Genomic DNA, 57,218 nt, shown 5'->3' on the forward strand with positions numbered 1-57,218 from the left:
GGAAAATAATTTCTTTAAGGAGAGAGGTAAGTACGGGGATGAAAGAAGTGACCATGAGTTTTGTTACTACTCAATTTTCTTATAAGCACGTTAACATCGTGTCTGTTGGCTTTTAACTAATTGTTAAGCGATATGCAAAGTGATGCCTTTTGGTTGTGTCCTTTGGATTATGTCTAATTATTATGACCTTTGAGTTTTTAATATACAACACATATTAAATGCGAAAATCAGGGAAAAATTTAAAAAATTGAGAAAATAGATAAATGGACTTCTTGGCTTTAGAGAGTGTCACATCACGGGCCTATGTCCTGCAATTTTATATATACAGATAATTTAACACAAAGTCCAAATTTAAGGGACTATTTTGACCCTTTTTCTTTTATTTTTAAAGAGACTTTTGACCCTCGTTACTTTATAAGGCAAATGCTTAAACTTTAATGGCCATACGAAAAAAAGAAAAAAAAGAAAAAATACCTTACACTATACGAGGAATTGTCTCCCGAATTTACCGTTTGTGAACACATTAAAAAAGCAGAATCAAGAACAATTTCATGCTTTCTTTCATTTTTTTCCCTTTGTCTCACCAAGACATCTTTTCTGCTGGAAATCTTGTAAGCCTACCATCAAACATCTGTCTTGAAGAATCTTTGTATAATCTTATCAACTCAACATTTTAGTCCAGTTGTGTTTATAAGTCCCATACTCCCATTAAGCCCGTCAACCGACCCAGTTTAACGGTTCAAACCGTAATCAACAAAATCAAACCGGTTAACTCAGAAGTATATTTTTTACCGGTCCGATTTCGATTTTTTTGAAATCGTAACCGGACCGGTTAAAACGGTGAAATTAATTTTTTTTTCTTTTTAATATAGTCGTTGGGCTGGTGCCTAGTGGACGTTATTGGACCGTTGGCAACGTCCATTTACTAAATGGCGTTGCCAAACGGCCATTTACTCTTTTTTGCCCCCCCCCCCCAACCCCCCAAACTTTTTTTAACACTTTAACCCATCCCCCACCCTTATAAACCCTTCTTCATTTTCGTTTTAATCCATACCAATTCACTCTTCTCTTTCTCTCAAATCTCAATCTCTCAATTATAGTTACTTTGCAACAATTAGCCACTTTAAATTTCTCTCAAATAAATATTATAAAGTCTTATTATAGTTTCAATTATTAATTTTGCAATTATAATATTATTGGTGGAGTTAGTGATTTTGCAACAATCCGAAGTACCTTTGGTGGATTTGCAATTCTAACCCTTCACTTTGTTGGAAATTAATCCGGCAATTTGGTACCTTCATTCCAACTCTATCTTTATTTTTCGCAATTTAATTTAATACAATTTAATTCTAGTAATTTAATTTGTTGCAATTTATTGTCTTGTGATTTATTTGAGTGTTATTTAAATTAATTCATTTAATAATGGCAAAGAGATTTAGACGTGATGCATAGTAGTAGTGGTATTGTTAAGGGTGGGCTTAATGAGGAAACATTTGTGGAAAAAATGCCTAATTTAGGTATTGATGTTGGCGAAAATAATCCACTTTTAGGTCATGAAGCAATGCAACAACATTTTACCGACACTTTTAATGAAATTGATGACGATGATGATGATTGTTATATCCCTCATTTGGTACGTCGGAATATTTTTAAGTTGGTTGCGACGACTTAAGAGCAAGGCTACTTTTCCGACTTTGTGTTAAGGTATAAGTCACTTATGATTTTATGGGATGGAAATATTAAGGAAAATTTGGGGTTAAAAGTGAAATTATGAAAATTTATATTTCATGAAATATGGGACCAAAAATGAATTATCGGAAGTTAGATATTTCATGAAAATTTGGGGGTCAAAAGTGAAGTTTTGGAAGTTTTATTTCATGAAAAAAAATGGCCATGTGGGCCATAGGCCACATATATTAAGCATATAAGTGGCATAAGATGACTTATTAAGTCATCTTCACCATTTCATTTCCTAGAAGTTTCAAGAAATATGAAGAAAAAGAAAAAGAGAAGGAGAAAAACGGCTAGGAGGGGTGGCCGAACCAGCCCCATTTAAAATGGTCATGAGAAATTGTTTTCTTCAAGCTTTCATATCATTGGAAGGTCCTCGTCAACATGGAAGGGTTGTTGGAGCAAGAAAAGCATCCGTTTGTGCGATTGGGGAGCCTAGCCGAGTGAAGGAATCCAATGGAAAAGGTGAGGTTTAATCTTCCTACATGTTTTATGGATGATTTGTGCATGTTGTGATATGTAGAAATAAATGAAATGAATGAAAGTGTGATGTTTAAGTTGGGCCGTGTATATTGTGTCTTGGCCGTGTGTAGTGTGTGTTGTATAGGAGTAGTGAATTAATTGTATTTAGCTTGTTTGGGTGTTGTTGTAATGTGTGAAAATGGATGAAAAATCATGGAATGTGTGTGTTGTGGTGTATGCGTTTGAAAATGGGTGATTTGGTGTAATGTTGTGGGACTAATGCGATGTAGTATTTTGGTTGTCGTCGTTGTGAATTCTATGATGTAAAATGAAGTTTTAATGATCCAAGTCGAAGTTATAATTGTGCGGGCTGAATTGGACGATAATGTGATATTAATATGGTTTCTTGAATTTATGAAAATGAAGTTGTTAACGGGTGGATGGTTGACATAGTTTATGAATTTATAAGAAAGAATTGTGTTGGTGATGTTCTTGTTGGATTGGAATGATTTCGGGTGAGTTGGGCATTGGATTGGCTTGTTTGGAATATTGTGCGGATTGTTGGAAATGTTCTTGAATCATGTTTGAAAAGGTTTTGGATTGTTATTTGAACATGCGATTGTTGATATTAGTTTGGATATATGAAGTTGAATTGAATATATATGAATATTGCCGAATTGTGTAGAAAGGAATTATTAATGTTAGAATGCATTTGGGATTGAATATTGATATTGTTATTATGTTTGTTGGTATTGTTGATAATGATTTATAAGTTAAATTCTCGGGATGTCAATTTATAGGGGGAAATGCTGCCGAAATTTCGGTAGATAAAGTGTTAGCTTGGTATTGAATACCTAAGTGCTTTTTGCTATATGGTTGACACCTAATGACGTTATTGTAGATTGTGAGAAGTCGAGACTTAAGGTTGGATTAGCTTAGGACTCTAAGGTATGTAAGACTTACTTTTTTATCCATTTTGGCATGTCTTAGACGCAATTAAGGTATGACATGATTTGTACTTGGGGTAACTCCGCTCTCGTGTTAGAGTATGTATATGATTTTTATTTGCTTCATGATGTAATATTCTTCGTATGGTTCTTAAGTCTTATGTATGCTTGGATTTCAAACCTATGTAAAGAATTTTGTTATATATATGAATCCTATGTCTAGAAATGTCCGTAACTTTCGGAAAAGGAATCGGATTACTTTGAAACGTTCGTAGAAAGTTTTGTAACGTGTAATGACTTGGATTTCCATGTATATGGCTCGAATGATTTGATATACGACTATGGTCCCTACTATACTTTGATATACTTATGATATTTGATATGTCTCAAGAAGATTTTTGATATAACTATTGTCCCGATTTTCAAATGACGATTCTTTTATGATTACTTCATTGAGTCTGCGAAATTGATTTATGTGCATATGGTTTGTCACTACTCCGCTCGTGCATGCCTCGGTATCTTTCATGCTTCCGGGCTCAGGTACGTAATCGTGCGCATTCCTGACCCATTGTTCACGAGTCCCTCGTTAGAGGCCGGGCACGCATATACATATGTATGATGATATGATGATGTGATGAGATGGGGATGGCGGCCGGATGGCATACCGAGTCCCTTGCTAGCGGGGGCGGACACGAGTTCACCGAGTCCCTCGCTGAGGGCGGGTACGGTATGTATATATGTATATCTGCATGCATACATGATTATGATATGATTTTACTCACCGAGTCCCTCGTTAAAGGGCCGGGTACGGTATATATGTACGATAATATGATGATACGATTATGATATGATTTTATCTACCGACATATGTATATGTATGACAAATGTTTTTCAAAAGGCAAGTCTTATGATTTTTCCGTGCTCTTTACTTCAGTATGGTCCCGCTTACTATGTTTCATGCTTTACATACTCAGTACATTCCGCTCGGCCCCCTAAATAAGGGGGTTGCGTTTCGTCACGCGCGGAAACACCCGTGAGCGGTGGATATTAGCAAGTCGTTCCAGCGGGATTGGCGAGCTCCGTTGAAATTCGTCCGGCAATTGCCAGTCAAAGTATTATGTTATAGTATCATGTTATTTTTGTTAGAGACTTTGCGAAATTAATTTGGGTATAAGATGTCGGATATGTAAGCGATTTATTTGAAGTGTTATTATGTATTGTATTATAATTTCTATATGTTTCGGTATGTTACAGATTTTCTTCGATTCGAGAAAGGTAAAAAGCATATTATTCTTCGAAAACTTTCGCTATATATTTGTGTCATGGTTTGAGAGCCAGCGTGGTTATGTGTATTATGTGAGTCAGCGGGTTCGCTCGGCCCTAAATAAGGGTCGGGTGCCCATCACACCCTAACGGAAATTGGGGTGTGACAATGATGAAACACAAGCCCCCGAAAATCCCATAGAAGATACATGTCCTGCACAATCACATACACAAGACAAACCGCCTAGAACTCGAAAGCCAACCGCTAAAATTTGAAAATTTATGACTAAGGATAGGGAAAGCCAAAAAACGGCTAAATGTACCCCTATGTGGACAAATATTTGCTTTTAGGCAAGAAACTAGTAAGGATGGTGGAACGGGTACACTAAATGGTCATATGAGAAAGAAACATATGGATGTTTGGGGAGAGCAAACGGATTCAAATGTGGAGGGTATTCAAATGACGATAGACCCACAAACCGGTAGAAATTTTAAGTATGGCAAGAAAAAAGAGTGTGTAGAAATAGCTAAAATGGTAGCTTATGATTGTTTACCATTTTCCTTTCCTTCGGATTTGGGGTTTGTTACTTACATTCAACGTTGTTATAATCCGTTATTTGAGGGTATTCCTAGAAGTACTTGTAGAGCGGATGTTATAGATTTGTATAAAAAAATATAGATTTTATTTGCGTCATGTATTTAATTCTTTAAATTGTAATGTTTCTCTTACCGCTGATTTAGGTCTTAGTCTTAACAAATTAGATTTTTTTGCTATTACATGTCATTGGGTTGATGACAATTGGATTATACAAAAAAGAATTATAGCTTTTTTATATGATGAAGGAAAAGGTCGCCATGATGGAAAATTTTTAGCGGATTCAATGTCTACTATTATGAGATTTTTTAATATTTATAGAAAAACACTTTGTATTGCTTTAGATAATGCTTCTAATAATACCAAGGCAATTGGTCTTTTAAAAAGAGAATTAAACCCTCCGCTAAAAAATATTTTTCATGTGAGATGTAGTTGTCACATTTTAAATTTAATTGTTAAAGATGGTCTTGAGTGTTTTGACGATTCTATTCAAAAAGTTAGAGATGCGGTTGTGTTTCTTTTTTGTAATGCTAATAGGGGAAGATTTAGAGATTTTAAGAATGCTTATGTGAAAAATAACCTTAGACCTAGGAAAATTCAAGTAGAAATTGAGACTAGGTGGAACTACACTTACATTATGTTACAACAAGCATATGAGTATAGGATTCCCATACAACAAGTTCACAACAAATATAATATTAATAGTGATGATTGGTTAAATTTTACGCATTGGGAAGATGTTAAAGAATGTATTGAACTCTTAGAAATTTTTATAATGCAACTCTTGCTTTTTCTAAATAATTCTATCCCACGGTAACCGAAATTTTAGCCTACTTAGCAGAAATAGCTAGAGTTTTACAAGAGTATAAATATAAACCCGGTTATCAAGCGTCTATTTTTGGAATGATAATCAAATTTAAGAAGTATTTTTTTTCCATCCCAACTTTATTTATATTGGGTTCTCTGTTAAATCCTTGTTTAAAAGTGTCTTATACTAAAGCATTGGTTGGTCAAATTTATACATTTTTAGAAAGGGAAAAGGGTCAAAAATACCCCTCTACTTTGGAAAAAGGGCTAAAAATATCCTCCGAACTTATTTTGGGTCAAAAATACCCCTCCCATCCTTTTTTTCAAATATGCTCCCAATTCTCAACTTCTTTCATTATTTCATAAAAAATATCCCCAAAATAACAAAATCATTTTCTAAACCATTCCATCATATTAAAACTGCCGACCCAACTAAATAATAACCCATAAGATCCCCTTATTCCCCTATATACGTAGGTTTGAAGTTTGAGGGAATTGGGGGATAAAGAATCTTATGGGTTATTATTTAGTGTGGATGATCACTATGGTTGATTCTAAAGTCATTTAAATGATGATGCGGGTTTAGAAAATGATTTCGAAAATGGTTATTTTGGAGGGATAATTTCCGATCAAAAAAAAAAACCGAGGATATATTTAAAAACTTTAAGGATGGGAGGGGTATTTTTAATCCAAAATAAGTTCGGAGGATATTTTTAGCCCTTTTTCCAAAGTAGAGGGGTATTTTTGACCCTTTGCCCTTTTAGGAATTGAAGAGGGAGTTCGACCATCTTTAGTTGAAGCCGAACTCGCTATTGATGACGAGTTTAGAAAATTTTTTACTCATTATTCTAATTTGGAAGAACGTGCTACACCCGTTGCTCCACGCCCTACTACTTCTCAAAGTAGCAAAAAGGGGCTTGTCGGGTTTATCGCATTTAAAAGTTTTACATTCACAGCCAACTCTCTTCTAGTGCAAACTTTGATGAATATAACTTTTATTTGATGCGACCAAATGTGGATATCGAACCAGGATGAATTGGACGACTTAACATGGTGGAAGAAGTACAAGGCAAGTCATCCGATACTCTCAAGAATGGCTCGAGATATCCTTACGGTTCAAGTATCAACCGTGGCTTCGGAGAGCACATTTAGCCAAGGAAGACAGCAAATTGGAGACCATAGACACTCATTATCCGGCTTTAGCTTGCAAGTACTAATGTGCATTTGCGATTGGATTAGATCGGAGCGACGCAACCAAAACTCAGAAGCGGAGGAAGGCGAAGAGGAAGAAATTGAAGATTTGATAGCAAGTGGACCGAACCAAATGGAAGACTTTGAAGATATCTCCATGACCGAATATGATATGGGGGGAAATTAACGAAATGATTCACAATTGGTGATTTTATTATTCTACTATTTCTTTACAACTCATGTATTATTTGCAAGTTCAAAAAAAACTATAATTTGCAAATAAATGTTATCCAAGAATGAATAAAATATATGGCTTATTCAGCTTTCTTCTATTTACTTGTGTTCATATTTTTGTGTGTGTACTTATATTAAGTTAGGAATATACATAAAATATACTAAGAATATACTTATAATATACATCTACTTAAATTTAAAACTAGAAAGTTATATACTTGAAAAATAACTAAAATATACTAAGAATATACTTATAATATATAGTATACATATATGATATAACTTAAACATATATATATATATATATACGAATTTATAAACTTAGAAAAAACACAAGCTACAAATATAAATTATAAGTATATATAGTATACATATAACTTAAACATATATATATTAATATATATATATAACTTATATATATATATATATATATAAAAGTTATATAACCTAAGTATATTGATATACATAATAAGTATATTCTTACTATATTTTAAGTATATGTAGTATAACTTAAGGCTTAAGCATATATATATACACGTATATCTTTGTATTCTTTGACTTCTTTGTTAGCGCGTTAGTCAGTAAATATTTAAACTTTACTTATAAACTTATATAACATATGTAAATATAACTACAATATACTAATAATACTATAATATATATATACTATACAAAAAAAAAAAAAATATTTGGACTGTTTGAATCGAACCGGTAAATCGGAACCAGTTAAACCGGAATTGGTGGCCGGTTCCGTAACCGGTTACCGGTCCGGTTCGAACCGGTTGACACGTTTAACTCCCATGACCCTGATTCACTGATTGATGTGTAGGGGCAAAGCCCACGCATCGATTAAAGGTTTGCTCGAACCTAGTATTTTTTATCCAAATCCTATATATGTATTAAAAGATTCATTGAATATGTACAAATTATTAATTTAGAACCAACTAACTTTAAAGAATTAAAATCTTGTACCCATAAGTTTCGAATCCTTATTCTACGACTGTAATGATGTGATAATGTAGGTCTCTAGTAGCAGAAAGATCACGAATCACACCTTTCTAGCCTATTAGCTACTTAAATTCTAGGAGGCAAAGATAGCAATGACAAGACTTGAAGAAATAGCCTACCTTTACAGTCAAGAAAATCAAAATCCTTGGTCGATTTTTTCCAGAAAGTAGAAAGATTTTATGGAGATAATGACTTGGCAGAAAAGAATGCAACTTCAGTTTCCTTCGTCAAGCATACATTTTCAAGTTCTTCCTGACAGAATGAACAAGAATATAATCATTTCTCTCCCTGAGATTCAAGACTTAAATTCAAACTTCAATACGTATTTTCCTTGCATATATGTCCGGATAACCCATGCATAATTGCTCGAACTCTCATTTGCTATTGTAAATGAAGAACTTGCGTCTCGTGGTGTAAGTTGTTTACTTTCTTGGTAGCCGAGTTATATAGCAATGGAATAAAAGGTCACATGCACCATAAACATACTCTTCGTGGACTAGCTGTACAATTAAAAGCAGAACTTCATGGGGAGCGTTTTGTGAAATAGGAATAGCTCTTCATTATGACGTCTTCCCAAATGTTCCACGTACCCAATAAACAGGAAGTGTACGCATTTGATATCTAAAACAAGTTCAAGATTCTTCTTTCATCTGGCTTGATGGCAGAGAACCTTCAAAAGTACGTAGAATATTGTAAATATTAAGGGAACGATGCTATTTTGCAATTAAAAAATAACGAGGGGCTTATAAAATACCGCTTAAATCTTGACTATGGAGGAGCATACTGGCACTTAGACCCGACAACATTATGTAGCTCATCATCCCATATGTTAGATAACTGAATACAATAAGTAAGTCGAATTGTTAGATTGGGGAGTAAGGCTATTTATGCTGCAGTGGTAAAACGAACATTCATGACCCACTACATGAAATAAATAGTACTTCTTTCAAGTTTAAGTGACACACTGTCTTTTTTAGTCTATTCCAAAAAGAATTGACACGTCTAAATTTGGGAACAATTAGCTTTACACTTCCCATTTTACCCTTCATGAGAACCTTTTATAACCACACAAGTGTTGTGACATGTTTTACACCACAATTTTCCAAAGTCCTTATTTCTTTAATAAACTACGTGCTCTTTCAAACTATGTCACATAAATTAAAATGGAGTGAGTATTCAGAATGCTACCTGTAATGAAGACTCTTTGTAGCCACCATTCATAGCAGCTAAATTGGTATTGATGGATTTGAGAAATGCATCGGTAGCATTTCCAAAACCAGGAAGACCCGACTGAAGCAGGCCGGGTTGCAGTTGATGCAAGGACTGATATGGCATTGTCATATCAGGAGCAAAACCAAGTGAGGATGAAGGACCCGCTCGTGAATGGAGAATCTGCAAGAAGTAAAAGGACGCTCTATCTTTAGAAACTAGAAATTGTGTAGCATGTTCTGCTTCATGTAATTCCAAGAAAAGTGCACTGTTTACTTACATCTTTTGCAAGGAGCGCATCAATATTAAAATCCAGCCGGGGGTTAATAGTCGCAAGCTTCATTGAAAGGAACTGAGAGAACAAGAAGTCCATTCATTCTCAAACACATACTGTTAAGAGGCCATGAAAAGAGGGTTCTCTTCTGTTTCAAGTGAACTTTTTACATGACATGATTTTGCAAGAAATTAGCAACAACAATGAAAACAATCAGATACCAGTGATTCAGAAATCAGAATCAATGCAGCGTTTTGTGGACAGTAGATGTTTGTGAATTACATTTAAAGATTAGACGCGATATAACAAGCCCAAAAAAGAGGGGAAAATCATTCATTAGACATCATCATCTGAACAACACAAATATGGATTTTGAGGGAGGCATAGGGTGATAACAAAATAAAATTTGGATAGAAGAAAGAAGGAATTAGTTATTAGGAGTAAATAGCATACCTCAACCTGTCTTTGAAGAGATTGTACATAATTAATTATTTCATCTAGCATTACTGCTTTCCCAGTGACCTGCGAATTACAGGCTCCAACTCAGGCCGCATAAAGAACAGATCCTTCTTGTTTTGAAACAGGTAACATAGAACATATCCTTCTTGTTGTGATGGATGTTTCACAAAAAGTCTGTATTGAAAGAAAATAAAAAGTTACCTTGTTGCAACCAGGTACAAGATCCTGAAGAAATTTCATCCGTTCACTGATCTTCTCCCTCCTTAGCTGTATCAAAATAAAGTAAATCAAATCTGAAAGAACTACAAGATGAAATCTTAGTACAATTTTTAAGCTTTTATTTTGGAGTCTTACTCTTTCTGCAAGGCTATGGCTATTTGTTGCCTGGCCTCTTCGAGCTCGAATGTGTATGTATTCTTCTTTAGGGGGATCAGCAGATTTAGTCCCCTGTTTACCATTTTTTCCACCAGGCCTGCAGGCAGTGGAATTCAAGTTTTGCTCTCCCTTCTGAAGTTCCGTTTGATCTTTTGCAGGTTCAGCTGGTGGTTGTTGCGCTCCATTTCTTTGATCAACTTCTGCATCCTAACGGAATGACAAGAAAACTCAACATACAAGAACTTGCACAAAAAAACATTTGAAAAACAGGCTATTGTCATCTACAGAAAGAATTGGGCTCTTTTCATTTTTGGCCTATCAGACAAATTTAATTACGGCTGCTAGACAAAATATACAAAACATATACACTGATTAGGTATATTATATGTATATTATGTATACAGTATGTATATTATATGTATATTTATACTTAAATATACAAAACCTATACATTTGCTGGCTATTTTGTAAATTAGATCACCGAATGGCATTGGATTATAGTTATCTCGAAAATAAGGTTTATACAAGCAAGTAGTACCTGACCACTTCTTTTCCTTTTCTTTGAGCCAAGGCCCTTAGCAGAAGAATCCCCACCCTCCACTTCTTCTTGATGGCCACTACATTCAGTTTCATCAGAGTCATTTCCAGAAATGCCAACACATTCCTTTGCTTCATCCCGAGACCTAACAGAGCTTACATTTTTCTCATTCTTGAGGGGGCTTTTATCCGTAGCCCCATGTTCAAGAGGTAAAGAAACATTCTCAGAACTTCCACCCGCATTTCCCATTTGCTGCTCTTGTGGCCGCCGGAAGGCCAGTCCGTTATGATATGTATTAGGAGAACTAGGGATGGTAAAGGGGTTCATCATATCACCAACTTTTCCTCTACTGAAGCATGAAAATCTTGCAGCTCTTTCAATAAAACCTGAATCAGCTGGCAACTGAGTTAAGCTTTGAGGAAGTATACCAGTAGTAGGGGGTGTAAACGTGCCTCCTTTCAACGTTGCATTTGGTTGAGTCCAAACAAATGCTGAAGTGCCTAGTGCATTTGTAGTGCCAGAATTCATTTGAACATTAGTATCACAGAAACCTAAGTTTGATGAACTGGCAGGATGATCCCAAACACTAGCACACAACGAATCCATTATTCGGTTGCTACTAGGAACCATCCCCATCGATGCATTTGTCAGATTGCTGCCACTTAATTGCCAATCTGAGGACATATTTGGTAATTGGAAGTTCATAGAATCTTGACTCCTCTTTTCTGGTTCAACATCATCCTTGCTAACAATATCCATCCTTTTAAAGTCTAGCAAATCCACCAGACTCAAAAAAGTTTCTCCTTTGGCTACTTCACAATATCCTCATTGTTCTGTATTTCACAATTTTCAGTAAAGATCATACATACAGTCATACAGGTGGAGAAATAGGAGCAACTGTCGTTCATGTATAATTTCTAACCATAGTCTCAAAATTTCCAGTTCAACAAGATGAAACAAAAACTAGACAAGTCTGTATACTAGAAAATCAATTAAGAATAACAGAAATAAGTCAAAGGTAAACCACCCCAAACAGCTGGAACATACATACCAGTTCAAAATACAAAATGGAGAAAGAAAATGTACGGATCATGGAAATTGAAATAAAACCAAGAACTCAAAAATATTCAAATTAGCACTGAGCCAATTATTCCAAAGCATTCGCAAGAATCAAAGCAATAACTCAAATTACACTCCTAAAAAAAATCTGAAATTAACGACGAACAAATTTTGTAGCTATACAACAAAATAAAAAAAATTGTTACCTACAGGCAATTTAGCGACGGACTAGCGACGAAGTTCGTAGCTGATTTCAGTTTCTTTTGTAGTGTTACAACAGAGAAAACCCCCCAACCCCCACCTTTCTTCTCACAACATTATCCAAGAAAACACATTCCCAGTTCAATAAAGAGTATTTGCAGTTCATTTGCATTTAATTCCAGCATTTAAAACCCTAGTCAGAAGGAAAAAGACCTGACTAGCTACTAAAAGTGGGAAAGAAGAAAGATACCTCACTTGAGATTGTGTGCCACTTTTGGTACTCTATATAACCATTTTCTTGAATTTGCTACTGTTATGTACAGTCACTGTATGTATGCAGAGACAGTAAAGATAGTTGAGATATAAATAACATAACAGTACTGCTTACCAAACCAGAGTCAGAGAGAGAGAGAGAGGTGTGCAAGAAAATAGGGAGTACTTATTTATTTTTGATGGAATAGAAAAAAGGAAAACTTGTTATCAAAGGTCCCTGTGCATTTATACCAACGCCTACATCAAAAATAGTGTCTTGATGATTAACCACCGCCACTGCTACTCTTATTATATTGAACAAATATGAAAGAAAAGTATTAAAATCACTACCAGAATTAATTGAACTACTCTTGTTGTGATGTTTGGAATAGTTTTTGAAGATATTTTGGATTACTAAGGCTCGTCTATACGAGGGATAAGGGATAAATAATCTCGTGATTAAATTTAAGATGAGTTTATTTTACATTTGGTTGGGATAAAATTGCATATAATTAATATCGGAATAGTTATTCCGGGACTGTAGTTATTCCTATGGAAAGATAAAATAATTAATCCTAGAATAACTAATCCCAAGATAAGTAATCTTGGGTAACTTGTTTCCCAACCAAATGACCCCTAAGCGGTATAGTAAGACTGGTGACATCTATTCACTCTTAATTAATAAAACATTTCAAATTTGAGTTTTTAAAATGAAGAAAATTTTTAGTAGAGATAGAGGGAGATTCATATTTTCAAGTTTATGGATTCTTATAATGATTTCAAGTAAATATAGAATGATAACTCGATTCACATTCAATATTTTTATAGATATTTAGTGAATTTTTATTACATACATAATATTTGAGCAAAATTTTATTGTGTTCACGTGAACCAGTAACTCATCTACTAGGTGTGTCCCTAAATACGCAGCCTTCCCCTTTTAGGGGTCGTTTGATAGGAGGATAAGTTATCCCATGTAGATGGGATTGGGTGGGATAAGATGAGATTACTAATCTCACCCTTTATGTGGGATTACTAATCCCACCTTTTATCCCATCTACATGGGATTGGATGGGATATCAAAAAAGTTATTCCACTAACCAAACATAGGATTAATTTCAATCCCATTGGATTAATAATCCAGCCCATCCTATCCCTCCTACCAAACGATCCTGAGTGGGTTCTGAATATGAAATAGCTCTATCAGAAAATGGTATTCTAGAAAATCATGTTGGAAAGTTGTCTATTGGAGTATAATTTCAGACAAATAGTAGTCTTGATTAGTTCAACTGAAAACATTTGGAAAATTATGATCAAGCTACAATATTTATTTGAAGGTCATGCTAAAGTTGCTAATAGGGACCTATTCTATTAAGCTAGGCAACTGACGCCAGCTCTTGCCAGACATTATTTTTATCTACAGTTATAAAATAATTGCGTTGCCTTTTCTTTATACCTTGAGAGAAGAGCTTAGTTACATAATCTTTATCTGGTTTGTTTGGTCATTGACAACTTTTATTAGCTTGTTTTATCATACTTTTGTGACCACTTGGGTTGCCTCCGCAGGCTACCTACATTTACCATTTTATAACTATCTATAATATATGCAGGCCTATACAGAGGTCGCTTCTCTTAAATATTTAAATAAAATAAAAAACATGCAAATAAAATTGAATTTAAGTTAGATGCATTTATGGTGTAAAAAAAATACCATCAGGCCTGGTATAAGGCATTTAGAGGTAAATTCTTATGATAAACATTATTTGATAATCATATTATACTAAAAGTGGGAAGCATCTAAGGTTAAAGTTGAATTACGAAAATATCCATGAAAAAGTGAGTGGCCATTTTTCCCTTCACCCAAAAGTAAAATTACATTGCATTAAATGAGTATTTTGAACTCTGCAAGTATAGATACATTCTAATACGGATAAATAAAGCTATAAATATTGTAGTACAATGAATCAAATAAATGGTACTCTCTCCATTCCATAATAAATGACTTTTTAGACTTATGCACACCTCATAAGAAAGTGCTCACTCCTAAAAAATTAGGAGTATTTTTAGTAATTTATTCCTAATTAAATGCCTAAAAAAAAAAGGTTAATGGTTCTTGATTACGTAAATAAGGGTCATTTTGAAAGAAGAAGATCAATTTCTTCTTGAAATCTTAAAGCACCACTTATTTTAAAACAAAATGAAAAGTGTAAAATTCACTTATTGTGAAATGGAGAGAGTAATTAAGAAACTCATAGCAGCTAGATGACAGGATATGACGTTTAGGCTTCTTCTAATTATTTCATGTGAAGGTTATAATGGTGTTCATGGTTCGGTTTAGGTCGGTTATTGATTAAAACCATAACCAAACCAATTTAGTCGGTTTTTAAATGTCTAAAACCATAACCAAACTAAATAAAATAATAACCACCGGTTTGGTTATTGTCGGTTTTGGTTCGGATTGGTTGGATTTTTTCTGCTTATGACTAGCGCCAAGAGACTTATCGAGAAACATTAAAAAGTTAAAAGACATGTCTTTTTTGGTTCAAACGATAACTTTTATTTATCGTTTAAGGTGGAACATACATCATAGAAATATTTTCACTATTAGTGATAGTGTCATACTCAAGTTGCCCAAAGTTGCTAAACTATTACATATAGAGCTAAAAACTAACTAAGTAGTGGCTGCACCATTTTTGTCATCTTAATACACATGCACGGAAATAAAGTAGAGCATAGGAGCTTTTAGTTGTTGTTACAAACATACATATTAATTAAACATAAAGACTACCTAAAATTAAAATGAAAATATATGAAATAAAAAAAACTTTGTGTAATGATCTCAAACTTTGGGGCAATACTTGCATTTTGTCCTCAATTCTCCCATTTTATTAAAAACATTTTGTGTAATGATCCCAAACTTCAGATGTTTTTCTATCATTATCCCAGGAGCTGGGTCTTGACTACAAAGAGTTGTTTTTTAACGCCTTTTAGGAGGATTACCCACGGAAGAAGTATTGGGGCATTACCATGTGCTTGAGTTGCGGCAAATGCGATGTTACAAGTATCTTATAGGAACCTCCAAATCTACAACCTCTGTCTTTTTCATATGAAAAATATTAGAAGTTTAGGACCCATTTGGACAAGAAAAAAGAAAGGTATAAATTCGGGAAAAAAAAGAAGAAACAACCTAAAATCAAATGGCTGACAAAGAAAGGCTAAAAATTTTAGTTAAAGACATTAGACTCTAACGTGAGCTTCTGTTAGTAGGTTTACACTTAATACTTAGAGAGTTAAAAGACTTAAAGACATGAGCTTGGACATATTCTTAAAAACATGGGCCTTAAACAATCATGTGAAATAAGTAGACCAAAAATCAAATTAATGATTAAAAGGTATAAAATATTTATAATTATTTATGAAAAACTAATATTATACATAAAAATAATTATAAAATTTATGTATATAATTTATCGGTTTGGTTCGGTTATTTATTCAGTTATTTTTTAATATAACCATAACCAAACCAAATATTATCGGTTTTTAAAATTTAAAACCAAATCAAACAAAACCAAACCAAATGTCGGTTTTTTTATTCGGTTTGGTTAAATTTTCGGTTTGGTTTTTATTTTAACCAAAACCGTGAACAGCCCTAGGTTATATCTCATAATAATGTTGAAGAATGTGAAAGGTACTATGTTTTAAAGTTTTTAAGTCTTAATAATAACGGCTATTTGGGATCTGTTAAATCTCTGTGATATCATCCATAATCATTGCAATTGTAATGGAAGAGCACAAACTACATGAAGAACAGTTGAGAGAAAATGAAGAAGTATTGAGTAAATTTGTGAAATGAGAAAATATCTTCCATTAATCATTCAACTACAAAGAGTGTACGTATATATACAAGTTTAACCGCCTATACTAATCTATACAGTTGTACATTAGCTGGCCCACTAACTTAATCATCATAACTAACTACAAGTCCTAACTAACTAGATTTTCCGGCTCGGTAAGCAGCTTCGGAAGCTGCAGGTGCATTCGAAGCGGTTCTCTGCCCCCCCCAAGCTAGGGGTAATGAAGATGTTCATCATCCCCAGGTTGGATAATAGATAGCCATGTTGAACATGTGTGAGGGTCTTGGTGAGTATATCTGCTTGTTGCTCTGAGTAGGCCAAATATACTAGCTAAACTAACTTCATTTAAACCTTTTCTCTGATGAAATGACAGTCAATGTCTATATGTTTGGTACGTTCCTGAAAGACAGGCTTAGCAGCTATTTGGATAGCTGATTCTTGTCACAATGAATGGGAACAGGCAACTGAACATCAACTCCAAGAGATTTGTACAAATTAATCAACCAAACAAGCTCAGCAACAGTGGCAGATAGGCTTCGGTATTCAACCTCTGTAGAGCTTTTGGATATGGTAGCCTGTTTTTTGATTTCCAGGAAATGAGTGAAGAACCAAATTTGACAAAGTAACCAGTAATGGATTTGCGAGTGTTGGGGCAAGATGCCTAATCAGCATAACAAAATGCCTCCAAAACATTGCAATCAGCAGCCTTCATAAAAATCCCTAAACAGGGAGAATTCTTCACATATTGCACAACTCTGACTCCAGCATTCATATGAGAACACTTAGCAGAGTGCATGAATTGACTTAGACATTGAACAACAAATGTTATATCAGGCCTGGTGTTAGTAAGATAGAGCAGTCTACCAATTAACCTCTGATAAGCACCAGGATCTGGTAAGAATGTGTCATCATAAGGACCAAAATTTGAGTCAAACTCTGCAGTGGTCAGTTTATGGTTCAACTCCATTAGTTCTTTCATGAGCTTAGCACTAGCAAGGCCAATAACAGAAATGAGCTCAAGAGCATATTTCCTCTGATGCATGAGGATCCCTTCTGAACTTCTAGAAAACTCTATACCCAAAAAATATTTTCATACACCTAGATCCTTGATTTTGAAAGAAGACTGAAGAGTAGTTTTAGTAGCAAGGATCAGGTCATCATCATCACCTGTGATGAGTAAATCATCAATATAAACCAAGACCAAGATTGTGTTGCCAGAATCATGCTTAATGAAGAGTAGATGACTTTACACAAAACCATAAGAAACAAATGCAGTAGTGAGCTTAATGTTCCACTGCGTAGAAGCCTACTTAAGTCTATATAATGACTTGAGGACCCTATAAGCTTGTGATGAACCAGAGGTGGATTTGGACCCTTGAGGCAAATCCATGTACACCTCTTCATGAAGATCTCCATGTAAAAAAGCATTGAATACATCCATTTGTTGGATGGACCAGTTCCTTGCTGTAGCAACAGAAATAACAGCCCTTACAGTGACCATTTTCACCACTGGTGAAAATGTCTCCTAATAATCCAGACACTCTTTTTTATCGTAACCCTTTGCCACCAACCTTGCTTTAACCTTTCAACCTCTCCTGATGCTTTGTACTTAATTTTATATACCTATTTACATCCAATAGACTTCTTGCCAAGTGGAATTGGAACTACAGACCAAGTGTGATTATCCTCTAAAGCTTTGATCTCTGACTATATTGCCTCAACCTATCTAGGGTCCTTGATGGCACTGGACTAAGAGTGTGTTTCAATCTCTGCAGAAAAGTTAGCAATATAACTTTGATATTTAGAAGATAAGCATTTTTAACTCAGCACATCTGACAAAGGATAGGAGCACGCACTGGCCCTAGGTCCACTTTTCTGCTTTCTATTAGATAAAGTAACATAGTCCTTCAACCAAATGGGAGGTTTGGTTGCTCTAATAGTTCTTGATGAACCATGATGATGAGCAGCTGGTAAAATATCATGGCGATTGGCATGCTTATCTTGTTCTTCAACATCCATCAGGGCAGGAACAACCTCTTCATTAAGCTCTGCATGATGATCTAACTCAGGAACTGGATCAGGAATTAGCATATCCTGAATAAGTGGGACAGGAACAGTTGTATCCTCTACTTCAGATGGGATATGTTTTGATGATGCAGGACTGGGCACATGAGAAGTATAAGGAATGTGCTTGAGGGGAGAAAAAGTGAGAGAACCATTAATACTATCACTACTAATGCCATTCTGAAGATTTTAGAAAGGAAAGATAAGTTCATGAAATACAACATCTCTACTAATGAAACAAATCTTATTGACAAGATCAAAAAGCTTATATCCTTTTACGATACAAACCATAGCCAAGTAAGACTGCTTTAACTTCCCTAGGACTAAATTTGTCTTCTTTGGGTAACTTAGTTGCATAGCAAAGGCAACTAATGATCCTCATATACTGTAAGGATGGTGTTCTTTTGTAAAGCATTTCAAATGGAGATTTGAACCCCAAACTAGATTAAGGAATTCTATTAAGAACATATGTTGCACTCTCAATACAACAACCCCAGAATTTATCGGGTAAGCATCCTTGAAATTTAATAGCCCTGGCAGTTTCCAAAATATGTCTATGTCTTCTCTCTACCACCTCATTTTGATATGGGGTGTAGGGACAAGAACTTTGATGGATTATGCCATGCATTCTAAAAAGTTCACTACATGACTGATTAAAGAACTCAGATCCATTATCTAATCTAAACATTTTGATCTATTTGCTAAACTGATTTGAGACCATTAGAAGAAAAGATTTTAACAATTCAGCCACATCTGATTTTACCCTTAATAGAAAAGTCCAAATCCATCTAGAAAAATCATCAACTAGAGTCAAGAAGTATTTCATTCCATTATAAGTGGTGGTTTTGTAAGTACCCAATACATCCATGTGAATCAAGCGAAAAGATTCAGTCATCCTACTATTGCTATGTGGAAATGGAATTCTAGTCTGTCTAGCTAATGGGCATACATCAAAAGTATCTAATGAAAAACTTCTCTTTATTTAGAAAACAGACAATCTTCTTAAGGCTCTCATGGGGACATGTCCCAACCTTTGGTGCCACAAGGTAGGATCAACAGTTTCTGTTGCTGTAAATGAGTTATCTATCTTGACCTTGGTTTTATTCACTTTATTTACTTGTGATAGCAAAATGTATAATCCTTCTTACTCTTTACCAATCTCCTTCACTCTCCTAGTGAAGAGATCCTGAAAGATGCAAAAACCAGGAAAAAATATTCACATTGCAATTCAGTCTTTTATCAGTTTAGAAACAGACAAAATATTGAATTTAAATACTGGAACACATAATACACTCCTGCTCACATCACCTCCAGACAAAGGGCAATCTCTAGTATAAGTCACTCTTGTGGACTCTCCAGTTGCCAGTTGTACATTTCCATTGTTTCCTACTTTTGCATCATCTAACATTAGTTTGTCATTATTAATCATGTGGTTTGTTGCACCACTATCAACAATCTATTTAAAAACTGCATCACTATCCCTTTTATCTAAGGAAGGAATACCTGCCATAAGTGCATTACCACCTATAACAGTTGGTCCTGAGTTGCTTCGTGCATTGGTGTTGTTCACTCGTGCTTTGTTGAGTAAGACCAAGATCTGATTGAACTGATCTCTGGTGAAGAGATTTCCTGGTGCATTCATGTTCATATTATTCATTATAATCTTTACCTTGAGCCATGTATGCATGTGAACCACTCCTCTCTCCATGAGTCATGTATCCACCTGTTGGCCTTAAGTTACTGCCACCATTATGAGTCAAGTGTCCTCTAGTTGCACAGTTTTTTTCCCTTTGAACCATGTATCCACTTGCTGTGCTAGTAGTTGTACCATTCTTCCTCTGGAATTTAAAGTCTACTGGAAAACCAATTAACTTGTAACAAGTCTCCTTCACATGGCCCTTCTAACCACAGTATTCATATTTCATCAGCTTGTAACAACCATCTCTAGTATGCCCCCTCATGTGGCAAAAATCACACACAATATTAAAGTTCCTTATAGGCATTTGAACTGTTATTCTGGCAGTAAACAGTGCTGTAGGCTCAACGTGTTCTATAGCTACATAACTACTCCTAGTCATCATCTTTTGACTTTCATCCTGAACTAGCATTGCATAAATTTTATTGACACTAGGCCGTTGAGTTTTTAACAAAATTTGACTATGAGCCTGACTATATCCTTCATTAAGTCCCATAAAAAATTGTGATATCCTTTGGTACTATAAATTCTCTACTGACTTTGCTGATTCTTCACAATCACAAGGTCTAGGTGGAATGATTGAATCAGTCTAGGTGGAATGATTAAATCATACTCATTTTACATATCCTTCAGTCGAGTATAGTAAGCTGAGATTGAGGAAGCACCTTGTGTGAGTGAAAATTTCTTTGTGTAACTAATAGATTCTCGAACCATTTACCCTATCAAACCTTTCTCTTAACTCCTGCCAAACTATGTGTGCATCTAGCAGAAAGGAATGCCATTTAACAGTTCCCTCGCAACATTCCCCATGATACGTGACACAATTATCGCATTGCATCGATCCCATTGATTTTGGTGAGTTGGTCCATAACTGTCCCTCTTCACAGAACCATTAATGAATCCAATTTTATTCCTCCCTAGCAAGGCTAGCTTCATTGCATGACACCATAATCCATAGTTTCCATCCCTATCAGTTGAATTCCTACTGATAAGGAACCAAGACCATCAGATGCATACAAGTACAATGGATGATTATGATCCAAAGTAGCATCAGCAGTACATTGTTGATTTTGCCTTTGTTCATTGCTTTCAACACCTTGTTGAGTTCGTCCTTGTTCATCAATATCTTCAACGAACATTGTTGTTATTCAAAGATATACACGATCAAAACAGAGAAAAATTGACTCGATTAACAGAAAGTGAAGAAAAATGACCTAAATTTCTCAATTTCGTCTAGATTGTTGAAGAAATTCCTAAATTTGATCGATTAACGCTCTGATACCATGTTAAATCTCTGTGACATCATCACATAATCATTGCAATTGTAATGGAAGAGCACAAACTACATGAAGAACAGTTGAGAGAAAATAAAAAGTATTGAGCAAGTTTGTAAAATGAGAAAATATCTTCCACTAATCATTCAACTACAAAGAGATATATATACACATATCATTCAACTACAAAGAGTGTGTGTGTATATATATATATATATATATATATATATATATATATATATATATATATATATATATATATATATATACACAATTTTAACCGCCTATACTAATCTATACGGTTGTACATTAGTCGGCCCACTAACTTAATCATCATAACTAACTACAAGTCCTAACTAACTAGATTTGCCGGCTCGTCGGCTCGGCTTCAAGGAATTGTAGTGCATTTGAGCGCTTCCTCTACGGATCACAAGGGTTAAGCCTTTAAGACTATATATATATATACTTAGTTTATCGATACTTCTTAATTGGAAGTGAAAAACGAATGGATGTCCTGGAGTTGCTTGGTTGCCAATAAAATTGTTATTCTTGAAATCACTTCTTGAAAAAGTGATCATGGTATTTAGATTACTTTTTCCTATTTTCTTTATATTTTTTAGCAAACCTGAAATTGTATAAGTATCACTTTCTAAATGATAAGAATGCTATTTAGCATGTTTCTTCGTATTGTGTGGAAGTTCATTATTTGTATAGCGATGACTTTTTTAATGTGAAGAGCGATTTAGTCTTCCATTATTTGTTTTGATCATTTCTTTGTATAGTGTAGTATCATCATTTAGGAAAAGAAAAACCCGGTACATACTGGTCATCCGACCCTTTACTTTGAGAAGGTTGTGTAGTTGTGCTTGAGCAAGTCTACAACAATTATTAGCTCATCAGGAGGAATGAGTTTTTAAATTACGTGCTCTCGGGAGAAAATATTATTCCTCCTTACATTCTTTTTATTAGAACTTGATATTTCTTCTATAAAGAAGTTCATCCAGGACAATTCATAGACACCATCAGTACAATAAAGTTACAATTATAAAGTTTGATGGAGTTGCATGACCATACTCATCAATGCTGAAATGAGATTAAAAGCATTTTGTATTAAATCCTTATTTTGAGACATATATCCTGTGCAACGTAAGAAAGCATCGATTGTAAAGAAGTACCTAAACTTTAACTGACACTTGCACCATGTGGTAAGACATATCATTTTCATAATGGCATCTTCGAACTCAGCCTTTTCTGATTTTTTTTCTCTATATAAAATTATATTTCTTTTACTCTTTAGAACATAATGAATGATCTTAAATCTTCCTCCTGGCAACATGGAATTGACATTGTTTGAATATTTGATCATAAGATCATAATTTAGCGATATTTCTTTGGTTTTATTTACAATTAACACCCCTTTAAGTTGTTCTTCTTCGGAAGGTTAGATGAGATAGTTGATTATGTCAATTGGAAATACTGTGTGTTATTTTGTTCGTAATTACTATTTTTTGCTCTTTTAATTAATGGTTTTTAATTAAAATACAATAAAATGAGACAATTACATTTCATCATTTTGTACTTGCATTTTTTTCTTTAAATTTTATTATTTGATGCTTTAATTTTATGGTTTTAGTTATAGTAAAATAAAATGAGTAAACAATAGTCATCATTTAGAATATTTACTTTTGAAGTTTTAATAATATATACTGTATAACATTTAAGAATGCTTGAATCCATTAACATGGGATACACGTGCAATGCACATGATCAGAAACTAGTTTGGTAAAAATAGTATTCCCCCAGTTTTAATTTAAGTTTCTTTGTTTGACTAGACTTGGGTTTAAGAAAATAAGAGAGGCTTTTGAATTTTGTGATCTTAAATTAAAAATATATACTTATATTATATCAAAATGCCCGTTAAATTTGATAGTCTTGAACAAGCATTGTAGAATGTTCAATTGAAATGGAGGGAGTATTATAATTTAAATTCAAAAAATTTACACTTCATCCCATAAAGAAAGAACAACACTATTTTCTAATGAGTTAGAAAATTCTGTATTCTTAAAAATATTTTCTAAGTACTTTTAAGTAAAATAAAATTCTGATTCGTAACTCTAGATGAGTGGTTCCAACATAGTCTATTATGTTCACCTTAATAGAGTGGTAAATTTCATTATTTGAAAGGAAATCTATAAAACTCTCTCTTTTCTGGTGCTCTCTCTCTCTTTTGGTGCTCTCGGTGCTCGTTAGTGGCTAACTTGTGCATGTGGCCGAAATGGGGCGAGGACAACTAAGAAAGACAGACATTGAGTAGCTGACACGGGATATCTGATTAGTGACAGGAAAAGGAAATACGTCCTCTAACAAGGAGACAGTCCATGGAAAGGGCTTGACGAAATTACCAACTCCAAATCAAAACACGACTATTGCTCTGGGAACGAGTGCTATTCCTGGGGTGTTTGACCACATGAATGCTTCAAAGGGACCGATTAAGCCGGCTAGCCTGAGTGCAGGTGATGGTACAAGGCTAGGTAACCCTCTGATGACACCAACTAGTGGGGTGTTATCTATTAGTACTCCACCAGTGGTGAAATCCCCTAATTTGGGAGGGGCGAGTAACCCACTTACTAGCAAATCCCCGAACCCAGTTGATGCAGCAACTAAGACACCACAATTAGAAGGAGGTAAAACTAGGGCTAGCATAGTCTCAGGTGGGAAACTAACTGCTAGGGGAATGGATCTAGAATTTGTTGCTCTTATGATAAAGGAGGGTGAAAATTTTGTGCAATTGGAACTGGAGGATACTGCGGAAGAAACAAAGAAGTAGAAAAATGCACTTGTGATATATATCATTAGTGTATCTCCTACTTTTGGTGCAATGGACAAATTTCTAAACAACCAATGGAAATATGAAGTGAAGCCCCAAATTTATTACCATAATGATGATTTTTTCATTGTTAGAATTCAGAAAATGGAGGAGAGGGATGCAATACTTCAATCAAGTCCCCATACTATCGCAAGTAGACCAGTGGTTATGAAACCGTGGACTCCTACCTTCAATTTGAATGAGGAAATTCTAAGTACCATGCCACTATGGGTGATGTTACCTAATCTCCTCTTGCATTGCTGGAGTAAAAAGGCGTTAAGTAAGATTGGTAGTGTTTTGGGCACTCCGTTATATGCTGATGATTGCACGACATCTAAGTTTAGCATATCCTTTGCTAGATTGTTGGTGCAGATGGATGTAACTAGACCACTGCCTAGGTCTATTAAGGTCGTGGAGTCTCATGACCAGGTGATTGATCAAGTCATAGAGTACGAATGGGAGCCGAAATACTGCAAGGTTTGTCTGCAAGCAGGTCACTGCTGTAAGGTGCCTGTACAAGCTAATTCTAAAAATGCAACAAATAAATAACACCTTCGCACCCTAGACGGAGGGATAATTACTATAAGCAAGAATGGAGGAACAGACCAGGGGCTAGAAGGACAAATCAGCCAAGCACTAAGACATTGAAACCAGTGGTTATTAAGCCAAATGGAGGTGGTGTCAAGCCAAGTGATGAAGCAAACAAGGATAGTAGATTAGAGGTTACTCAACAGCCAAGTATGGAGGCTGGGAAGAGTATAGCTCAACAAGATACAAATACAAAGAAGGAACGTATGGATGGGTGGATATTGGCCAAGGGGAGCACATCTCCTAGCAAAAGGGGTAAAGTTGCTATTCCTGCCGAACAAGTGATTGATACATATAATGTGTTTAATATTCTTAATGAGAAACCAGCTACAGAAGAGTTTATTAAGAGTACGGATGCCGCAGGGTCAAGCAATACTGGAGGATCCGAGGGGAAAGCACCACCAATCACTATATCTTCATGAATGTGGTTACTTAGAATGTTAGAGGGATAAATAAGTCCTATAAACATAAAGAGTTAACAGTAGCTATAAGGGAAAATAATATGGGATTGCTTACAGTATTTGAGCATAGAGTTAATAGTAATAAGGAAGCCAATATTGTTAAAAAAGTAGCTCCAGGATGGAATTGGGAAACTAATAGCAGTGTGGGAAGCAAAGAGAGAATTTGGATTATCTGGGACCCAAGGAAGGTGAAGTTCACCATGACTGATCTAGATACGCAGTACATACATGGTCAGATAAGAATTTATGATATTAACTGTACTTTTTAATTTACAGCAGTCTATGGATTGCATATAGTGGTGACCAGGAGAGCTATATGGACTAAATTGACAGCTATGCATAATGACATTCATGACCCTTGGTTAGTTATGGGGGATTTCAATGCCATCATGAGGATTGAAAATAAAATAATTGGTTCAGAAGTTCAGGAATATAAGGTGAAAGATTTCAGGGACTTTATGTTAGATATTGGAATGCATGAACCTCAGACTATAGGGAGGGAATACACTTGGACAAATAACTACACTTACAGTATCATTGATAGAGCACTAGCTAATGCTACATGGATGACCTCAATGACTGCGCTGAATGTCCAGATTCTGGAACCTAGGTTTTCAGACCATTCCCCTGTATGTATCAGGTTCAAAAGACAGGATAGTAGTGGAGGGAAGCCTTTCAGATTTTTCAATTGTATGGTAGAACATGTTTTATTTGCTAGTACTGTTGAGGAATGTTGGCACAAATCACAACCTACCAAATACATGGGACAAATATGGAAGAAACTGAAGATAGTTAAGCAGGGGTTGAAGGTGCTGAATAATGAACACTTCAAGGGTGTGGAGCTGAAACTTAAACAAATCAGACAACAACTACATGAGACACAGGAAAGGATGGACCATTCTTGTAGCATCCCCTTTGGGAGGATACCACTTACGAAACAAAAGTTAATTTCACACTTATAATGTTTAGAAGAAATTTATGCCAAAAGATATTCACAAAAAAAAAAAAAATTAATAGCGGAAATAGGCCCATGCGAAAAAGGGTTGAAAGTGCGGCATTTTTTTTCCATTATACACTCTGAAAAATTTCTTAGATGAAATACAATATCGAGTATCAATTTAAAATGTTAACGCCCTCCTCAAATAGTCAACACATGTAAGAAACTTCGTTTGGAATTATGTTTTCCAATCAACACCACTGCAGGTTCATAATATACACGAAACTCAAACTTGCGATTATCACGTTTAAAAACTATTATCTTCCTTTGTACATAATTACAAGGCAAAATGTAAACCCAGTACATGCATGAATTGGGTTAAAAGCACACCTAAAAACAGCAAAACAAGTTACCGAGTTCAAGTTACAAGCTTATGGTCTTGTGGTCCAACGAGCCTCCAAAATTTCATACATAAGTGTGACATATGGATCATGTACAAGTCCCAAAACTATACAAAACCTAAATGCATATGCAAAGGTGATCTTCACTAAAGCTCCCAAAAAGTCTACTCCAAATGGCCATCTTCAAATCTTCTCCCGCACATTACCTATGATAGAAAACAACTATCGCTAAGCATAAAGCTCAGTGGCGTATAAATTTTGGGCTTGGAGCCATTAGATTCTCCAATTCCCTTATCCGTTGTAGGTAGCTCAATAAGATACTAATAAATCAAGTAAACAAGTATATTAAAGTATGAGTTTCCAAATGTCGAAATCAATATTCGAAGGTTCAAGTGTAAAGAAAGCTTATAAATCAATTCAAGAGAGTTTGTCAAATAACCAATTTCACCCAATATGTACATCATGCCATCACACCAAGCATAATCAATATCAAGATGGACCGAAGCCCCAAATCAAGTAGGGTCATCACCCAATAATCAAGAGAATGAAGAGCCGTATTTGAAAGTGGCTTTCCACTCATACTCGAAAATGGACAAAAGTCCATCATCAAGATGAAATGTAAATCCAAAGTCAAGATGGGCAAGATCCGAATCAAGAGGCATGCCGATATCGGTGACAAAGTCACCGCAACAAGAAGGATAAAGTCCCAACAAGAATGCAAAATGATCAAGCAATTCGTACAAGTGGGCTATTTAGCGAATATTTTGCAATGCTTGAGATAATAACCATACAATGATATAAGATGAAGAGGATGGAAACAACTTATCAAGATACTTCAAAATTCCAGCAAGTAAAGATATTTCAAATTCAGGTTTTATACACAAACCTTGGTGTTTTACCACACGATAAGTTCTACCACAACTCGAGGAGTTCAAATCGTCTACGCCATAGACCAACTAAAGTCCACTTCGTCAAACAATTCCTCTTAGCTTGTACAAGAGCATATATACTTAAATACACAATCAAATATCTACTTAAGTTCAATGGTTTCAGCACGTCAAAACTAAACATGATATCAGTGAAAATCACCCTAAACTATCAAAACAGAAATTCAGGACAGTACTAATGTCTTGTATTGTGGCTCAATTTCAAAGGGGTAAATGGCAAAAATAGACTTTGTGGCCTTAATGAAAGTCGCAGATATATGTCTTGGGGTTTCAAAAAAAATTAAATCACTCCTATAGAAGTTTTGTACAAAAAGATATGCTCAAAATACTAACAGTAGTACATGTAGGGTTTGCAAAAAAAACACAAAGACTCGCCCCGTACTTCATCACCCCTTTTCCAGTAAATAAAAGCAAAAGTGGGTTTTGGAGCCTGAACGAAAGTTGTAGGACTATGAAATAGCTTTCTAGAAAATCTTGGATCACTTAAAGTTAAACTTTATACAAGGAATTATGCTGAAAACACTAACAGTTGTCCAGTTCAAAAATGGGTTTTGTAACTTACCTCAATAGTGTAGAGTAGTTTGTGGCTCAACCAAAAAAAGTCTTGATGATTGATTTAGAGGATGAATATTATGAGAGAGAGAAGATTTGGGGTTTTATTTTGGTGGAGGAAACGAAATATGAAGAGGAGGTGGAGAAGATATGAGCTAAAGGTAACATATTTACCTTTGGATAACTACTAACTTTTTTTTTCTTTTTTTGTTTAGATAACTACAAAAAGGGGCTGCCCTAAATACATAAATATCTAATCCATTTAATAATTTACTAAGATAATAATAGGAGTATCTTACATAACTACACCATAGCACTTCAAACAAGTTCCAAATATCTGTCAAGTTCATGTTCAGGAAGTGCGAAGTAAAATATACCCTTACTATCAAGATATGGTCAATCGAAAATTCAAGAGTTAGTTTTAAAAAAAAATTCAGGGTGTTACAATTCTTTACTTGATTCTACTCTAATAGAGGAGGAGAAGGGGCTCAGAGGTTTGCTGGAAAAGTGGGGTAGCATAGAAGAAAGTATATACAAACAAAAATCTAGAATTCAATGGCTAAAAGTGGGGGATTCTAACTCCAAGTATTTCTTTGCTAGCATGAAAAACAGACACTCACATAATAATATCAGGCAGATAATAGATGTGACTGGTGTGATGTTACTTGATGAAGTGGGGATTAAGAATGAGATTTTGAGGTTCTATAAAGCATTATTGGGGTCCTCAACTAGCCCTCTTCCTGCCATATACCCTAAGGTGATTAGCAATGGTAGACTACTGACTAGACAACATCAGGTAAGCCTGTTACTAAAGAAGAGGTTTATGATGCTTTACAGAGTATTGATGACGGGGAAGCTCCTGGATGTGATGGACTAAACGCCTGTTTCTTTAAAAAGGCGTGGCCAACTGTTGGAGGTGAAATAACTGAAGCAGTTTTGCACTTCTTTAAATCTTTCAGTATGGCTCAGGCTATCAACTGCACTTCAGTCACGCTTATTCCGAAAGTTTAGAATCCAAAGATCAGTGAAAGATTACAGATCAATCTCTTGTTGTACCACATTGTACAAGATCATTTCTAAGGTACTAACAAAGAGGCTGCAAGGAGTTATGGAAGTACTCGTGGATAACTATCAATCAGCATTTGTGCCAGGAAGGATAATTACTGATAATATAATTCTCAGTCATGAATTAGTCAAAAGATATGGGAGAAAAGGCCTGTCACCCATATGCATGATGAAACTTGACATGCAAAAAGCATATGACTCACTAGAATGGGATTACTTAGAGTAGATTTTAGTTGGACTAGCTTTCCTTGATAAATGTGTGAAGTGGATCATGACTTGTGTGAGGAGTCTGTCCTACTCCATACTCTTGAATGGGAAACCAACAGAGCCCTTTGAAGCTAAGAGGGGACTGAGGCAAGGGGGTCCTCCGTCCCCCTACCTTTTTGTACTTGCTATGGAATACCTAACTAGGGTTTTCAAGAATCTAAGTAAGGTTCTGGACTTCAATTATCATCCTAAATGTGAGAAGATGCAACTAGTACAGCTCGGGTTTGCGGATGACCTCCGTTTGTTCTGTAGGGGTGATTTAGGGTCTGTGCAGTTATTGTTTGAATGTTTTTCTCATTTCTCTCAAACTTCTAGGTTGACTCTAAATAGACAGAAAAGCTCTATTTTTTATGGGGGGTGGGGGGGGGGGTGTACCCATTGAGGATCAGCAGCTGATTCTGGATTATCTTGGTATCAACCAAGGTGTCTGTTACACCTGGAAAATTTCCCCTTAGCGTACAGTGAATAGACTAACGAAGGGAATGATGTATACGAGGTTTGGACAAGTAAGAAATAGTCTTTATGGTCCTAATTAAGATTTCCAAAGACATTCGGGTTAAGGCAAGAAAGTTGTAAAGGAAAACGAGTTATAAGTTGAGTGTGTTGGGCAAAATTACGAGTATCGAGTTAATGATGTTTTAATAATGTTTTGGAGAAGAGTTATAACATCCCTTAGATTGCTAATGAAGTGATAAACAAGTGTTAAGAAGGTTCCATAAGGATTGGAGATCAAACGAGACGACGGGAACAACTTCGGTGGAACTGTATGTTCCACGACCATGTTCCACGGACCATGGAATGTTCCATGGACCGTGGAAGGGTCCGTGGAACTGCCAGCAGAAATGTCTATTGGCTGGTCATGAACCACGACCAGTTCCACGACCCATATAATATTCCACGGACCGTGGAAGGGTCCGTGGAAGTCCCGAGATAAATTTGAACTTAGTTCAATTATATATTGATGCTCCCATTTCATTTATTTCATTTCCACACTTTTCTTCAACTTCTCAAGCCCCCTAGAACCTTCCATATATTTCATCCACAAGAAAACCAAGGAAATCAAAGATCAATAACAAGAATTGAAGAGAATCAAGTGTATGAAACCCATTAAAGTCATCCAAAACCAAGAAATCCCAAGAAGGGTGAAATAGGGTTTTGGTGCAAGAGGTGTATTACCATTCAAGGCTTATTCCTCCATCATCTAAGGTGAGTTTTATGATCTTTCTATGTTGTTTAAAGTATTGATGAGTTGAAACACTTGGATTGTAGAAGAGTATAGAAAATGGGTCATAAATGGGTAAATAGTATCATTGTTGAGTGGTAGTTTGGTTTGAATCATGAAAATGGATGTGTTGAGATTATAAATACGTTATAAATGACATTTAGAACATGGAATAAGTATTGTATGAGAAATAACGTGATAACGGACTTTGGACCTGATTATGGAGAAATTGGAGTGAAGTTACGAATTGTGGTCAATGCAATTGAATGATGCTTATTGTTTATGATGTTGTGAATGTGGTTATGAATGTTGGGAGTTGATACAGAATATGGAGGGAGTATTATAAACAAAGGAAATACTGCCCAATTTTCTTTAGCTTTAGTAAGCCCGTTCTTATAATTGTCTAGCTAATGTCGATACGAATTCCTTTGAAGGTATAAACGAGCGCATTAAAGGAGAACGAGCAAGCAATATAGTAGCTAAACGACAAAGGTATGTGAGGCTAGTCCCTTCTTTCTAAGGCATGAGTCTTATGGCATGAATTCCCTCATTTCTCATGAATGTCCTATATTCCGGAAAGCTAAGAGTCTATGTTCATGGATAGCTATATGAAATAAGAGATACATTATGAGCATGACAATGATGATGATAAGATTAAGTCTAAAGATTCTAGAGTCCATGATATGATATCCTTATAAAGCTAATGATGTTATTTATAATCTATTAATGTTAATCAGTATATACACTCACCTAACGCTTGTTCCTTCAAGGTGAGGCAGAATGCTTATGAATGCTCCATAATGAAATCGGGGGTCCACGACCTTATGTCACCCCGATAAAGTATGATTATCTATGAGTCTCTATGCGTAAATCGCGATGAGTTATGATAAGTATATTATGATGAGCATATTATTATGAGCATTTGATGATATTACACCGCGCCTGTATGGCCGGGCGATCCACCGCCAAGGCGGGCGGCTATACACCATGGCCGGTTGGCATGGGCGGACACCTTGGTGGGGCGCGTAGGATGGTACCCGGACGCGGGAGGCCTGGACGCGGGCTAATGTTATTGATTATCACACCGTACCTATATGGTCGGGTAGCTTATACATTTATGCATATATGATATGATGATGAGTACGAGAGTAAGCCAGTATGCATTATTTCTTTTATGATTCAGTCAGTCACAGATGCCTCCTCATTTTATTGATGTTTCATTATTGTTTATGCCTTACATACTCGGTCTGATATTCGTACGCGTCGTTTTCTTTGGACGCTGTTCGTGCCCGGAGTGAACGGGGAGGTGATCCAGACTCATAGGAGCTATTAGCTGGTTGAGAGCACTCCACTTTCTTCGGAGGTTCCATTGATTATTCTTTTGGTACATATGTGTATATATATTTTGGGCATGACGGGGTCCTGTCCCGTCCATATGTCTAGTACTCTAGTAGAGGCTCGTAGATACGCAGTGTGGGTAGTATGGTCTCCCAATCTTTCATGTATATGCATGTATATATATTCTTTTGATAGCCGAAGGGCTTATGTTTATAAAAGTAAATATGTTTCAAATGTTAATAGTTTTCTATAATCATAAGTATATATATTATGAATGAGGGCAGACGAGATGAGTGGTGTTCGGTGGTTAGCCCCGGATACCCGTCATGGCCCGTAGCCCGGGTCGTGACAGTGTCCTACCAGTGAGATACTTGGGAGTACCTCTCAGCACTAAGAGGTTTTCTGTTTTGCAATGTCAACCACAGCTGGAAGGGATGGTGGGAAGAATAACTACTTGGACATCTTGGTTTCTTTCATATGCGGGGAGGTTGCAATTAATTAAGAGCATCCTGTTTTCAATGCAAACTTTTTGGTGTCGAGTTTTCATCCTCCCAAAGAAAATCATTAAGCATGTTGAAGGGATTTGTAGCAGATACCTCTGGACAGGAGGAAATGAGGTTAACAAGAAGGAATTATTAGCATGGGAAAAAGTCTGTTTCCCTAAGGCTGCTGGGGGATTCAACGTTATGCAGCTAGAAATTTGGAACCAAGCTGCCATATGTAAACACTATTGGAATGTATGCTGAAAGAAGGATCGACTATGGATTCAATGGATCCATAATTACTACATAAAAGGACAGTTTCGAAGCAAGCATCATGGGTAGTGAGGAAGATCATGAAGGCTAAAGCTACTTTTGAGAAGGTAGGATACACATATGATGATATTCTTAGACAGGATCAATTTTCCATCAAGCAACTCTACAGCAAGATAAGAGGAAACTTCCCAACAGTGGACGCGAGGAAACTTATTTGGAATAATGGTGGGTGTCCAAAATGGTTATCCATTCTATAGCTAGTGCTACTGGGCAGAATCTACACGAAGGACAGGTTGGCGTCTTAGGGAATGATTCAAAATGAGAAGTGCGTTCTGTGTGATGTAGAAAATGAAAGCATAGAACACTTGTTCTTTCAATGCAGCTATACTTACTTAGTTTGAGAAACATTATTGTGATGGTTAGGGGTTGGGAGAAGTCCAATAGGGTGGCAACAAGAAGTGCAATGGGCGATCAGTGATGCGAATGGATTGAGTGCCAAAGCTGGTGTGTATCGCATAACCTTAGCGGCATGTGTTTATTACCTATGGATGGAGAGAAACCAAAGGCAATTCCAAGGGAAGAAATGCACTGGTCATCAAGTGTGTAGGGTTCTAGTCCACGGAGTTCACTGTAAGGGGAATTTATTTCCCAGATTTGCTGATCATCTTAGAAGGTTGGATTACTACCCCGTTGAAACATAGTGATAGGTACATGGGGTATGGGGAAAGAGGCTAGTTGATTTGTAGGACTTATAGTCTTGTTTGTTTGTGGGGTCAAGCCTGTTTGGCCTCTGGGGTTTGTTTGCTTTGCTGTAAATATTTTCCTTGGTAATATACATACTTATTTACCAAAAAAAAAAAAAAAATTGATTTGTAATAGTACTTTTTCTGTCTCAAAATACTTATCATGTTTTGTTTTTTAAGAGTCAAATTACATTAACTTTGACTAATAGTTTAAGTGTATTATATTAATATGAGAAGAATTGTAACATACAATACTCTTTGTTTATATTATATAAATTTCAGTTTTAAATGCCAAATTAATCTAATTCATTTTAACTTCAAAAATTAATCAAATCGACTCTCGAATAACAGAACGTGACGACTAATTTGAGATGAGGGGAGTAGTTTTGGCTTCTTCTTTTTTTTTTTTTTTTTTTTTTTTTTTTTTTTTTTGTTTTACCCTCGTTCTTTTTAGGATGAAGTAATAAAAGCACTTTCTATCTTTTGGTTCTCTCACAACTATGCCAAACTAAATTGTCCTTTTTTCTCATCCCCAAGCAATCTCCTGGGCCTATTTCTTGTGGTAGTGAAACTAGTACGTAGTTAAAGATAAGGCAATTTCCTATACATAGCAAGACAAGATATGGTGACACTTTTACTAATCCTTATTACAGACATGACAATGGCATGCAGTAACTGTAGGTCATAAGCAACATCATCAATAGTGGTTTTTGGCCAAATATGATATGTATTCATAGTGCTACTCATCTCTTTTTCTTGGTTGCCTAGATCCAAAATGCAACTTTCCATTTATTATCACAAAGAATATACAAAAGGAAATTGTGTATTAAAGTTGGACGATAAATAGGACTAATCGGGTTAACTTTTTCCGGAATAGCACATTTTTGTCGTACGGTGACCGGTCTGCACACCTTAATTATTTTGTCAAACACTTTACTATCTCCCATTAGCACCGATACTTGATTCGATGATATCAATAAGTAGAGCTTTCATTTTTTATTTTTGATATAACCATCTGATATTCGTAACACTACGTGATTAATATAAATTCGTACTACATAGAGCAATTTAAGGGGTAAGGGTTTCTGTCAAGGGTTTCTTTGTTTTTGGACTCCAACCCAAGACCTCTATTTAAAAATGAAGAAATCTCATGCATGTGAACAATATTGAAGTATGTGACCACCTCATTTGTATTAGAGAGAGCACATTTATATTTTCTTAATTATATTCTCAACACACACCCTCACATGCGGGCCTGATTATTTTTTAAGGTGATTTTTTTTTTTTTTTTTGTGATAATGGGTACCACTGAAATTCAATTTCAGGACCTCAGCCTACTCATAACATGTTAGAGAAATGAATTTTGGGCCTAACTCAACCTTAAAAAGCTAGTTTAAAAGGTGACGATTGTTCAGGACCATATAAGGAGACATATTTGCTTCCCACCCACCGATGTGGGACTTAACATTTCCCCTCACACTCAAGACTGAACATTTGGAGCGTGGACAATATATAATGTGACCTCAATATCGGGTAAAACAAGATCTGGTTGAGACTGACTACGTACCATATTGAAGCGTGTTGTCATCTCATCTAAAGACTTAAACTGTTAGAAAGAGCACACTTATATTAAACAAACAATTTCACCCCAACTATATAAGATAACCTTGGTGTCTTACAAATAGAAGTGGATTCAAGATTTTAACTCAAACTATATAATCTTATGACTAGACTATCTAATTTGGTAATGGTAGGAACTTATTTTTGACATTGTTCGATTATATATAGATCAAACTAAGGACTATATTGAATCTCCAGCTTTCACCGCCAATTATTCAATTACTATTCATCTACCGCTCTTAATGAGAATCTATTTAGATCCAACTCCGCAAGTTAGAGCCTGTTTGGATGGGCTTATAATAAGTAGCTTATAAGCTGAAAATAACTTATAAGCCAAAAAAAAAAAAAGTTGGGGTAGGCTAACTTATTTTTTTTGGCTTATAAGCTATTTTGAGGCTTAATTTTAACTTTAAGTAAGCCAAACGGGCCAAATTATTTTTTTAAGCTTATTTTATATACAAAATGACTTTAAACTGACCAGCCAAACACTCAAAAAAGCTAAAAACAGCTTATAAGTAACTTATAAGCCAATCCAAACGGGCTCTTAATGTCCAAAGTTATTTTATACTGACACAAGACGAAAAACCTTGTTTTCCTTTCTTTTCCCACTTGAATTTGACATTTTATTGCTTAATTAGCAACTGCAATTTGAGTTAGATCTGGGCACCAGGGCTGGCTCAACATCTCGGTGGCCTAAAGCTAAATCTTGATGAGAGGCCCTAACTTTTCTTTAAAATTTTTTTTATAAATTAATTATTATTATGAAATCTATTTTTCTTACCGGTGCAATCAACATTAGTAACAAATTAAATATAAAGTTTTCTTCCCTTTTTTTAGTTAAAATTATAAGTACTACCTTTTTACTTTTAAATACTACTCCCTCCATCCCAATTTATGTGATACTTTTTGCTTATCGAAAATCAATTTGACTAAATTTTGAAGTAAAACCTCAAGATTAATATTTGTATATTTGAAAACTACAATAAAAGTAATACTAAGTTATAACTTTTGTCATATCAATATGATTAAAAAATACATCTTATAATATTGGTCAAAGTTACTACTATCTGAATCTTAAAAAGCGAAAAGTATCACATATATTAAGATGAATAATTTTTTTTAAAAAAATTATTCATAAATTTGGCTACCTCAGCCAGGAGCCGGCACTGCTGGGCACGATCTATTAGTAAAAGTTTCAAACATTTTCGAACATGATTCAAAAAAGGAAAACAATGCAATAAATTGAACAAAAGTACATCTTCAAGAAACTGTAACCAGTGTATATATTTGATCTGAGTGGTAAGATTTTATTCTCAAAGTTGACTTAATGTTTAAAAAGGCTAACAAGTGTCATAAAAAACTCGAGAAGAAAAAAAAACTTATAATATTACCAGTAATAGTTATTTTTATCATAAATTTATAATATTTCTCTATGCCATTATTAGTTGTCCTTGGGACTTGAAATCACAGGGATCAAAGCTTTAGTTCTCTGGAATCTCTTGTATTAATACTCTGTGTTAAAGCTTCCGGATTAGATTTAATCTTGCCTGTGAAATGATTTGTAGTATTGATTGGGTTGGTTTCACAAGGTTTTATTAAATGTGTTGCCAGGGATTATTTGCACATGTAAACAAATCCCTTTCTTGTTTTGATTCGATGAATAATATTATAGCATCACACTTTTGTGCGCGTAATTATACAACAAATCACGAGCAAAATCGCATGAGAGATATACAGTCCAAAGACGAAGATGATGAAAGATCTATTACCACCTCGTATAATAAATACAAAGTGATTAGATTCCTTAATGAAATTTTGTCCAATTTAAAATGTGTACTTTACTGTATACAACCCCCACACTCCCACACATCTATGCGTATCATCTATGCATGCGTAGGCATTATCATTGTCAAGAAAATGTAATATCACATTCTCTGTAGGGCCCTCTTTATCTCCTCCTTCTCCGAGCTCTGATTATAGAAGAAGGAACCGAGAAGAAGATATCAAACAACTCATTTTATTACGGAGCATCATGATAAGGCTGTTCAATTTGTGGAGGGTTTGAATTATGTCAATCCTTTTGGTACTTGGGAAGGAGTATTAGACATTTGACTTAATCGTACCAAGTGATTCTTTCGTACTAATTTTCAAAAGGCATAAGTAACGTAGAAAACATCTATTACAAAAGGTCGTAACAAGCATATTTTCTTATTGCAAAACGTTATGTTAGTGGGACTGATGTAAAGACCACTTTCTATGACCGACTGCAGGCAGTGACGGAGCCAGGATTTCCACCGAGGGGGTTCAAAATATAAAAAAATAAACATACGAAGAAGCCTGAGGGGGTTCAACATCTACTATATATACATAAAAATAATTTTAACCTTGTAAAAACAGTGTTTTTTTTCGGTAGGGGTTCGGATGAACACCCTCGGCATATGGTGTGGCTCACGCCATCGATCATAAAATAAATACATGGCTTTCCGTCATAATTATGTATTTTTGTAAATGCATCTTTCATTGAATAATAAGAGTGGTGACTATCGTGGTTTTCTTCCCCTTGAGGGTTTCCATGTTAAAACTGTTCTTCTTCTTTAGTTATTATTAGCTCGAATTCTCGTTGTCTCATATACAAAATTTCTACGTGGACTAAAAAATTCACGTGGTAGCGTGTGACTCTCACCACCATCATGTGACATTAAGGGGGAGAGTGATCAAGATTAAATAGCTAAGTACAAAGCTGAGGAAGAGGGAATAACTAAGATCAAAAATAGTTTAAGCATAAATCGAATAAGCTGTGCCTAAAGTTCAATTCAGAGGTTCCCAAGGTACAATGCCTTAAACAATGAAAGACATATAATGATGATATGGCTAAAAATAATTCTTTTGGAATTAAACTAAATATACTTTATTGATATACTTTATTGATAAACTGTAAACTGAGGTCTTGAACATTAACTGGCTTGAGATGCAATGATAGATCTCGAAGGGAAGAGGGGAAGAATGTCAGATGTATCCACAGAAAACATGAAATCGTATATTCTACTTGTCTTTATTTTATGAATTTCAGGCAAGCATTATTGCACAAACATGATTGATGCGCGTAAAATGATTGTTCTCCAACTCTTTTAGCTCCTTTTGGCCAAAATAATCTAAATTCAGAAAGGTCTTTTTACACATTAGAAAAGATGCCTTTCTTTTTTCTAACTTAATGGGTTTTGTCAAACTTTTTTTATTTTTGGGTTATTTGCTTAGTAATTTATTTACTTGATTCAGGATTAATGTAGAAAATCTGATCAGTCCCCAGTTTCTTGGTGCGATAATTCATTATGTAATGAAGGCGAAATTTTTCACAGAGAAAATGAAGATTAACCAAAAGATCTGATAATAATGATAAACCTTTTTTCTCGTATTAACATTTTTTCCTAATTCGGGTTATGTAATGCGGGTATATTAAAAAAGAATCAAAAGGTTTCTCGTTAAAAGGTATTTTTTGTCTACTGAAGATAATATTCTATATATTATTGCATCATAATACAATTAGAGACATTTCTTGTGAATTAATTCTACTTATTAAAGAGTAAAAAAAAGAGTTATCCGTTCATGCTAAGGATTCCAGTTTATGAAAATAATCATATTTTTGTCCATGATAATTTGATCTATAGTCATTAGTCATAGAAAGTGTTGCACTAAACTTTTTTACTTGAAATGACCTCCATGATATAGTTATCACTCTGCCCTTTGCATATTTGGCATTTTGAACGTGTTTGTTTCATTTTATTGCCAAAGAAATGGGATCTTAACATTAAATTTCACCCGTTTAATTAGTCGTAACAATTGTAGTCACCATCAGTGTATACTCTTCAGATAACAGAGTGTATAATCAGTGATTATACATTAAATATACATTGGATACTGACTATAATTTGTAACAAAATAAAGATTTTTTTTTTGTTCGGGCTTTGTTTGGATGTTGTGTAGGAATTCGCGAATTAATAACTCATTAGCTTTGGTTTTGGACTTTTGGTTTAGTTTTAAATACGATATTAGGAAAACCTAATTATTGCCTACTCGTACGCCGGTAATGGCTATGCCGGCCAGCGGCCAGCCCACTCCAGGGGATGGTCTGCCTACACCCAATACTCAACCCAATCCTACTATTGGTACTTATGCAAATGTGTTACAAAATGATGTTGAACAGGAGATCCCCGACTCAATTGGGATAAAAACTATTGTTTACCTTCATGGTGAACCAACTATCACTTACACAAAGAAGGAGTTTGAGAAACTTGCTGTACGACAGAAGTGGCAATTAATTTGCTATTGTAGCGAAATTCTCGTATGGAAGGCCAAATCTGAATGAATTAAGGACAATACTACCAATTCAACTAGAGGTTAAAGGAACTTGCACCATGGGGTTCTTGGAGGAGAGACACATATTGATTAGACTTTCAAGATTGGAAGTGTCACGACCCAACCCCGTAGGCCGTGACTAGTGTCCGAGCTGGACACTCGTATACACACCTGTTAGCTATAATCAATCCACAACTAAACATAATATGAAACTTACAAAAACGGAACGTTATCTGGAGACACATATATATATCAACGCAACTTTGTCTCCCCGAGAGTCACAACCATCAACGATAAACAAGACATAAGCCAACAAGGTACATCATAGCGTATATGAACGTCCCAACTATGTATACGTTAGCCGACAAGGCGCCACTACGTATAACATCCCAAAACATATAGATATACGCAAGCCGACAAGGCGCCACTACAAATAGGAACGTCCCAAACATAAGTCATGCTAACACGTACTCGGACAACATCTATATACAACCCACGCATATGTCTATAGGCCCCAAGAGTATCAACGGTAACATATGACGGGACGGCCCCGCCGTACCCCCGAATAAACATATACATATATCGACGTCCAGGCCAAAAGTCTAGACTCGGAACAACGGAGCACTCCAAGACACCGAGTAGAAATCCTAAGTCAAGTGGTCACCAAAACGAGCATCCGTACTGCGGGCATGAAACGCAACCCCGAAGAAAGGGGGTCGCACGAGATAACTGATCGAGTATATAAAGCATGAAATACAATAAGAAAGATCATAAATCAAGTAGAGATTCCGGAGACAAGTATAATAGCCAAGAAGTCACTGTACCTGTGCCTTACGAATGAAATCATGCATATCATTATCATATACCGTACCCGGCCTATTATGGGACTCGGTGAATAAAGTCGTGTACACGTATACCGTACTCGGCCCATCAGGGGACTCGGTGCCATAATCATATCATTTCATCATCATATCATCATATAGCGTACCCGGCCCCCTAGTGAGAGACTCGGTGGATAATGTAGTAAAATGTGCGTGATAACATACCCGACCCGGGACTCGGTGAAAGATGTAATAACAGTATGCACGAGCAGAGTAGTGAGTAACCATATGCAATTAAATCATCATCTGAGACTCAATAGATAAGTAGACTAACTAACACTCGAGTATCAAAGCGATAGTCATGTTACGTACTCTTTAAATATCACTATGAACTATATCAAATAGAGCCTCAGGAATCATAGACATGTATTAAGATAATGTGTAATAGCTTATGGAATCATAGACATTAGTCATCGTAGAGCCTTTAGGAATAGGAACTTATACATCCGACTACTATCCGACATATAGAAGGCTCAAGGGCAGTAACTCAACTACTTTGAGAGTTTTAACATCAAGAAGTGAATAAGAATCATGAATCACACTCGGAACTTATGAATGGAATTACCCCAAAGCTCATTTCATACATCACTTATATCTAAGACATGCCAAAAGAAGGAAGGGATAGCTTTACATACCTTTAACGCTTATCCGTAACACAGTACGTATATGCTGCCCGAAGTGTCTCAACCTATATTAGACGTCAAAAACTATGGTTAAGCTACGGGAAGGTTCAAAACGTATCCCGACGTTAGTAGCTCACTTCTAGAAAATTAGACGGCGTTTCCTTTATATTCAACCCACTACACAATAACCAAGTCAACATCAACAACCACACGTTCAAGTACCACATTGAGACTAATCAAGACAAGATACAAGAACGTCCTGAGACAGCCCACACAACATTCCAAATCAGCCCACACATTACGACATTCCATAATCTTTAACATAACGACTACGACATATTCAAGTCATTCTTAACGATCCATAATCGTAACAATTTCATCTAAACGACCTTATAACAACCCAACCAATATAATAACATAATGTATAATCTTAGTCATACTTAATCTTCCAAGCTCAACAAGAACAACAACAACATTTCCAAAACAGCCCATCCATTACAACAACACAATTACTTAATTATAACTACACCTTTAATCTTTTAACTCAACAAGAACAGCCCAACAACCTCATATAAACAACTATAACTTTAAATATCAAGATTCCTTCATTTTAACACATAATCCATAACATTAATAACAACAACAACAATCAAATCCAACCTAATTTGAACAACTCCAATTCTGTCCAATTTACAACACCAACGAAATCATGCAATTTTCTTACTTCCAATTCCACTCAATACAATTTAATCTTTCCATTACAACACCATTAACTTCAAATACACCATAAGAAGAAGAAATCTTACTTCAAATAAATTTGGGCAGATTCCATAATTTCTTGCACCAATTGCACCACTCCTTCTTCCTCAATTTGAATCCCATGTTGCTGCCTCCTTTGAAGTGTTAGAACACCTTTGGAAGCTTTAAATAATTTTTTTTTTCTTCAAGCCCAGCTGGCCGTGAGCTGCCATGGCTGGTGCTATGAAGTTCATTTCATTGAAATGTTATTTTGGTGAAGATAACATGAAATGATTAGTCACCAACTCAATTATATATGTGACCAGCCCTTAGGACACGTTCCCCACTACCAAATCATCCATGACCAGATTTGTTTTTAATAATTATGTCTGGTGGGGCCCACTTACTAATCTAATTAGGCTAATTAGTCCTTAATTAATCACAAATCCCCACTTAATAATCTAATCATGGTTAATTAACCCCTAATCTCCACTAATATTTCTATACCAATTTAAAATTTATAAGCAATTCGTGTAATAATTAAAATCGGGGGTAAAAAGTCTCTATCTCATATCTCGAAATAATCTTGTCCTTAAACTTATCTCAATTAGCTTAAAAATATTCCAATGTACAAAAATACGGGATATAACAGGAAGATTATGCTACCTTATTGTCAAGAGCATGGGAACTAAGAGTGAGGAATAGATATTTTCCTCTTAGGTTTTAAAAATGGGATCCATGGTTCAATCCCGAGGAGGAAACTACCATAGCCATTGCTTGGATCTCATTTCCAGGATTACCAACAAACTTGTTTGACAAAGAGTCAATGTTTTCATTGGCAAGTGCAGTTGGAACACTTTTGGTAATTGATAAGGCCACTCATAATCGAACAAGGCCTAGTTGCGCTTGGGTGAAAGTGGAACTAGATTTACTAAAGGATCATCCTACAAGAATCCAAATTAATTGTGTTTATGAAGAGATAGGGGAAGTGAAATCAAAATGGCAAAAAATTCAATATGAATATTTGCCAAAATATTGCACTCATTGCAAACTACAAGGTCATGCCTTAAATGAATGTTTGGTACTGTACCCAGAGCATCGACCAAAAAAAGAGGAGTAGAAAGATGAAAAGAAGGAAATGGAGAGAGGGAAAGCAAAGGAGGAAGTTAGCAAGCCAAATGGGAAACAAGTTATTAATGAACCAACACAGAATGGAGTTTACAGAAATGGAAAACTGGTGTATGAGAATTGGAATGTGGACCAAAATAAGAAGAATAAGGGCAATGGTAAGGAAGCAGTTCATCAAGAAGGACACCATAATGACAATGATACTACAATCACAAACAAGTTTGCAATATTGGTGGATCTCACTGAGGAAGGGCAGACAAAAACATGTAGGAAAACTGATGAACAAAACATTGCAAGAACTGGAGAGCATAATGAGACTTCCAAGCCATGGGTAGAGAAATCATTTGGAAAGATGAAAGATAACACAAAGGGAATGAAAGGAAATAGCAAGAAAGGCACAAAAGAGAGCATTTTCAACACTAAAATTAATTGCAAGGATGATATGGTCACTGCAGATATAATTGAGCGACAAGATAACATAAACAAGGAGCAGCATTTAAATATGCATAGAAAAATAACAGCCAAAGAACAATAAAGAGGAACAGAAAGAGGAGCTCGAAACTAATCTCAAAGAAAGATAGCAGTCAGCAGCAGCATGATAATGAATTAGTAGCTAGCAGTCAAGATAATTCTCGACAGAAACCTGTCTAGGAAAATAGTGATGAAGATCAAGATGGTGACATTCCTAGGGAGAAGCAAACTCCCAAAAAAGCTCCTGATGATAGTCGAAGTACCACAGCTAATATACAGATGTGTCAAATGGGGATACCTGCAGAGTCAATAACAACAGATGCATCAGTAGTAGCTGACACTCAGCATGGACAATACGATATTGCTATTAGCAAGGAAATCAATAATCCTGACCATATAAACAAAGAGGGAACAGAGAATGATACCATTGGAGAGTCAATAGGCAGTAAAGAAGATAAAATGAATGAAAACAACAAAGATACATATCGAACAAGAGACTGATATTGGTGATGATAATGAGGAAGACAATAAGGCAATTGAGGAAAATAGAAAAGCAGATATTTCACCAAGACCTGCTAACAAATCAAAAAAGGAGTCCAGGCAAAACAAACAAAGAGACAAAAGTGTACCTCCTAAGGCAATAGGAGGTGTGCTAACAAGGAAAGCACTTGCCAAATCCACTTCTCAATGAATTGCTCTCTCATTTGAAATATTAGGTTTGTCAATACTCAACAGGCCTTCGAAAGAGTTGTGTTATTACATAGGCAAAAGCAATTCAATATGATAGCTTTAATGGAACCATTTCAAAGATGTTAGACATATTGAGATGTATAGGCTATGGCTTAATATGGAGACAGCTGCTTATAATATAAATGGAAAGATATGGATTGAAACTCAGGACTTCAAGCATTGCATTGATTTTTGTCAAATAACTGATCTTGGTTTTACTGGAGGTATATACACTTGGTGGACTGGAAGGTCAGATGAGGCTTGTATTTTTAAAAGATTGGATAGGTGCTTAGGGAATCAAGCACTTCAGGATATGTTTCCAAATCTTGAAGTGAAGCACCTTATCAAACAAGGATCAGATCATTCTCCATTGTTGATAAGTATGAAACAGAATAGCACAACAATTAAAAAGGCTTTCAGGTTTTTGAATTTTTGGGTGGAGCATGACACTTTTCAGGATGTGGTTAAGAGTAATTAGGACTCAAATTTCAGTTCAGATCCCTTCTATAACCTTCATAATAAGTTAAAGATGGTGAGAAGGGCTCTCTCTATATGGAGCAAGGAAACCTATGGTGATATTTTTAGACAAATTGCTACTTTGGAGGAGGTGGTGCAAATACATGAACAAGAATTTGAGCTTCATCCTAGTAGCTTAAATAGACAGAGGCTACAGAAAGTCTAGGCTGAACTAATTAGGTTTTATGCTATTAAAGAGAAATTCTAGAAGCAGAAGGCAGGGATGCAGTGGTTTAAAGATGGGGACAGAAATACTAAATTTTTCCATGCCCATGTCAATGGGAAAAGGAGAAGATTACAACTTAAAAGGATCCAGAATAGTGGTGGAGTTTGGTTGGAAACAGAAGAAGACATAGCAGGCGAGGCCATCAGATTTTTCACTAATCAATTCAGTGAAGAAAATATTCCTGCTAATTTTGAGATGCTCAAGCACATACCTAGTATGATTAATGCTGCTCAAAATGAAAAGATGCATGAACTACCAGAAGAGGAGGAGGTTAAAAAGGCTATTTTTGGGTTAAATACAAACAGTGCTGGAGATCCTGATGGATATACTGAAAGATTTTTTCAGGCATGTTGGGATACTATTGGGAAGGATATGACCAAGATGGTGAGAGCTTTCTTTTGTGGACATGAGCTACCCAGGTATATTACTTGTACCAATTTGGTATTGATTCCAAAAAAGAAAGAGATTACTACTTTCTCAGATCGAAGGCCCATAAGTTTGAGTAACATCACCAGTATGACTTTTCCAAGATTAATTCATGACATAATGGTTAAGTTACTACCAGATTTGATTTCACCTCAACAATCTGGATTTATCAAAGGTAAAAGCATTATTGAGAATGTTCTTTTGGTGCAAGAAATAGTACATGATATAAGGATTAGAGCCAAGCCTGCAAATGTGGTTATTAAGCTTGATATGGCCAAAGCTTATGATAGAATATCTTGATTATTCTTGACCAAAGTTCTAAGAAAGATAGGATTTGGAGAAATAATGATTGATATGATATTCAAGATTATCTCTAATAATTGGTATTCAATTCTGATAAATGGACAATCTCATGGTTTTTTCAAATCTACAAGAGGAGTGAAGCAAGGAGATTCTCCATCTCCTACTTTGTTCATACTGGCTGCTGAGTGTTTAACTAGAGCTCTTAATGCTCTACATTTTAGGGAGGGCTTTAAAGAATATGGAATGTCAAACTGGAGTCCATATGTCAATCACTTGACATATGCTGATGATACAATTATATTCACTTCTGCAGATGAGTATTCAATGAGGTTGATTATGGAGACTTTGACAGATTATGAGAAGTTGAGTGGTCAAAAAAATCAACAAAGGGAATAGTGCTATCTATATGCATCACTCTGTGTCACAGAACATTGTGGATCTTGTGACTAGAGTGTCTCAGATTCCAAGGAAGGAGCTCCCTTTCATTTATTTAAGGGTTCCTATTTTTTATGCTAGAAGATAGTACGTTCACTATCAAGAGTTAGTGGAGAAAGTGCAAAATAGACTGAGTTCTTGGACTGGAAAGTTGTTATCTGTGGGAGGGAGAACCACTTTGATAAAACATGTATTGCGGAGCATGCTAATAAATCTTTTATCTGCTAGCGATCCACCAGTTGGAGTTTTGGCTCAAATTCATAGGTTGTTTGCTAAGTTTTTTTGGAGTAACTCTGTGGGGAATTCTATCAAACATTGGTCTACTCGGACAACCCTTTGTCATCCACATGAGGAAGGGGGAATGGGGTTCAGAAGTTTACAGGATGTTTCCAAGGCCTTATTTGCAAAATTATGGTGGAATATGAGAACCAAATAATCATTGTGGAGATCTTTTATAACTAATAAATACTTGAAAAAGTTTCATGCAGTAATAGCACCTCAGAAGAATACCGGTACATATGTTTGGAAAAAGATGCTTAAAGTTAGATAAGAGATTGAACAGGTAATTTGGTTGAAAGTTCAGCAAGGAAACTCTTACTTCTGGGTGGATAATTGGACAGGTTTGCGAGCACTTTATTACATCATTCCAGCAGATTTTGAGTGGGACCAAATTGTGATATTAGTCAAAGAAGTTGCAGAAAATGGATAGTGGAATTTAGCTATGTTGAAAGAAATTCTTCCTGAAGATTTAGCAAGTCATATTCTTGAAAACATTGCTCCCTCAGCAGAACATAAAGGAGTGGACAAAGCATACTGGAAGATGGAATCAAGGGGAAATTTTTCAGTAGGATCAGCTTTTCAATTACTCAGACAAAGAAGAGAGCCCAAAGAAGCTATACAAGCAGATGTGGATCAAAGGACTCCCTATCAAGATATCATTTTTTATATGGAGGTTCTGGAAATTTAAGTTGCCTCTGGATGACAAACTTAAAAAATGGGGTCTTCAGTTTCCTTCAAGATGTTTCTGCTGCCATAATCCACAAATTGAAGATATATCTCATGTTTTCCTACATGCCCCTGTTGCTCAGATGATTTGGAAACACTTTTGTGGACTAGTTGGGATTGATATTCAAAATTTGCATAGTACTCAGGTCATAAATAAGTGGTGGGATTCACCAGTCAAGGCTGAAGTTAAATACTTATTTCAGGCTATTCCTGCAATCATAACATGGGAGATTTGGAAGAGAAGAAATACGTTAAGGCATGATAGGAAGATGTCAACTACAAAGGCGATATATCAGGTAATGCATACTCTGATAATATTCATGAAGGTAAGAAGAAACAATTTCAGATATGCCCCATACCAGTGGAGTGTTGTAGTGGAAGCTTTAAATAGGTATTCTCAACCTATTAAAGCCACTAAAGTACTATGGAAATTACCTGATAGAAGTTGGCTCAAGGTGAATACAGATGGTGCTTCAAGGGGGAACCCTGGAAGAAGTTCTTGGGGATTTTGTGTGACAGGTAAAAAAAGGGATGTCTTGCAGGCTCAGGCCTAGGAAATGGTGGATTCATGGAGTACAAATACTCAAGCAGAGGCTATGGCTATTCTTAAAGCTCTTAAGTACTTAAATGAAAACCAGTTGGATAAAGTTGTGATAGAAACAGATTCCCTACTGTTAAAGAATATAATTCAGAGAGTTTGGGAAGTACCTTGGCAGATTCTAACCACAATGGAGGAGATTTGGAAGCTCATGGAAGGAAAAATTGTGGTAGTGAAGCATATTTTTAGAGAAGGAAACAAGGTAGCTAATCATTTAGCTAATCTTGCTTTGGATAAAGGAGATTTGATAGCCACCAATTTCAGGGAGATGGATTCTCAAGGTAGAAAATTGGTGAACAATGATAAATTGGAAATACCATATCTAAGAATTAGGAAGAGTAGCAGACCATGAGAGGAAAAGGAATTAGGGACTCGAGGAGATTCTCATATTCAAACCCTACAAAGGACGAATATGGAGAATCCTTTTATACTAACAGCTTTTCTTTGATGCAGATACGAACAAGAATATCAAGGAAGCATAAGGTCAAAGTGGAATTAGCAATCAAGGTGGAAAAACATGGGAATCTCAGCATTCGAAGCTTAAGCTTTAGACTAATCCAACTGATTATTGTATTTTGGGTGGTATTAGTACCTTTTGGTACTCATCCCCTTGTGCAAAAATTAATTGGATTTAGGAAGAAGCAACAAAACAAGCAAGAATGCAATTACAACAATCAAAATATCCACAATATATATATATATATATATATATATATATATATATATATATATATATCTAGCTTGGACAGCATTGAGAGAAGAGAGATTGAAAAGAAATTTAGGCACAGCAGCAAATCAAGTTTCAGCTCAATAGACACAAGAAGATGTAAATCGGGCATCACAAAAATCAACATCGAACATCATCGGAAACATCAAGCAAGAGGATATGGCGACAAATAATAGAGGAAGCGCAGACAAACTGAAGCAAGGATGCAGTAACAAACCTGAAGAATGAAGATTGATCTGCAACAACAATGGCTCTACTTCACACCAACATCAGATGTCGAATTTGACCTTCCAACAACTTCATAGGAGCTCACAACAATGGAATACACACAGAACACCAAAAACCATGGATAGTTCACCGACGGAGACACCTCGGACGAAGCAAACTTGCCATCTCCGTCGGTTCAACTTTACTCTTTTGGGGGGAACAATTTTATTTTGTTTTGTTTTGTCTTTAGATGTAGGCTTTTTGTTTTATGTTGTACAGCTTGGATAAAGTAATAAAACAGTCACTGGGTCCCACCAGTGACCTTATTTGAAAAAGAAGAAGATGTTGTGTAGGTAAAACTCCCCCAAATTTAAGAGAAAAGAAGAGTGAAGTTAGATATGCTAAAGGTCAATTTCTGGTAATTTCTATTATATATAAGCGTGTAAGAGGGACGAACACCGCTCCTCCAGCTTGTACCATGAGCTTCACAAATTGTACACTCAATGAATACTTGTACCATAAGCTATATAACTTGTACACTTTATCCAACTATTTTTATATCCCACGTAGACATATGTCCTAGTACTTAATATTTATTCCCTTCTCATGTATAGACGTATGCACTTCAAATTTAATTCTCCGACACATTTATTTCCTCCGGCACTTTTACTTGTTCACTTTTGACTTTTCGTGTTCTAGCTGAATATTTATTCTCTTCTCATGTATAGACATATGCAGTTCAATTTTAATTCTCCTACACAAATTTATTTCCTCCGTGCACTTTAATTTGTACACTTTTGACTTTTCACATTCTTCAAGAATTAATAAATCCCACGTGGATATATGCTATAGTACTGAATATTTATTTTCTTCTCATGTATACATGTATGCACTTGTATTTTAATTCTCCGACACATAATTATTTCCTCCGTGCACTTTTACTTGTTCACTCTTGACTTTTCACGTTTTTGGTAAATATTATTTTCTTCCCATGTATACATGTATGTACTTCAATTTTAATTATCCAACACATATTTATTTTCTCCGTGCACTTTTACTTGTTCACTTTTGACTTTTCACGTTATTTAAGAATTAATAAATGAAGTACTCCTTCCGTCCCATATTTCTTGGCCACATTACTTGACTTTTCATGTTCTTTAAAAAATAAATGAAGTACTCTCTTTGTCTCATATTACTTGGTCACATTACTATACTTGACTTTCACGTTCTTTAAGAATTAATAAAAATGAAGTACTCCCTTGGTTCATATTACTTGGCCACATTACTAAAAATAATATGTCTATTTTTCTATTCTATATTTTTCTTCTTTTCTATTTCTAATATATCTAAGTGTGAAGAGAGGACTAACACAACAATAGAAATTTGTACCACAAGCTATATATATTGTACATTTTAACCAACTACTTTTTTATCCCACGTGGTCATATGTCATAGTACTGAATATTTATCTTTTCTCATGTATAAACATATGCACTTCAAATTTAATTCTCCGACACATTTATTTTCTCCGTGCACTTATACTTGTTGACTTTTAACTTTTCAAGTTCTTTAAGAATTAATAAATGAAGTACTCCCTCCATTCCATATTACTTGGCCACATTACTAAACTACTTTTTTACTGAATATTTATTCTCTGCTCATGTATACAGGTATGCACTTCAATTTTAATTGTCCGACACATATTTATTTCGTCCGTGCACTTTTACTTGTTCATAAATGAAGTACTCAACATTACTATATGTCCAAATTACTTGTTCATTTACAAAACCAAGATAAAATTAATTAAATCTTTCACATCTTATCCTCTCCGTCCCATATTACTTGGTCACATTACTAAAAATATATGTCCAAATTACTTGTTTATTTACAAAATCGAGATAAAATTAATTAAATCTTTCCCATCTTACCCTTAGTAATAAATTTTCTTTAAAATAGTCAATTTTGATTAGAATGTATTTATTGGAGAGAGTTAAGGAGCGTGCAAAAGAAAAAGTGACAAGTAATATAGGACATAGAAAGTATATATTTTACCATAACATTCATATTTATTAGTGTAAGTCTCAATAGCCTTCGAAAATAATTTGAAAATGAGTAATTAAAGAGTAAAATTAATAATAAGAACACACAAATATTCACTCATTAATTCCGTGGAAATTAATGGCTAGCCCCTTCTGCATGATTCTCCCCACTCTTCTTGCGTTGCTAGCTTGGTGGTCCCCATGATAAATAAAGGAATACAAAAAAAAGGATGACATGTATACAAATATGTACACCTATAATATATGCGTAGTCGTTATCTTTATACACAATCAACATAATTGAAGTTTCATACTAATTAATAATTACCATATTAGTTTCTTTCTCTTGATATGTTAACGTGGACAAGTAAAAGTAAACAGAGGGAGTGACTTTTATCCCCATTTTTCTTTTGTCAATACTTTAAACGTAAAGAGAGGACGAACAATAGCAATGCAAATTTGTACCAAAAGTTATTTTAATTCTCCTACACATAACTTGCTCACTTTTAACTTTTTACGTGCTTTGAGAATTAATAAATAAAGTATATATTTTATCATAATATTCATATTTATTGGTGTATAGTCTCAATAGCCTCAGACAATGATTTGAAAATGAATAATTAATGTGAAGGGTAAAATAAGAAGAAGATTTTTTTTTCTTGATATGTTAACGTCGACAAGTAAAAGTGAAGGGAGGGAGTGACTTTTATACCCGCTTTCCTTCATTGTCAATACTTTACTTATTTACTCTCCTTTGCAGTCTCTGATTATTATTTCTTTACATTTATAAAATGTATTACTTTATATTTTCATTTCAAAATTAAAATTTGGTGATTAATGATATAACATATATCTTTCTAATTTTGATTTCTTTGTAACAATTTTTTTTTATCTATAATTGTTAATATAAAAAATTATAATATATTTTTTTAATTAATTTAATAAAAATATTTTATTAGTTTTGCTTTTCAAAAATCCAATATATACAACAATGGTTCTTATGTTTGGATCTGAGTAGTTACTTAATTGAAATTGATATCAACATGTCGGTATACATATAAAATATTAAAGAATTTAAAAGAAAAAATTTAACAACTTTCATTCTCATGATAATGAGAAAAAAGTCCGACTCTTTCCATGTCAAAGACTTAATTCCATCAACTCTATTTTTTAATTATAACTAAAGTGATGGTACATAAAATACATTTTGTATATGTTTGCTATATATAATAACAATTAGAATGTTTTTAAAAGTTATTTTCAAAATACAAACCTTAAAGACTAGCTAACTAAAGTGAATAGACATTGATGCGCGGGCATCTATTGGTAGTTAAAATAAATATAGAAGGATATATATATATGCCAAAGGCTTTTAGTAGTATATTTCTGCAAATTTCAGTGAGAGCAATATTTCTTACATTATATTGCTTCCCTAATTGTGGCTTAACGGACTCTTTATTCATTGCAACACAAACCTTGTGACTCAAACTCCTTATAATAAGTGAAAGGAAAAGGAGAAAGAAAGAAGTTACTTATAAGAACATCCAAAAGAGAAAAATAAAAGGGGAAAAAGGAGAAAAATATCTTTCCTTTTTCCTTGCTTATCCATAGACATGGAAGAAAATTTGTGGAAATTGATTTTCCTTCTGCCCTTCTTGGCTCTTGCTTATTGCATGCAACTGGTTAATTTCTTCACTTTCCTTCTCTTATATATGCCTTCATGCCTTGTTATTATTTTCTTTTAGCGAAACCATTGTTATAATCTTCTACACAACTGCATGACGTTGATTCCAAAGCTATAGAAATATGTATAAATGTAAATTAACAATAGTGCTACATAAATACGCACTTTTCTAATTTTATTCATACACAAAAAGTTAGCAATTTAGTATATATATGCGCATATGTGGAGACATAGTACAATATTTCTTATTAGATTACTTGGAATCTAAATAATTCATGAAGGAAAATATATAGTCTCTTATGCAACCAAATGTAATAAAACATTGCTTATGACATAATAAAATAAGTTATGCCCAATACACTACATACTTTTAGCTTTTGAGGAGGTTAATCAGGCTATATGTCCCGGACTCATTGTTTGGATTTACGCTATTAATATTTTAACCTGTTGCAATATGTGATTTTTTTCTTATTTTTTGGGTTACTAGTTAATCTGGCGGTTTATGAATATTTACCTATAATTAATTATCCCATATGTCCTAAATTATGTGACATTTTTTGTTTTTCGATAATAGAACACAAAGATCGGTATTTACCAGAATTTGAAGTATATTATTCCTGGCACAGTGTTACATTGATACGTGAGGGAATATATACAAAATAGAGACAACCAAGTCTAGGACTCCTACATACAACGTAAGATTACAAACAGTTAACTAATTGTTGTAGGATTAGGAGTTATATTTAGACTAGGATTCGGACTACTTGACTTGGAAGTTAACTGTCTAATACTCCCCTTGCAAGCTGAAGGTGGGGAAACGACATTCAGTTTGGAGCTTAGAAATTCAAATCTGGCGGTAGCTGGGGGCTTGGTAAGAACATCAACAAGTTGATCTTTCGTCGAGAGAAATTGAACAGAAAGGTCCTTCCGCACCACTTTGTCTCGGACGAAATGAAAGTCAATCTCCACATGCTTAGTGCGAGCATGAAATACGAGATTGATGGAAAGATACACAGCTCCTAAGTTGTCACACCAAAGAACAGAAGGGCTGCGGACTGAAATGCCAAGTTCAAACAACAGGGATTGAAGCCAAGTAAGCTCAGCAGCAGCATCATCAAGGGCTTTATATTCAGACTCAGTAGAGGAGCGAGCAACGGTACCTTGCTTTTTAGAGGACCAAGAAACCAGTGTATTCCCGAAATAAATAGCATAACCACCTGTGGACTTGTGATCATCCAAGGACCCAGCCCAGTCAGAATCAGTGAAAGCTTGGAGACAGAAGTTAGCTGATCTGGGAATGAAGAAATGACTATTGACAGTGTGCTTGAGATATCGAAGTATGCGTTTAACAGCGGCCCAATGGTTTTGAGTTGGAGAGTACATGAACTGACACACCTTATTGACGGCAAATGCAAGATCCGGTCTAGTGAGCGTTACATATTGTAAAGCTCCGACAATATTACGGTACAAGGTCGGATCATCAAACTGAGAGCTATCTCCAAAGATACAACTTGGTATTTGGAGCCATAGGTGTGCGAACAGGTTTGCAATTCAACATATTTGATCTGGACAACAAGGTGTGAACATATTGCTGCTGCGAGAGGGACAGCCCGATGTTAGATCTTCTCATTTCAACACCCAAAAAGAAACTTAGAGGACCCAAGTCACGAATGGAAAATTCTGCGCCCAGCTTCGAGATGATAGAGTCAAGGAAGTGAGGTTGGCTGCCAGTAAGTATAATGTCATCAACATAAACGAGCAAGTAGGCAAGTATATTGTTGGCAGCATACACAAAAAGAGATGTATCAATTTTGGAGGGCAAAAAACCAATAGCTACAAGAAATTGATGAAGCCTCATATACCAAGCTCGAGGATCCTGTTTGAGACCATAGAGCGACTTGTGCAGCTGAAAAACATGATTGGGATATGAGGGGTGAGCGAAACCAGTAGGTTGAGCCATAAAAACAGGCTCCTGAAGTTGGCCATGGAGAAAGGCATTTTGGACATCGAGTTGTCGCAAGTCCCACCCTTTAGAGATTGCAATTGTGAGAACGACATGAACAGTAACGGGCTTAACCACAGGGCTAAATGTTTCAAAGTAATCGTGACCTTTAAGCTGGTGGAACCCTTTGGCGACTAAACGAGCTTTGTAACGCTCAATGTGACCGGACGAGTTTCTCTTAATTCTGAAAACCCACTTGCTGCCCAGTACATTCATGGAAGGTTTATATGGAACCAAGGACCATGTTCCATTGCAGAGAAGAGCATCCATCTCAGAGGCCATGGCATTCCGCCAAACTTTATGCTTATTGGCCTCGGTAAAACTGGAGGGTTCAGCGGACGGTGGAGCATTGAGGGATAAAGAGTCAACAGTGGATAAATGAGATGCGGGCGGCATGTGACGAAGGACCATATGATGAGTGCGTTGAGGAGGTGCTGGGATGCTGGAGTTAGCAGGAGTGCAAGGAAGTGTTGGACGATTCCGTGGTCGAACTAGTTGTGAAGGGAGTAGCGGCAGTGGGTTGTGGAGATACTGGACTAGATAATGATGGAGAGGGAAAATCAGATTGGGAACCCATTGACACATTAGGCGAAGTTGTAGGTTGGTGAGATGGGACCAAGGAGGAAGTAGGCAACAACGGAGGTAGAGAGACTGGGGAAGACGTCCAAGGTCGAGGTGCTGAAATTGTTGAGGGATAAGGACCTAGTATTGATGGTTGGGCAAATGGAAAAATAGCTTCGTCAAAGCGCACATGACGGGCTATATATATACGACCAGAGGCTCGATCAAGACAGTGACATCCAAGATGTGTAGAGTTGTACCCAAGGAAGACGCACGAAACACTTCGAAAATCGAATTTGTGTTTGTTATGGGGACGAATATATGGGAAGCAGAGGCACCCGAATACTTTAAGGAAGGAATAGTCTGGAGACTTGTGAAGTGCAAGTTCAAAGGGAGAATGTCCAAAAGAATGGAGGGTGACGACAATCAAGTGATGAGATAGACGACAGTTTCAAAGGCAAAGTGCCAATAACGAGATGGAGTGGAACTATTAGCTAAGAGACTTAACCCGGTTTCAACAATGTGACGATGTTTTCGCTCAACTTTCCCTTGTTGCTCGTGAGTGTGCGGGCAAGAAAGACGATGAGCAATTCCAAAATTTGCAAGTATAGGTGAAAGGGAACGAAATTCACCACCCCAGTCCAATTGAATGGATTTAATATGTGTATTGAATTGTTTCTCCACAAGTAGTTTAAAATGGTGAAAGATGCGAATGACGTCAGATTTTAGTTTCATAGGAAATCCCCAGGTATAGTTTGAATAATCATCAACAAAAACAAGGAAGTATTTGTGACCATCATATGACAAGGTGGGATCAGGTCCCCAAACATCAACAAAAAGTAATTGTAACATAGAAGTACTTTTATTGACTGAAATTGGAAGATGTAATTTGTGCGACTTGCCAAGTTGGCACGCACTACAAATATGATTAAAATTAAAACTAGAACAAGATAAACTATGCTTCCTAATGAGTTGATGAAGAACACGTTGGTGAGTATGCCCAGAAGATGCCAACCAGTGGAGGATGTTTTTGCCGAAAGGAAGGCGGAGGGAGACTGTGAGGGGCGGCGCCTGGAGGTTGACTTGAGGGGAAATGAGTAGAGGCCGCCGTTACTCCAACCTGAAAGAAAAAGTCTCCAAGATGCTCGATCCTTTACATGAAAGTAAGAGGGATGAAATTCAAAAAAGATGTTATTATCTCGTGCAAATTTTTGAACTGAGAGTAGACGTTTTGTAATAGAAGGAACATGGAGAATATTTTTTAGGAGAAGGGATTTGGAAGGGAGAGGTAGAGTTGAATTACCAGTATTATGAATTTGGAGCCCTTGACCATTACCAACATGAACTTGATCCATTCCCCAGTAGTCTTCCACTTGTTGTAGGTTAGCGAGATTGGGAGTAATGTGATGAGTAGCCCCCGTGTCGGGAAACCATTGCGGATTAATAGGGGTTGGAGCATGATGTGACAAATATGCTGTAGGGTTGATGGTGTGATTGTACCTCTGGAAACACGTCGGGGCTAGATGATTAAAACCGTTGCAAATTTGACACCTTTGGCGTGAATCATTGGCCAATTGGCGTGAATCATTGGAAGACCACTGTTGCCCCATAGTGGAGCCGCCTCGATAGGAATTTGATCTCCCCCATGATTTCCTCCTCTTCTACGACTATTATTGCGACCACACTATTATTTGAGGTGCGATCTGACTGGGAAGGGCGCTGGCTGAAGTTAGCAGCAGCATTAGAAGTTAGCAGCAGCATTATTGGACATAAGATCTGAAGACGACGAGGTGGTGATGGACAAAGACGAGAGGGTCTGACCATGAATAAACTCATGGTTTAAAAGAAGGCTATGTAATTTACTGAACGTGATAGGTTCTGGCCGAGCAGATAAAGTTGTGACGATATCTTTAAAATCACTTCGCAGTCCCTTGAATTTGTAGATATTCTGATCAAAAAGTGTGAAAGGACGACCGGCGGCAACTAGCTCATCATATATGAGTTTGGCTTTATGAAGATATTGAGTGATATTCAGATCATCTTGCTTCATATTTTGAAGTTGCATATGAAGATTGAGAATTCTGGTATTGGAAGGCCAGGAAAGAGCAGCCTTCAACGCGTCCCAAACTTCTTTGGCTGTGGAAAGACCAATAACAATTGGAATTATTTCTTCGGAAAGTGACGAGATAAGGAGACTAAGAATAACTTGGTCCTGCTGAATCCATTGAGAATAGGCTGGATTCGGAACAAGACCTTCTTTATCATTGTTTTCTTTGCCCGAGATGTGAGATGGAGGGCACGGGATACTGCC

The 57,218-nt window shown here is 35.7% G+C and overlaps 2 protein-coding genes and 1 pseudogene across 5 annotated transcripts; 1 reads left to right on the forward strand and 2 right to left on the reverse strand.

The window, feature by feature from the left end:
- Positions 1-8,431: 8,431 nt before the first annotated feature.
- Positions 8,432-12,878, reverse strand: LOC132059860 (transcription factor bHLH49). 4 transcript variants are annotated; one of them, XM_059452696.1, is made up of 9 exons: positions 12,604-12,877; positions 11,094-11,926; positions 10,535-10,762; positions 10,382-10,405; positions 10,175-10,243; positions 9,728-9,799; positions 9,427-9,630; positions 8,993-9,075; positions 8,432-8,908 (listed from the first exon to the last, which is right to left on the reverse strand). In XM_059452696.1, the coding sequence occupies exons 2-8, from the start codon at positions 11,850-11,852 to the stop codon at positions 9,007-9,009; spliced, it is 1,425 nt and encodes a 474-aa protein (XP_059308679.1). In that variant the 5' UTR covers positions 11,853-11,926; positions 12,604-12,877; the 3' UTR covers positions 8,432-8,908; positions 8,993-9,006. The 4 variants fall into 4 exon arrangements, with proteins under 4 accessions (XP_059308679.1, XP_059308678.1, XP_059308681.1 ...); XM_059452695.1 differs by having other exon boundaries at positions 10,382-10,447; positions 12,604-12,873; XM_059452698.1 differs by lacking the exon at positions 10,175-10,243 and having other exon boundaries at positions 12,604-12,878.
- Positions 12,879-16,362: 3,484 nt separating this feature from the next.
- Positions 16,363-17,501, reverse strand: LOC132061410 (uncharacterized mitochondrial protein AtMg00810-like; annotated as a pseudogene).
- A 30,145-nt stretch (positions 17,502-47,646) lies between these two features.
- On the forward strand, positions 47,647-48,039 carry LOC132061411 (uncharacterized). The gene has a single exon (XM_059454239.1). It carries the CDS (start codon positions 47,647-47,649, stop codon positions 48,037-48,039), a length of 393 nt encoding a protein of 130 aa, XP_059310222.1.
- Positions 48,040-57,218: the final 9,179 nt, after the last annotated feature.

The sequence above is a fragment of the Lycium ferocissimum genome, chromosome 6, assembly GCF_029784015.1.
Source record: "Lycium ferocissimum isolate CSIRO_LF1 chromosome 6, AGI_CSIRO_Lferr_CH_V1, whole genome shotgun sequence".
Lineage (NCBI taxonomy): Eukaryota > Viridiplantae > Streptophyta > Magnoliopsida > Solanales > Solanaceae > Lycium > Lycium ferocissimum.

Coding starts and splice junctions, on each gene's coding strand:
- LOC132061411 (XM_059454239.1), top strand. CDS start 47,647: ATGGTGGATTCATGGAGTACAAATACTCAAGCAGAGGCTATGGCTATT.
- LOC132059860 (XM_059452695.1), bottom strand. CDS start 11,852: ATGGATATTGTTAGCAAGGATGATGTTGAACCAGAAAAGAGGAGTCAA. Junction 10,763..11,093: donor AAAGGAAAAGAAGTGGTCAG/GTACTACTTGCT, acceptor TCATTCCGTTAG/GATGCAGAAGTTGATCAAAG. Junction 10,244..10,381: donor TTGTACCTGGTTGCAACAAG/GTAACTTTTTAT, acceptor TGTAATTCGCAG/GTCACTGGGAAAGCAGTAAT.